Below are 69258 nucleotides of genomic sequence, written 5' to 3' on the forward strand. Positions count from 1 at the left end.
GCGGGGTGTGTACAAGGATGGGTGGCGGGTGTGTATGGGGATGGGTGGGTCACCCCCAGGTATTGTCAGTCCCATCACCCCTTACTGGTTCCCCAACCCACTGTCAACTAGAGACAAGGGTGGGTCTCAGTTGGGAATGGCTCAGCGATGGTTGGGTGGGGGCTCAGTGGGGCTGGGGGTTCAGTAGGGATTGGACAGGGGGTTCAGTGGGGCTGGGGATTCAATAGGGATAGGACAGGGGACTCAGAGGGGCTGGGGATTCAGTAGGGATACGACAGGGGGCTCAGTGGGGCTGGGGATTCAGTAGGGATAGGACAGGGGGTTCAGTGGGGCTGGGGATTCAGTAGGGATAGGACAGGGGGTTCAGTGGGGCTGGGGATTCAGTAGGGATAGGACAGGGGGCTCAGTGGGGCTGGGGATTCAGTAGGGATAGGACAGGGGGCTCAGTGGGGCTGGGGATTCAGTAGGGATAGGACAGGGGGCTCAGTGGGGCTGGGGATTCAGTAGGGATAGGACAGGGGGCTCAGTGGGGCTGGGGATTCAGTAGGGATAGGACAGGGGGCTCAGTGGGGCTGGGGATTCAGTAGGAATAGGACAGGGGGCTCAGTGGGGCTGGGGATTCAGTAGGGATAGGACAGGGGGCTCAGTGGGGCTGGGGATTCAGTAGGGATAGGACAGGGGGCTCAGTGGGGCTGGGGATTCAGTAGGGATAGGACAGGGGGTTCAGTGGGGCTGGGGATTCAGTAGGGATAGGACAGGGGGCTCAGTGGGGCTGGGGATTCAGTAGGGATAGGACAGGGGGCTCAGTGGGGCTGGGGATTCAGTAGGGATTGGACAGGGGGTTCAGTGGGGCTGGGGGTTCAGTAGGGATTGGACAGGGGGCTCAGTGGGGCTGGGGATTCAGTAGGGATAGGACAGGGGGTTCAGTGGGGCTGGGGATTCAGTAGGGATAGGACAGGGGGCTCAGTGGGGCTGGGGATTCAGTAGGGATAGGACAGGGGGTTCAGTGGGGCTGGGGATTCAGTTGGGATAGGACGGGGGTTCAGTGGGGCTGGGGATTCAGTAGGGATTGGACAGGGGGCTCAGTGGGGCTGGGGGTTCAGTAGGGATTGGACAGGGGGTTCAGTGGGGCTGGGGATTCAGTAGGGATAGGACAGGGGGCTCAGTGGGGCTGGGGATTCAGTAGGGATAGGACAGGGGGTTCAGTGGGGCTGGGGATTTAGTAGGGATAGGACAGGGGGTTCAGTGGGGCTGGGGATTCAGTAGGGATAGGACAGGGGGCTCAGTGGGGCTGGGGATTCAGTAGGGATAGGACAGGGGGCTCAGTGGGGCTGGGGATTCAGTAGGGATTGGACAGGGGGCTCAGTGGGGCTGGGGATTCAGTAGGGATTGGACAGGGGGCTCAGTGGGGCTGGGGATTCAGTAGGGATAGGACAGGGGCTTCAGTGGGGCTGGGGATTCAGTAGGGATTGGAGAGGGGGCTCAGTGGGGCTTGGGATTCAGTAGGGATAGGACAGGGGGCTCAGTGGGGCTGGGGATTCAGTAGGGATTGGACAGGGGGTTCAGTGGGGCTGGGGGTTCAGTAGGGATTGGACAGGGGGTTCAGTGGGGCTGGGGATTCAGTAGGGATAGGACAGGGGGTTCAGTGGGGCTGGGGGTTCAGTAGGGATTGGACAGGGGGTTCAGTGGGGCTGGGGGTTCAGTAGGGATTGGACAGGGGGTTCAGTGGGGCTGGGGATTCAGTAGGGATAGGACAGGGGGCTCAGTGGGGCTGGGGATTCAGTAGGGATAGGACAGGGCGTTCAGTGGGGCTGGGGATTCAGTAGGGATAGGACAGGGGGTTCAGTGGGGCTGGGGATTCAGTAGGGATTGGACAGGGAGCTCAGTGGGGCTGGGGATTCAGTAGGGATAGGACAGGGGGTTCAGTGGGGCTGGGGATTCAGTAGGGATAGGACAGGGGGTTCAGTGGGGCTGGGGATTCAGTAGGGAAAGGGCAGGGGGCTCAGTGGGACTGGGGATTCAGTAGGGATAGGACAGGGGGTTCAGTGGGGCTGGGGATTCAGTAGGGATAGGACAGAGGGTTCAGTGGGGCTGGGGATTCAGTAGGGATAGGACAGGGGGTTCAGTGGGGCTGGGGATTCAGTAGGGATTGGACAGGGGGTTCAGTGGGGCTGGGGATTCAGTAGGGATAGAACAGGGGGTTCAGTGGGGCTGGGGATTCAGTAGGGATAGGACAGGGGGTTCGGTGGGGCTGGGGATTCAGTAGGGATTGGACAGGGGGCTCAGTGGGGCTGGGGATTCAGTAGGGATAGGACAGGGGGTTCAGTGGGGCTGGGGATTCAGTAGGGATTGGACAGGGGGCTCAGTGGGGCTGGGGATTCAGTAGGGATAGGACAGGGGGTTCAGTGGGGCTGGGGATTCAGTAGGGATTGGACAGGGGGCTCAGTGGGGCTGGGGATTCAGTAGGGATTGGACAGGGGGTTCAGTGGGGCTGGGGGTTCAGTAGGGATTGGACAGGGGGCTCAGTGGGGCTGGGGATTCAGTAGGGATAGGACAGGGGGTTCAGTGGGGCTGGGGGTTCAGTAGGGATTGGACAGGGGGTTCAGTGGGGCTGGGGATTCAGTAGGGATAGGACAGGGGGCTCAGTGGGGCTGGGGATTCAGTAGGGATAGGACAGGGGGTTCAGTGGGGCTGGGGATTCAGTAGGGATTGGACAGGGGGCTCAGTGGGGCTGGGGATTCAGTAGGGAGAGGACAGGGGGCTCAGTGGGGCTGGGGATTCAGTAGGGATAGGACAGGGGGTTCAGTGGGGCTGGGGATTCAGTAGGGATTGGACAGGGGGCTCAGTAGGGCTGGGGATTCAGTAGGGATAGGACAGGGGGCTCAGTGGGGCTGGGGATTCAGTAGGGATAGGACAGGGGGCTCAGTGGGGCTGGGGATTCAGTAGGGATAGGACAGGGGGTTCAGTGGGGCTGGGGATTCAGTAGGGATTGGACAGGGGGCTCAGTGGGGCTGGGGATTCAGTAGGGATTGGACAGGGGGTTCAGTGGGGCTGGGGATTCAGTAGGGATAGGACGGGGGTTCAGTGGGGCTGGGGATTCAGTAGGGATAGGACAGGGGGCTCAGTGGGGCTAGGGATTCAGTAGGGATAGGACAGGGGGCTCAGTGGGGCTGGGGATTCAGTAGGGATTGGACAGGGGGTTCAGTGGGGCTGGGGGTTCAGTAGGGATTGGACAGGGGGTTCAGTGGGGCTGGGGATTCAGTAGGGATAGGACAGGGGGTTCAGTGGGGCTGGGGGTTCAGTAGGGATAGGACAGGGGGTTCAGTGGGGCTGGGGATTCAGTAGGGATAGGACAGGGGGCTCAGTGGGGCTGGGGATTCAGTAGGGATAGGACAGGGGGTTCAGTGGGGCTGGGGATTCAGTAGGGATAGGACAGGGGTTCAGTGGGGCTGGGGATTCAGTAGGGATAGGACAGGGGGCTCAGTGGGGCTGGGGATTCAGTGGGATAGGACAGGGGCTCAGTGGGGCTGGGGATTCAGTAGGGATAGGACAGGGGCTTCAGTGGGGCTGGGGATTCAGTAGGGATTGGACAGGGGGCTCAGTGGGGCTGGGGATTCAGTAGGGATAGGACAGGGGGTTCAGTGGGGCTGGGGATTCAGTAGGATAGGACAGGGGGTTCAGTGGGGCTGGGGATTCAGTAGGATAGGACAGGGGGCTCAGTGGGGCTGGGGATTCAGTAGGGATAGGACAGGGGGTTCAGTGGGGCTGGGGATTCAGTAGGGATAGGACAGGGGGCTCAGTGGGGCTGGGGATTCAGTAGGGATAGGACAGGGGGTTCAGTGGGGCTGGGGATTCAGTAGGGATTGGACAGGGGGTTCAGTGGGGCTGGGGATTCAGTAGGGATAGGACAGGGGGCTCAGTGGGGCTGGGGATTCAGTAGGGATAGGACAGGGGGTTCAGTGGGGCTGGGGATTCAGTAGGGATAGGACGGGGGTTCAGTGGAGCTGGGGATTCAGTAGGGATAGGACAGGGGGCTCAGTGGGGCTGGGGATTCAGTAGGGATAGGACAGGGGGCTCAGTGGGGCTTGGGATTCAGTAGGGATTGGACAGGGGGCTCAGTGGGGCTGGGGATTCAGTAGGGATTGGACAGGGGGCTCAGTGGGGCTGGGGATTCAGTAGGGATAGGACAGGGGGTTCAGTGGGGCTGGGGATTCAGTAGGGATAGGACAGGGGGCTCAGTGGGGCTGGGGATTCAGTAGGGATAGGACAGGGAGCTCAATAGGGCTGGGGATTCAGTAGGGATTGGACAGGGGGTTCAGTGGGGCTGGGGATTCAGTAGGGATTGGACAGGGGGTTCAGTGGGGCTGGGGGTTCAGTAGGGATTGGACAGGGGGCTCAGTGGGGCTGGGGATTCAGTAGGGATAGGACAGGGGGTTCAGTGGGGCTGGGGATTCAGTAGGGATAGCACAGGGGGTTCAGTGGGGCTGGGGATTCAGTAGGGATAGGACAGGGGGTTCAGTGGGGCTGGGGATTCAGTAGGGATAGGACAGGGGGTTCAGTGGGGCTGGGGATTCAGTAGGGATAGGACAGGGGGTTCAGTGGGGCTGGGGATTCAGTAGGGATAGGACAGGGGGTTCAGTGGGGCTGGGGATTCAGTAGGGATAGGACAGGGGGCTCAGTGGGGCTGGGGATTCAGTAGGGATTGGACAGGGGGCTCAGTGTGGCTGGGGATTCAGTAGGGATTGGACAGGGGGTTCAGTGGGGCTGGGGATTCAGTAGGGATTGGACAGGGGGCTCAGTGGGGCTGGGGATTCAGTAGGGATAGGACAGGGGGCTCAGTGGGGCTGGGGATTCAGTAGGGATAGGACAGGGGGTTCAGTGGGTCTGGGGATTCAGTAGGGATTGGATAGGGGGCTCAGTGGGGCTGGGGATTCAGTAGGGATAGGACAGGGGGCTCAGTGGGGCTGGGGATTCAGTAGGGATAGGACAGGGGGTTCAGTGGGGCTGGGGATTCAGTAGGGATTGGACAGGGGGCTCAGTGGGGCTGGGGATTCAGTAGGGATTGGACAGGGGGTTCAGTGGGGCTGGGGATTCAGTAGGGATAGGACGGGGGTTCAGTGGGGCTGGGTATTCAGTAGGGATAGGACAGGGGGCTCAGTGGGGCTGGGGATTCAGTAGGGATAGGACAGGGGGTTCAGTGGGGCTGGGGGTTCAGTAGGGATAGGACAGGGGGTTCAGTGGGGCTGGGGATTCAGTAGGGATTGGACAGGGGGTTCAGTGGGGCTGAGGATTCAGTAGGGATAGGACAGGGGGTTCAGTGGGGCTGGGGATTCAGTAGGGATAGGACAGGGGGCTCAGTGGGGCTGGGGATTCAGTAGGGATTGGACAGGGGGCTCAGTGGGGCTGGGGATTCAGTAGGGATAGGACAGGGGGCTCAGTGGGGCTGGGGATTCAGTAGGGATAGGACAGGGGGCTCAGTGGGGCTGGGGATTCAGTAGGGATTGGACAGGGGGCTCAGTGGGGCTGGGGCAGGGGGCTCAGGGGTTCAGTGAAGGGTAGGGAGCTCAGTGGGGGTTGGGGAGGGGGCTCAGTGGAGTGAGGTGGGGGATCGGTGGGGGTTGGGCAAGGGGCAGCGGTCTCAGTGGGCATGAGGCAGGGGGCAGGGAGCTCAGTAGGGGTGGGGCAGGGGGATCAGTGGGGGTTGGCAGTGGCCTCGTGGGGTTGGCAGGGGGCAGGGGGCAGGGGGCTCAGTGGGGGTGGGACAGGGGGCTCAGTGGGGGGTTGGGCAGGGGGCAGGGGGCTCAGTGGGGGTGGGGCACGGGGCTCAGTGGGGGTTGGGCAGGGGGCAGGGGGCTCAGTGGGGGTTGGGCAGGGGGCAGGGGGATCAGTGGGGGTGAGGCGGGGGCTCAGTGGGGGTTGGGCAGGGGGCAGGGGGATCAGTGGGGGTGGGGCAGGGGGCTCAGTAGGGGTGAGGCGGGGGCTCAGTGGGGGTTGGGCAGGGGGCAGGGGGCTCAGTGGGGGTGGGGCAGGGGGCTCAGTAGGGGTGAGTCGGGGGCTCAGTGGGGGTTGGGCAGGGGGCAGGGGGCTCAGTGGGGGTGGGACAGGGGGCTCAGTAGGGGTGAGTCGGGGGCTCAGTGGGGGTTGGGCAGGGGGCAGGGGGCTCAGTGGGGGTGGGACAGGGGGCTCAGTGGGGGTGAGGCGGGGGCTCAGTGGGGTTGGGGCAGGGGGATCAGTGGGGGTTGGGCAGGGGGCAGGGGGCAGGGGGCTCAGTGGGGGTGGGGCAGGGGGCTCAGTGGGGGTTGGGCAGGGGGCTCAGTAGGGGTGAGGCGGGGGCTCAGTGGGGGTTGGGCAGGGGGCAGGGGGCTCAGTGGGGGTTGGCAGGGGGCGGGGGGCTCAGTAGGGGTGAGGCGGGGGCTCAGTGGGGGTTGGCAGGGGGCGGGGGGCTCAGTGGGGGTTGGGCAGGGGGCGGGGGGCTCAGGCAGTTACCGAGCGCATTCCCATCCCCCGGAGTCAGTCCTCGGGGTCCCGAGCCCAGTGCAGTGGCTGTCACCCCCCAGCCATGCCCTGTCCTCATTCACCCTCCGCCCCAAGAGTTGGCCCCAGCCCCACAGCTGCCCTTGGGCTGCCGTGCCCAGCTCTGGCCCCAGCAGGTCCCTGCTCCCCCCTCCCCCCGCAGGGGAGCAGAGCCCATTGCCGGATCCTCACCCCCCAAATAACTCCACAGCTAAAGCTGCTGGGGGGGGTTAGAGCAGGGACACACCTACCCTATGGGTGCTGGATGAGGGGGTAACAGAGCCCAGGGCCTTGCGAGGCATGGGGGGGCACAGCAGATGGGATGCCCCTCTCCTAGCCCCAGAATAACAGTAGAGACCCACAGAGAGACAAGCCAGGACTCCTGGGTTCTGGCCCCAGCTCTGGGAGGGGAGGAGAGGGGGGGCTAGTGGTTAGAGCAGGGGGGGCTGGGAGCCAGGACTCCTGGGTTCTCTCCCCAGCTCTGGGAAGGGAGTGGGGGCTAGTGGTTAGAGCGGGGGGGACTGGGAGCCAGGACTCCTGGGTTCTCTCCCCAGCTCTGGGAAGGGAGTAGGAGCTAGTGGTTAGAGCAGGAGAGCTGGGAGCCAGGACTCCTGGGTTCTCTCCCTGGCTCTGGAAGGGGAATGGAGGCTAGTGGTTAGAGCAAGGAGCGGGTGCTGGGAGCCAGGACTCCTGGGTTCTCTCTCTACCTCTGCCCCCGTGTGACCTTGGGCATGTGCATGCCCCCCCCTTTGGGTTGTAATTGGGGCTGAGCACCCCCCTGCAGGGTAATGCGCTTTGCTGGCGGTGCTGCCAGGAGTTATTACTATGATTTATAAATCCCCCGCTCGCGATTCCTGTGGCTGGGCTGATCCAGCCGACGGGCTGCACGTGACCCCTGGGTGCCCCCTGGCTATGCCCAGGCCATACCCCATTCTCCCCCATGGGGTGCCCCCGGCCAACTCCGCCACACTCAGCCCCACTGCGCCCCACCCCACATTGGCACGCAGGCCGCAGAGCCCACTGTGTGATGCCTCTCCCGGCAGCACCTTCCATCTCCCAGCCCTGGCTAATGTAGCTTGACGGGCGTGCCGTGATCCAGCACCTGGCACCACCTGCTCTGCCGGGCGCTGAGGAGGCTGGTTAATTGTGCGAGGGGGTTAGCGAGGCCACCGTGCCCTCCCCCCATGCGTCCTGATCCCCACAGCTCCACCTGGGATGTGCCCAAGGTCATAGGGGAGACGGGGGCACCATAGAACCCAGGAGTCCGGCCTTCCACTTGCCTGTCCACCTGCTAGATCCCCTCCTCTCCAGAGCTGGGGAGAGAACCCAGGAGTCCTGGCTGCCAGGCCTCCTGCCTCTAACCACTAGACCCCACTCCCAGGGCCAGGGATTGAACCCAGGAGTCCTGGCTCCCAGCGCCCCCCCACGGCCACTCCTGCTGACACACACACACACTGCTTCCACCCCATCCCCTGGTGTCAGCAACCCCTTGACCCCGGTGCAGTGGCTACGCTGAGTCATGGCCCTACGGGGCAGATGCCCCCTATGGCTGGCACCCGCCGGGACACATGGGGCTGGCTAAGCTGCTACCAGCACAATGGCCAATGACCTACATTCAGCTCTGCCACCCCGTTCCCATGGCAGCAGGGACCAGGCATGTCAGAGGAGGGGGAGGAAATGGAAGCCTGCCCCACAGTGCCCCCGAGAGACCCCTTTTACACCCCCGCCTGCCCCACAGTGCCCCCGAGAGACCCCTTTTACACCCCCACCTGTCCCACAGTGACCCCCAGGGACACCTCCTTCACCCCGCCTGCCCCACAGTGCCCCCGAGAGACCCCTCTTCCACCCCCGCCTGCCCCACAGTGCCCCCGAGAGACCCCTCTTACACCCCCACCTGCCCCACAGTAACCCCCAGGGACCCCTCTTCCATCCCCGCCTGCCCCACAGTGCCCCCGAGAGACTCCTCTTACACCCCCACCTGTCCCACAGTGACCCCCAGGGACACCTCCTTCACCCCGCCTGCCCCACAGTGCCCCCGAGAGACCCCTCTTCCACCCCGCCTGCCCCGTTGTGACCCCGAGACACCTCTTTTTTACCCCACCAGCTCCATGGTGCCCCCCAGGGACACCCCCTCCACCCCCGCCTGCCTCACGGTGCCCACGAGAGACCCCTCTTCCACCCCCGCCTGCCCCACAGTGCCCCCGAGAGACCCCTCTTCCACCCCCACCTCCCCCACAGTAATCCCCAGGGACCCCTCTTCCACCCCCGCCTGCCCCAGTGACCCCGCGAGACCCCTCTTCCACCCCGCCTGCCCCGTTGTGACCCCGAGAGACCTCTTTTTTACCCCCACCAGCTCCATGGTGTCCCCAAGAGATCCCTCTTCCACCCCCACAGTGACCCCTAGGGACACCCCCTCCACCCAGCCTGCCCCCCAGTGTCTCAGAGCGACACCTCCTTCACCCCCTACCCCTACAGAGTGACTGGCGCCCTCGCCAGCCCCCCCAGGTACGGGCTGGTGGGGCCAAACAGAGCTGGGGCATGTGGGCCGGGCGGCCGTGGGGCAAGAGGGCGCGGTGCTGCTGACTCAGCCCCAGCCTCATTAGCTGCGGAGAAAGGAGCCGCCGGGGCACCCAGGCGGGAGTAACGGGGAGGCCAGGAAGGGGGTGCGGGCACATGGCGGGCATTAACCCCTCAGTGGCCGGGGTGGAAACACTCCCCCATCCTCCATTAACCCCTCACTGTCCCTTCCTCACCACTAACCGAGACCCTGGCAATTCAGGCCCACCACCCACCCAGCCCCAAAGGTGGTGGCAACTGGATCCCCCGATTCCCACCCGGGGCCATCCCCGGGCCCCACACGTGTATAGTGGGGCTCAATCCCTGGTGTCCTGAGCCTCAGCTCAGGGTTTTAACCGCACAGCCTGGCTTATGGCTGGGGAGAGGGGGCGGGCGCAGTGATGGGGGGCATTTGTATCAGCTCCAAAGAGCACCAGGCTCCAGCCCCCTGCAATTGTGGCTCCTCAGCACCCCGCCCCTGCCCTGTGACCTCCCTTCCCCCTTCCCGCAGCTCTGCAGCTGCCCCTTATCTGCAACCTGCAGCCCTAACCGACTGGTGGGGCATCCACACCTCCCAAGCAGCCTGGCTTTGGGATGAAAAGGAACCCGGCCCGCCCCCGCTCACCCAACCTGCAGGTCTGGGTCCCCTTTTATCAGCCCTAGGGCTCGCTCAGTGCCACTCACCAGCAGATCTCAGAGCACCTTACGGAGGTCAGTTATTCTCCATTGTACAGATGGGGAAACTGAGGCAGGGGTGGCTTACCCACTGTCACCCAGCAGGTTAATCCCAGTCCTGTGCTCTCTCCACTAGGCAACACTGCCTCTCACTAAACTATGATTATTATAATGTATTAGGTGTATTATGGTAGCACCTAGGAGTCCCAGTCATGGCCCCCATGGTGCTGGGCACTGTACATTATTTATTAGGGGTATTACGGTAGTGCCTAAAAGCTCCAGTCATGGTCCAGGACCCCACTGTGCTAGGCACTGTACATTATTTATTAGGTGTATTACAGTAGAAGTAGGATCTCTCCTCTCCCCCAACCACCTGAGCATGGCCCAGGATCTCACAGTCAGGGAACAGGGGCGCGTGGAGGAACCTCGCTGCACGGGGTAAGAAGATCCTATGTGGGGCACCCATTGCAGCACCAAGCTCCCCATTCCCACCAGCCCTGGCAATGGGGCATCTCCAGCGGCACTGGCACCGTGCTGTCCTTGCTTGGCCCTGGCCTGCTCCGAGCACAGCACCCCGAGCCTGTCACCCTTCCTGCACCACGGCTCCCCCAGCCCCACATGGGCACCATGCCAGACCCCTACACAGGCGGCAGGGGGTGGGGTGGGTCTGACTAATCTAACCCACCGGCCAGCCCTCCCCATAGGCACCCCTTGCAGATAAGGGTCTGACTGGAGGGAGGGGGGTGTAGGAGGGAGGGAAGGAGAGATGAGATAAGAGAGGCTTATCGGTTTCCCAGCCTCTTGGTTCAGCTTTTAGGGAGGTGGACACAAAGGATACTGGGCTAGATGGGCCTTGGATCTGATCCAGGGAGGGGACAGGATACCAGGGTAGATGGGCCCGTGGCTCTGATCCAGGGGTCAGGGAGGGGACAGGATACTGGGCTAGATCATCCGATGAGTGTGAGCCAGGCAGGTCCCCCTCCCCATTTAATGACCCCGCCCCCCATGTCTTCGCAGCGTGCGTGAGAACGGGGAGGAGTCGTGCAAGGAGCTGATGGAATCGTACCACGAGTGTCTCCGTGCCCTGGGCATCAAGGTCTAGGAGGCCCCCTCCCCTCCCACACACACACACGGTGAGTTCCCCTCCCCCAGCCTCGTGGGGAGGGCATGAGGAGCCCTGGGCTGGGATAGCAGGGGGGCAGTTCTGTGTCCCCCACCCTGCACTACGCCCCTAAGCCCCTGCTTTTTCTCAGCTGCTTCCCTGGGCAGCCCCAGAGGGGCATAGCCTCAGCCCAGAGCCCCATGTCCACAGCTGGGTCCACTCTCCGCCCCGGAGCAGTCTGTACTTCAGTTTGGCTTGGTCTCCCCAAAGCAACCCCCCACCCCCAGAGGTGGACAGTTCCCGCATCCCAGTGGGTTCAGGCCCCCAGCACTAGTTGCCAAGTGACCATCTCCCCAATGATGGCATTAGAGATACCCGGGTACTGGAGCTGCTTGGCATGTGGCAGCTGGTCCCGCTGGCCGCACAGAGCAAGCGCCAGGTTTGCAAGAGAACAGTTTTGTGTTAAAGGGACAATTTGCTTTTGACTTAACTTTTTTAATGGTAAGCAGCAGCTACAGTGTCATCCCTTCATTCACATCCACACCCCCAGGTTGACTTTACACCCCTGGTTCACAGCTACACCCCATCATTCACATCCATACTCCCTGGTTCAATTTACACCCCCTGGTTCTCACACACACACCCCCAACATCACATTTATAACCCTAGTTCACATCCACATGCTGTGGAAGTGCAGAGGACTAGACAGTTGAAGTCCTCATGCACCTGTGTAAGGTGTAGTCACAGCAACCCCCATCCCTCTCCAGCTGCCAGCACTGGATTCCTGTGCATTTACACAGACTTGTTTGGGGGCAGAAAGGGGTTGTTTTTTTTTAGACCAAGTCTCAGTTTGTATTATTTTGTTCCCCCATTTTCTACCCCAAGTTCCTTCTGATGTGGAGCATCTCCCAAGTTTCTAGCCCAGGGTCCAGTTTTGCCCCGTTGTGGTTAAAGGGAGTTGGGAAACGGAGCACCAGGCTCGGGGTGGGGGGGAGCAGGGGGCCGGGTGGAGGGGATGGCACTGCCCTGCTGGCTGCTCCAGCCAAGTGGCAGGCAGAGATCAGGAACATGAAGGGCCCAGGGTCTTCCCCCTCCCCTCATTAGGCTCAGCAGTTGCTCCTCTCTTGCAGGCGCTGGCGTGGCCAGTGGGCACAGCGTCACCCAGGGGAGCCCGGCTGTGAGGGCGAAGAGCCGCCGAGACATGCCAGCGGCCGTGGAGGGGGCAGCTGCTCTGGATTCGGGGGGCAGGGTAATAAACTGGCAGCATTTTACCTGGGCTAGGTGTGCGTGACCAGTGAACGCCAGCCATACACCACCCCCACTCAACACTCCCTCATAACATGCCTCCAGTGCCCCTGCCACCAACCTCCTACCCCGTTCAGCCCAGCCACCACTCCTGACCCATCCTCGTCAGTCCCTTCCTGCCCAGCACTAGGCGAGGGCACCTACCTCCCCCCAGGAACAATGATGCATCCAGCTGCCGGGGGGGCAGGGCTCCAGGATCCCCTGGAGGAGAGAGATGTGGGGAAGCCAGCAGCAGAGCGGGGGATCCCCATGGCCCTTCCTCTGCTCCAAGCCAGGGGGAGGCAACTGCATAGGACAGCTCCCCCTCAGCTCACCCCAGAGGAGATGGGGGAGGGCCTCTGCCCTCTCCCGCAATCTATGGGGCAAGAATCAGCCAGCAGACACCATGGATACAAATTTACAACCTTTATTACAGCCCCTCCCCCAGCCAGCCAGCAGATGGAGGCAGGAGAGCCTGAGCGCAGCCCCCACTTTCCCTGTGCACAGGATGGAGAGCTCTGTGCCAGGAAGGGGGGGGCCTCCCAACCTGTGCCCCCCAGATCCAGGCTTTAGTGGGTGCGCCCAGCTGACCCCATCCTATAAGCCCAGCCCCACCACCAGCACAGACACACACACACACACACACACACACATATATATATCCCTGGGCTGGTGCATCTTCCAATCTGCTTCTCACCAGAGCCAGCCTCCCCCTCTGTGTGTGTGGGGGGGGGGAAGGGGGGGATATGAAACCAGCCTGAGCTGGCAGCTCCTGGGGGGTGACGGCCATTGCAGAAAAGACACCCCCACCTGTAGTGTACTTGAGCTGGAAGCTAAAGGCTTAAGAACCCCACTCCCCCCCACAGAAATGATTCCCCCCCCCCCCGAGAGCCGCAGCAGCCCTACAGTCAAACCTCCCCCCATTACCTTGGGGTGGGGACTTGCCTCCCCAAACTGGCAGGGACTCTCCACCCCACCACCTAGTCCCCCACATAGGCAGAAGGGTGGGGGGGGAGAGGGAAGTACCCAGAGAAGGGCAGAGGCAGCAGTCGCAGCCCCTGGGGTGTTGAGAGCAGAGGCCAGCGGTGGGTGGGGTGCCTGGGGGAGCACAATGTGGGGAGGGAGGGGGGCAACCCCAGCCCCTCAGTCCCGGCGCAGGTTCTTCAGCCGCTCCTCCAGGTCGGCGTCGGCATCCGCCAGCGCCGCAGAGGGCTCAGCCTTCTTCCCGGCCGTCACGCTGAGCGAGGCCCCAGTCGAGGGCAGGTCTGTGGGGAGAGGGAGGTCAGCCCGCCCAGAGCACCACACAGCCCCCACTGAGCGAGTACCCCCGTCAAGGGCAGGAGGGCAGGGAGGAGGGCCAATCCACCCAGAGCATCCCACAGCCCCCCAACTGAGCGAGGCCCCCGTCAAGGGCAGGTCTGTGGGGAGAGGGAAGTCAGCCAGCCCAGAGCACCCCACAGCCCCAACATCTCCCGCTGAGCGAGGACCTCCTTAAAGGGCAGGTCTGCGGGGAGAGGGGTGTCAGGATGCCTGGAGCACCCCACAGCCCCAACATCTCCCGCTGAGCGAGGATCCCCGTCAAGGGCAGGTCTGCGGGGAGAAGGGGGTCAGCCTGCCCAGAGCCCCCTACAGCCCCAGGCCCCCATCAAGGGCAGGATGGCTGGAGGAGGGGACAGTCCACCCAGAGCACCCCACAGCCCCCGCATCTCCCAGGCGCTGGCAGGGTCAGACAGCAAAGGCCTCTCCCGCACTGCCCAGCCGCAGAGGGGACCTGGCTCCCACCCCCAGGGCCTGTGAGTGCCTCCTGCCAGAGCCCTTCCCCCCGACACCCACAGCTAGGATACTCACTGGAGAGCTCATCCGTCAGGGTCAGGCCCAGCTCATCCAGTACCTGGGACACCACAGCATCGCTGGGGGGCAGAGATGGGCAGGTGAGAGCAGGGACATTGCCAAGACCCCCCACACCCAGAAAGGAAAGAGCCCCACCCCCAGATAACCAGCTGAGTGAGCTCATCCCCCCCCAAGGGTGTCACTCGGCCTGGGGATCCCCTCCTGGGGGCTCAGTCTGTCACCTGTCCTGCTGATAGACTCTAGGGCTGGATGGGAGCCAGCACCCATAGGGGGGAAAAAGCCCCATATCCCATTCCCTGCCCCCTCACCCCCCGAGCCAGCCAGTCCCCCCAGCCCCATGACCAGATGAGAACTGGCGCCCCCTAGAGGGGAAAGGCCCCAGGGTCCCATTCCCTACCTTTCTGAGCCAGCCAGATCCCCACCCTGGGGCCGGATAGGAGCAGGCAGTCACTAGCAGGGAAAAGGCCCCATGCCCCATTTCCGCCCCCAGCCCCCCGAGCCAGCCAGTCCCCCCTGCCCTGCTCCCCGCACCTCTCCTCCTCGTCATCCTCGTCCCCCATGGCGTCATCGATGGCGTCATTCATCATCTCCTCCTTCATGTCCATGATCTCCGACTGCTTCTCAAACTCCATCATGATCTTCTGGATCTGGGGCAGCTTCAGCTGGGCGGGGGAGGACAAGAGAATATACAGTCACTGCCTTGGGGAAATCAAGTGGACTGGCCCTACAGCGCCCCTTGCTGGGAGAGGCCAGGCTGCAGTAGCTAGGAGCCCCCACACCGTGGCCAGCACACTGCTCTGTTCCCCACAGTACCCTTGCTGGGAGAAATGGGGCTGAAGTAGCCAGGGACCCCCACGCATGAGTCAGAACCTTGCCTCGCACCCCACAGTGCCCCCTGCTGGGAGAGGCAGCCAGCTCCTCCCTAGCCAGCACTCCTGGCCCACTGCCCAGCCCGGTTGGCAGAAGCCCACATACCTGTCTGTTCATGGTGGCCATGGCCTTGGTGACACCCTTCATGGCCTGGGCCATGGAGTTGTTGGACTTGAGGGTCTGGATCTTGAGCGACACGGCCTGGATGTTTGCTCGCATCATGATGAATTTCTTGACGTAGCGCCGGGTTCGCACCAGGTCCTTGGCCATGATCTTCACTGCATCCTGCCGGGGGAATAGGTTACTGCCAGAGACCACTCCCCCCATAGCCCTCATCCCCCCTGCTCTTCACCGCCTCCTGCCAGGGGGATGGGTTACAGCCAGAGACCCCACACTCCCTCTCCTCAAAGCCCTCATCCCCCCTGATCTTCACCGCATCCTGCTGGGGGTGGGGACGGGTTACAGCCAGAGACCCCTCATCCCCCCATAGCTCTCATCCCTCAGGCTCTTCACCTTCTCCTGCCAGGGGGATGGGTTACAGCGAGGAACACCCCCACGTACCCTTCCTTCCCCACACTCTTCACTGTGGGTTACAGCTGAAGACACCCCTGTCCCCCATAACCTTCACCCCACCATGAGGGGGGCAGGTTGGGTCAAGCTGGAGATGCTCCCCCCAGCCCTGCCCCTCGCTCACCATCTGCCCCTGTTTCGCCATCTTCTTGATGTCAGCGATGATCTTCTTCTCCTGGGTCTCCAGCTTCTGCCGCTCGCGGTCCATGTCCCGCATGGCCCGGTTCAGGGCCCGCTGGTTCTGCCGCAGCATCTCCTCCGGCGTCTTCCGGCGCCCGAACAGCAGGTCCATGCTGAGCGGGACAAGGGGCGGCCTGAGGCCGTGGGGGAAAGAAGCAGCTCAGGAACTTGCCAGGAGGGGGACTGCTAGGGGAGCCTCTGAGCAGCCCAGGCTGGGAGATGCGGGGAGCAAATCCTCTGGATCTGACAGTGAGTGGGGCAGGCAGCTGGTCAGGCAGCTGCCAGGGCAGCTCTATCCCCTTGGGGGCTCAGGGCTGGGTTTTCTGAATTCAGGCTCTTCTCCACAAAGCTGGCTTGGCCAGGCTGTCCCCCTCCAGGCCATGCAATGGTAACAATGTAGGAGTCTCTGTGGGGCTGGCTCCATCATCTATGGCTGTCTTGGGTGCACAGGCGGCTCCCTCTATCCCATTTCCCCCTCCTCTCACAGCACTTTTCTGGGTCCACCCTGCCACAACCTCTCTGCATTTCCAACCAGCAGCCCAGCCTGTCCTGACACACCCAGGGCACTGCTGTGCCACACCGGGGGTCAGGCCCAGCAGCTCCCGGGAGAGGGGCCAGACCCAACTCCAGACTGCACAGGCAATAGGGACCTGCCTGGCGACCCTGCAAGGCAGGGCACAACCCCAGGCAGCCCCTGCTACAGCCTGGGCAGGGGAGGCACAGCGAAGGGGGCTGGCTGCCTCTAAGGGAGGACAGGTGTCAGAGCAGCAGGCAACCTCCTGGACCTCACCCCAGGGAGACCCTCCCCAGCCATGCTCCATTCATGCACCTCCACAGACAGGACAACCTGTTCTGCAGGAGCCAAGCCGGGCACAGACCCCACCTCATTGATTTGGGGCCACAACTGATCCCAGCTGCAGGCAGCGCTGCCCCTGAGAACGAAGGGGAAACACTACCCCCAACCCCGGGAGGCGCTCAGGGCCAGCCAGCCAGCACAGTACTCACTCAGGGGAGAAAGCAGTCTTGTTCCAGGGGATGGCGGCTGGAGGAGGCAGGAAACGCTGGAGTCAGGTGCGCACACACAGAGCGAGCTGCAGAGACAGGAGGGGAAGGTTAGTGGTGGTGGAAAGGTCTCGCTGAGGCCTGGGTTTGGGGCACTGCTCTGGCCGGACACGCTGTCAGAGGGAATGGAGCCCAGTGGCACTGCAGAAGGCACAGCCCCAGTGGCCTAGGAAGACTCTGCCCCCAAGACCCCCTGCTCCCATCACAGTGCTCCAAGCCCCAAACCCCCAAGCCAGGCTGGAAAAAAAACAATAATTTTTGCTGAAATCAGATTTTTTTTTTTTAATTTAAACCAGAATGTTTTATTTTGTGTGTTAAAATATAATTACAATAAATTATAATACATTTTTCTTTTTAAAACAAAATCTGAATTTAATACAAAGTATGTTAAAAGGCCTAAACTTATGATAATCTCTTCAAATGCTTAAATATAAAGTAAATATGCTGAATCCAACAGCTGGTTTTTCTACACAAAGAATTGGGGGGGGGGGGGAAGATACCGAACACCTGAGATCAAGCTTTATAAAGACAGCCCAATGGCTCAGTCAAAGTAATCACAGCATCATAGACTTCAGGGTCAGAAGGAACCATTGCAGGCTACAGAACCTCAGCCACCCACTCCTGTAATATACCCCAACCTCTGCCTGAGTTACTGGAGTCCTCAAGTCATGATTTAGAGACTTCAAGTTCCAGAGATTCCACCATATACACTAGTTTAACCCTGCAAGTGACCCATGCCCCATAGGATGGCCAAAAAAACCCTAGGGTCTCTGCCAATCTGGCCCTAGGGAAAATTCCTTCCCGACCCCAAATATGCCAATCAGTTAGACCCAGAGCATGTGGGCAAGAGCCACCAGCCAGACACCTGAGAAGGAATTTAGTAGTAACTCCCTACCCATGTAGTGTCCCATTACTAGCCATTGGAGATATCTGCTGCTAGCTATTTAGGAAAAAGAACAGGAGTACTTGTGGCAACCTAGAGACTAACATTTATTTGAGTATAAGCTTTCATGGGCTAGAACCCACTTCATCAATCTTCTTTTTGCAGATACAGACTAACACGGCTGCTACTCTGAAACCAGCTATTTAAGAGAGACTCTTGTTTTCAAGACAGGGAAGTAGGAACTTAAGCGCAGTCACTTTCACTTGGGGACATCTGAATATTTCAAATCATCCTGGAGGGAAATTATCAGTTTAATTCACTGAGGACAATTAAACCCTCCGGTTAATAACGAATCATTTTGCTGTAAACATGTAAACTGTTCTGATATGAGACATTTATGGATCTACAGCATTTAGGGTTGTTTTGGTTAATAAAAGTACATTTTAGATGTTGTTTTGTGTGGGCAGTTAAAGTCCAGTTACCATCCAAATGCAGCTTGACACAAATCCTGAGTGAACAGTTAATTCTCTAGGAGATAAGCAATTTGGCATTCGCTATTTGGTAACACAGTGAAAAAAGCCAATTAATTTATAAGAATTTGAGAGTATTAAGCTACATAGTTACTTAAACATATACAATTATAGGGAGCTCTCCCAGGTAGCACAAAGATGTCCCACTTCTGGCATCCAAGCTCTGTTATTAGCTGTAAACCGATATGTGTAAATGGGTCTAGTGACCCCAACTGGGGTAGATGCATCTTTCTTTGGAAAATAACTGGCACCCAAAGAGAAAAGTTTATTAAAATCAATGGTTTTAATAGAGACTTCACAGGAGGTGATTTCAGTTAATCCACCCAGCCCCCTCCCACAGCTGGGCCCTCTAGAGCCCTCCCCCCTATGCCCCACCCCTTCGCCCTGCCCCCATCCCCATCCCACTATGCCCCACAATCTACACACAGCCCCCCACTATGCCCCCCCACGCCCAGCCCCATCCCACTATGCCCCACAACCTACACAGCCCCCCACTATGCCCCCCCACGCCCAGCCCCATCCCACTATGCCCCACAACCTACACACAGCCCCCCACTATGCCCCCCACGCCCAGCCCCATCCCACTATGCCCCACAACCTACACACAGCCCCCCACTATGCCCCCCACGCCCAGCCCCATCCCACTATGCCCCACAACCTACACACAGACCCCCACTATGCCCCCCACGCCCAGCCCCATCCCACTATGCCCCACACCCTACAGACAGCCCCCCACTATAGCCCCCCCACACCCAGCCCCATCCCACTATGCCCCCCACGCCCAGGCCCATCCCCCCACTATGCCCCCCACGCCCAGGCCCATCCCACTATGCCCCACAACCTACACACAGCCCCCCACTATGCCCCCCACGCCCAGCCCCATCCCACTATGCCCCACAACCTACACAGCCCCCCACTATGCCCCCCACGCCCAGCCCCATCCCACTATGCCCCACAACCTACACAGCCCCCCACTATGCCCCCCCACGCCCAGCCCCATCCCACTATGCCCCACAACCTACACACAGACCCCCACTATGCCCCCCACGCCCAGCCCCATCCCACTATGCCCCACACCCTACAGACAGCCCCCCACTATGCCCCCCACGCCCAGCCCCATCCCACTATGCCCCCCACGCCCAGGCCCATCCCCCCACTATGCCCCCCACGCCCAGGCCCATCCCACTATGCCCCACAACCTACACACAGCCCCCCACTATGCCCTCCCCGCCCGCCGTCCCAGGGGCTCAGCCCCTCCCGCTCTGCCCTGCGACCCCGGGCCGGACTCCCCCAGCGCTGCCCCCCGCGCGCCCCACGGAAATGACGGAGGCGGAGACAACCCCGAGAACCCCCCACCCCGGGGGTCTCACCCGCCGCCGCTCTCGGTCAGTCTGTTTCCTTCTCTCACTTCCGCCTTCGCTCCGATGACGTCACAGAGCACGTGAAGGGCGTGGCGTCAGGTGACGGTGGTGGTGGGCGGAGCCCCGCCCCCGCGGGTAACATAGAGGGAGAGCGTCCCCCTCCCGGAAGTCACCATCGAGAGGAAGTGCAGAGTGACCCGCCCCTTCCGGCAGAGCACAGAGAGGAGGGCTAGAGGGGCACCCCCGCGCTCCTCCCCTCGCCCCGTCTCTCTAGCGCCCCGCCCCCGGCAGGAGAGACACGGGGGAGGGGCTGAGGGCGATGGCGGGTGGGCAGGGAGCCGCTAGGGGGAGCCAACTCCCTAATGGAAGAAAATTGAAGGCTGCCCCGCCCCTTTCCTGAGGCCCCGCCCACTCGCCCCATCTCCCAGCGATTGGGATGTGGGAGGGGGTGAGGCTCTGGCCGGAGTGGGGTGACCCCATGCCCTGCTCGTGTGAGCCGGTATTTGGGGCTTTGTCTTACGTAGGCACCTATTACCCCCACCCCCACCATCTGGTCACCCCAGCGGGGGTGCCGGAGCCAGGGCGGGGCCAGAAATGCAGGGCTCAGGGTGCATGAGGTGGCTCCCGGCTGGGGCAGGGGGGGGGGCAGGGGCAGGTGAGGGCTCCATGTGGCACTGACCTCAGACAGCTCCCAGGAAGCGGGGGCATGTTCCTCCGGGCCCCAGCTCCTAGGCGGAGGGGTAACCCAAGGGTTAGGCACACTGCCCCCTCAGCTCCCATTGGCCGCAGCTCCCAGCCAATGGGAGCTGCGGAGCCTGCACTCAGGGAGGCACCTGCAGGAAGGAGCAGCAAATGGCACCCCTGTGGCCACCCCTATTTGTAGGAGCCAGAGGGACATGCCAGCCACGTCCCAGGAGCCCTGCTGCACCACCAGCTGGACTTCTAACTTCCCAGTCAGCAGTGCTGACCAGAGTCACCAGGGTCCCTTTCTGACTAGTTCCTGCTGAATACCGGACACCTTGCAATCCTAGGGTGGGGCAGAGGGAGGGGCGAGTAGAGTGGGAGCAGGGGGAGGGGTGCAGAAGCTGGGGTGCATGGGGGAGCTGATAGAAGTCAGGGGGAGGCTGGAGCAGAGGGAGGGGTTGGATAGAGCAGAGGGGAAGAAGGGGCTGGTGGCAGGATGGGAGGAAGGCAAGGGCAGGGGATACACTGGAGAAGGCTGGGGTGGCTGGATTGGGCTACAGTCAGTCTGGGAGGCAGATTAAGTGGGGGTTGAAATGGGTCGAGGGGACAGGACTGTGTGGCGCTATGATACAGGGGGTCTGGGTTCAGGGAGAAGCAGCTCAGTTGAGGAGGTTGTGTGGGAAGCAGGAGGCTGGTTGGGGGAGGCAGAGTGGGGGGGAAGGGGACAGGTTGAGGCAGGACTATGGGTAGGGATGGGAAGCAGGAGCCCAGCTGAGAAATGTGTGTGGGAAGCAGGGGGCTGGGGAAGGGGACAAGCTGGGGTGAGGTGGGAAGGAGGAGCCCAATTGAGGAGATTGTGTGGGAGGCCGGGGAGGGTTGGTAGTGGGGGGAAGGGGACAAGTTGGGGCAAGGCTGGGGGGGGGGCTGTAGGAACCAAAAGCTGTTATTGCAGGGACACTGCTGGATCAAAATTAAGACACCCCCCTCCCCTCATGATCATTGCATCTGCCCAAGGGGGGCTTGTAAACCCCATTTCCTCTCCCAAGTGGTCCCTGGGCCAGACACACACTTGGGTCATCCCCTGGCCCTTCCCCCAACACCCTCCTGAAGCATGGGGCTCCCTACCAGGTCTTGGCATCCCTCTGGGGCAGTCATACTCCCGCTCACTCAACCTGGCCCCCGGCTGCTACACAGCCTCATCCCAGGGCCCAGTGACAGCAGCCATCACCAGGGCTCTGGATCCATAGGGCTAGAAGCCCCTCTGGGCAGGGACTGGGCCCTCCTTGCGTCAGGACTGCACACACAAGCAAGGGCTCACCCCCATCTCCTCTGGGGCCACCCACGGGAGCAGGAGGCGTGAGAGCTTGGGCTGGCCAGCAATGGGATGAGATGATCACAATCTCCCTTCCAACCTTAGCACCCCTGGAGCCCCAGCCTAGTGAGGAAAAGGGGACAAGGGGCTGCCCAGTCAAGGCAGGGGGAAATCACCTCATCTGCAAGCTGGGCTCCAGCACAAACTGCTCCCTGTGAGGGAAAACAGGAGAACAAAGTGACACTTCCCTGCTCCTGGGCAGGAAACTGCCCTCACAGCCCCCACCCCTCCATCTCATCCGTCTGCCCTGCTCCATGCAGAACCGAGCCCCCCGCCACCATGACGTGGGGAGACAACATTTCACACTGCCTCAGGCCTGGCGACGAGGCCCAGCTTTGCCTGCCCCACGTCCCAGCTTCTTGACAGCCTCCTTCCCACAGGGATCGCCACCCCCACCAAGGCACCCACACAGTGCTGGTTCGGCAAGGGGACGGGTTAAAGCTCACTCCACACCCAGCCAGGCAGAAGCAAAGTCAGCCCTACAGGGTGCCTGGAAGGTGGGTCGGCAGCAGGGGGCAGGTGAAGGAGCTTAGATCAGAAACGTCCCCCAACCACCACCCCCTTCGTGCAGCTAGCTCCACCCTCTCCCCTCACACAGGGGCAGAGGACCCCACAGAAGTTGCTGCAGCATCCAGGCTGCAGCTTACAGGCAGACAGAACTGGCTGCCGCGAGCCAGGCGGCTGTAGGAACAGGCCACCCACCCACCCTACAGTTTCCTTCTGATGGGGAATTCTCTCTCCATGCTGAGGCCCAGCCAGAGGTTGGATGCCCATCCCCTACTTCCAGGCAGCTGGGCCCCTCTTGGCCACTTGATTCTCAACCTGGCACCAGAGATCAGCCCTTCCCTTCCTAGCCAGAAGGGGGCAGCAGTTGCATTAGCCCATATTATGGCTTTACCCTCCCCCCCTCCACCATTGCACATCTGCCCTTCTCTCAAGCCTGCCTGGGCAGCCTCGGGGCAGCAAGCGCCCGCTAACAAGGCTTGGAGGTTTCTAAGCCAGTCGCAGAAGTGTGGAGAGAAGGAGGAGCTACCCGCTGTGCTAGGGAGCAGGGGGGGGTCAACCCCTACTTCTTACCCACAAACCACTTCAAACAGCACAGCATGCCAGAGGCCTGGGGCCCATCCTGCTGCTGGGGCTATGTCAAGAGTATGCCTTTGTTGCCAAGAAGGCTAACTGCATTTGGGGCTGTATAAGTAGGGGCATTATCAGCAGATCGAGGGACGTGATCATTCCCCTCTATTCAACATGGTGAGGCCTCATCTGGAACACTGTGTCCAGTTTTGGGCCCCACACTACAAGAAGGATGTGGAAGAATTGGAAAAAGTCCAGTTGAGGGCATCAAAAATGATTAGGGGCCTGGAACACATGACTTCTCAGGAGAGGTTGAGCAAACTGGGATTGTTTAGTCTGCAGAAGAGAAGAATGAGGGGTGATTTGATAGCTGCTTTCAACTACCTGAACGGGGGTTCCAAAGAGGATGGATCTAGACTGTTCTCAGCGGTAGCAGATGACAGAACAAGGAGTAATGGTCTCAAGTTGCAGTGGGGGAGGTCTAGGTTGGATATTAGGAAACACTATTTCACTAGTAGGGTGGTGAAGCACTGGAATGGGTTACTTTGGGAGGTGGTAGAATCTCTTTCCTTAGAGGCTTTTAAGGTCAGGCTTGACAAAGCCCTGGCTGGAATGATTTAGTTGGGAATTGGTCCTGCTTTCAGCAGGGGGTTGGACTAGATGATCTCCTGAGGTCCCTTCCAACCCTGATATTCTATTCTAAGCAAGGAGGGGAGGCTGAGGGTAGATATGGACTCCTGTGCCCCCTGCTGGGGCAGCTGGGTGGGCAGCCCATCGAGGAGAGACCCCTCGAGGAGGGGGCGGCGGAGCAATAAGGCACAGACAGGCCCTGGGCAGTGAAGTGCGCTAACATTCCCCTTTAATAACCCGACACACTAGAGTACAGTGGCTTCATGGCCCTGGGGCTGGCAGGAGGCCCCAGCAAGGCAAAGAACCAGTTCATTGGGAGGGTGAGGCCTGGGGCAGAAGGGGCGGGGTTCGATCAGCCCAGGCCCCGCCTCCAGCCCAGTCCCATTGAATAATCAGCCTTCGCTTTGCTGTAAGAGGGGCACTTTGTTTTTAAAAACCAGACACAAGAGGGATGTAAAAGAGGAGGACGGGCCTGGCCCCCCCACAGCAGGACTGCATGCACCCCCATCCTGCCCTACTCCCTTGCTGTAGCCCCCCGCCTAATAAATAGATGTGCTCTGCGAAGCCAGGGGGAGGAGCCAGTGCGCTCACGCTGGGCCACGGCTAGAGGGCGCTCTGCTCGGGGCCTGAGCGTGCTGGGAAACCAGCAGGAGAGCGACCAATAGGGAAGAGGGGGCAGTATGGGTGGGGCAGGGGATACAAACGTAAGCCCTGCCCCATCCCTCAGCAGCCACCTCCCCTCCAGCCAGGGGGCAGGAGTGGGGGGAAGGCTGCCGGGGCAGAGGCCGTGAGCAGCGAGGGGGGCCCTGCCAGTGCCAGGCTCCCATGCCCCCCGGTGGCTGAAGGCAGCGGTGTTGGCAGAGTCCCTCGTGGGAGGGGTGGGGGCAGCTGGTCAGTTCTATTTGAGGCAACGCTCGAAGTAGGTGGAGCCGATGTAGCCGCCCCGCATGGAGCGCTGCACGTTCTGCTCAAACAGGCGTCTGTTGTTCTGAAGGACCTCGGCAGCCTCTTTGTTCAGGGGGTCTTCGGGGTTTGGCTCCTGCAGACGGGGAGGAGACAGAGTTAGAGGCTGGCCGTGACCCTGATCACCACTACTCCCCAAGTCAGGGCTGCACCCCCTGCCACGCACCAGCCCTACCATCCTTCCCCGAGTTCAGCTGCAAAACAATCCTTAGTCTCACTTCCGTGGGCCCCTTGCTGCATCCCCCACCTCTAGTCACTTTAACCAAAGGAGACTCTGTGACCTAGTGGACCGAGCACTGAACAGGACACCTGGGTTCTAGTCCTGGTTCGCCACCGTCCCAGTCAGTGCCTCAGTTTCCTCCCCTGTAAAATGGGGGCAGATACTGACGACCTTTGGTCAAGCTCTATATCAGAGCTAGCATAGCAACAGAAAGTTGTATCACCAACTACCCCGCTACAGTTAACACAGTACATCACATACAGCAGATGCCATTATAGTCCTATAAGACACCTTTATACCAGTATAGCCACAGCCAGGCTAAGGTCATACCACTGCAGGTGTGTGGGTAAAACATCACTACTCTAGCTGACGAAGTTACAGTGGCACAAGCTCTGCATGTCGCCAGGCCACAGTCAGCTCATTTGAAATCCCTGCAGCGTTACCTCTAATTATGTTGTCAGAGACCATTCAAGGCGAAGTGGGCACTTAACACACCTCTGCAGGCATAGGACAAAGGAGGTTAGCGCGTCATCAGCTGCTGTAGTAAGCCATAAATCCAGTGTCTTTATTGACTTTGTGTGTCTAACAAAGACACTCCTACGGCACACCCTGATTCTCTCCTACCGCTCCAGGGTCCGCACGGGATATCAGGTAACAACTACAACCCATACTGGATGGGGATCACATCCAGAAAGAAATCTTTCCCGAAGCCCCTCCCCTGGTCTGCAAACGGCCCCTCACATCCATCAGAAGCAGGCTTCCCTCCCACTCAAAGCAGCACCAGACCCCCTCAGAACAACTGATGCAAAACTTGCAGCTGTATCTTCACTGCTAGGAGGATAAATACCCCACACACGCACCCGCCTGTCACAGAATATCAGGGTTGGAAGGGACCTCAGCAGGTCATCTAGTCCAACCCCCTGCTCAAAGCAGGACCAATCCCCAGCTAAATCAAAGACGAGATGAATGTAACAATTAAGTAGGGAAACTGATAAGCAAACAAATAGGATGCCTCCCGAGGCAAATAAACCAAAAGGCTTAACACAGGGGCTCTTATTTGGGGTTGGGGGGGGGAGGAAAAATGGACAAATGCATCCCCCAACTAAGAAGTTGCCGAACAGAAGATTTGGGGGTGAAGGGCGGGAGATTGCCTGGCTTTTCCGCAACTCCAGCACAGTACTGAGGTAAGATCGGTCCAGCGGGCAACATCAGACTGCAAGAGATGGTGACAGTGGGCCCCTCTCCCCTTCGCCCACCTCCTTTTCCTCTAGACAGACCTGAGTAATTGCATTAGATAAAACCCGGGGGAGGTGGGGGGGGGGGAGATTTCACCCCAACCCTCCCAGCAGCAGGGACAGACATGATGGACTTGGGGGGCGACAGCAGCAGGGCTGTGGGGTCAGTCGGGCCCTGGCTTGATATTCCCCCCTTCCCCTGTGCTGCCTTCCTGGCCCCCCTCGCTCCACACCAGAAGGAGCTGATGACCCAGCCCCCCTCAGCTCCACCTCTCACCAGGCAGAGCTGGCTGATCTCATAGGAGGAGAGGAAGCCGAGAATGCTCTTGATGGCCACGATGGACAGCCCCACCAGCGTGCTGCTCCGAGGGAGCTGCTCCGAGGGCGCCGGCCCCCCCTGGAGCTGGGGGGCAGGGAGAGGCCCCCTGAGCCCATGGTGCCTCCTTCCCCTCCGACAGGAGCCGCTCCTCTGCCACCGCCGCCATCTTGGGCCCTGTCCCATGGATTGTACACACGCCTATGACATGTGGTGTACTTCATCCAGTGCACTACATGCCCAAACAACAACTACATGGACAAAACAGGACAATCACTACGATTGCTAATGGACTCGCACAGAACAATCGTGAGAGACAAGACCACCCTTATCATCTCTGAGCAAACGCTTTTCACATAGTGATCACTCTTATCTGCAAAAACAACAGAGTCCGGTGGCACCTTAAAAAGACCAACAGATTTATTTGGGCATAAGCTTTCCTGGGTTAAAAAACCTCACTCCTTCAGATGCAACTGAAACCCACAAAAGCTTATGTCCAAATAAATCTGTTAGTCTAAGGTGCCACCGGATTCCTTGTTGTTTTTGTAGATACAGACTAACATGGCTACCCCGATACTTGACTCTGTATCTGGCCTCTCGGTTCTCATCCTCTAAGGAAACCTCTGCAACACCTTCAAAAGATGAGCCTGGGAGCTTAAATTCATAACTCTGCTAGACACGAAAAATCATGGACACAAAGACACTGGATTTATGGCTCATTATAACCATCTGTTACCCATTAACCCACCTTTTTGGTCCTATAACTGCAGAGGTGTTAATAGACTACTTCACTATGAATGGGTCCCTCGTTAATTCCTTATGCTAAACAATCTGTTCCACCTTGTATTAAGCTGTTACACCTGAGAACCTTTCCCAGATCTGAAGAAGAGCTCTGTGTATGCTCACAAGTTATCAGAATCATAAAATATCAGGGTTGGAAGGGACCTCAGGAAGTTAGCTAGTCCAACCCCCTGCTCAAAGCAGGACCAATCCCCAGACAAATTTTTACCCTCATTCCCTAAACGGCCCCCTCAAGGATTGAACTCACAACCCTGGATTTAGCAGGCCAATCTGTCTCTCTCACAGAAAAGTGGGTGCAATAAAACAATGGTTCTCAACGAGGGGTACGTGCACCCCTGGAGGTACACAGAGGTCTTCTGAGGGTACGTCAACTCATCTAGGTATTTGCCTAGTTTTACAACACGCTACATAAAAAGCGCCAGCAAAGTCAGTACAAACTAAAATTTCGTACAATGACTTGTTTATATTTCTCTATATACTATACACTGAAATGTAAGTACAATATTTATATCCCAATTGATTTATTTTACTATGTGGTAAAATGAAAATGAAGCAATTTGTCAGTACTATTGGCTGTGACACTTTTAAATTTTTAGGTCTGATTTTGTACGCAAGTCATTTTTAAGTGAGGCAAAACTTGGGGTAATCACGACAAATCAGACTGCTGAAAGGGGTATAGTTGTCTGGAAAAGTTGAGAGCCACTGCAATAAAAATTATTACCTCACCTGCCTTGTCTCTCTGACAGCTTGGACCAACCTGGCTACCACAACATGGCAAACAACCCATAGTTATGTCAAATATTCAAGATCCATTTAACTCCAATGACTGAAGACCATTTTGGAGAAAGGACAGCACTGTTAAAACATCAGCACCCCCACAGAAGAAACATCCTAAAATCTTCCTATAGATTCTCCAGCCTACACCAGGAAAGCCCAGATCTGACATTCCCAACCTTTTTAAGGTGGAAAAAACATGGAGAAAATCTCAAAAACTCACTGTAAATATGTATGGGGGGACAAGCCCTGTTTCTGGTTTTTAAACCCCTTTGTGGGTCCCTTTGAAAAGGGAAGGCTCACACCCAGCCAGGCTCACACCCGGAATCAGGCTCCAAACAGCTGCTGAGGCCGAGGGGGTGCTGGGTGTGACTCATTGTGGTGCAAATTCAGAACCAAGGCCAAGCTCAGGGAAGGCTGGAGGCTGTTCCCATGGACCCCCTCCCCCAAACCATCACAATGGGAGAAGACTAGATTCCAGCGCACACACTAAAAGGTTCTCATCTAGCAGGGAAAAGCAGAACAAGAAGGTTTGGAAGCTGAGACCAGACAAACTCCAATTAGAAATACAGGCACAAAACTTTAACAGCGTGAGGGCCATTAACCACACGATGGATTCTCTGTCTCCTGATGGCTTCAGATCCAGACCAGATCCCATTCCTGGGAGATGCTTTAGCCAAACTCAGGTTACTGGGATCAGTGCAGCAGTGAAAGGATGGAATTTAGCAGCTCGGCAGGATCACATTGTAATTGGCAAGTGTCAGTAAACGTCACTGTCACCGCGTATCCACCAACCAATGAAAAACATTTACACTGAGCATCAAAAATTACAGGAGGCAAAGAAAGAAAAACGTTGCTTAAGAACTCACTGGAGTTTGATTTCAGGCTATTTACTTTGTATCATTTGACATATGTGGACAACTAGGTTTTAACAGTGATAAAACTAACTTCAAATCTCAGCGTCTAAGGTCACTACATAATTGTTCGTCTCTCTTCCGTTTTCTACACGTGTAAAAATTGTAACCAATAGAAATGGGGGAGAAACGCTTAAAACCCGTCATTTTGGAAAAGCATAAACATTTAAATGGATAAAAATTGAAAAAATGCGTAAAAGAAACAAACAATAAGATCCATCAAAATTACAAAAAACCAACAATCAAGGTCTGCCAAACCTCGCTGTACGGGAGGTCAGCCCAGATCTAATGGTCTCTTCCTGGTCTTAAACTCAAAGAGAAGCATTGGTTTCTTTTTAAGGAAGTTAGAGGGTGTCTTTACAAGCTAGCATGTCATGGACTTTTATCCTGGGGCCTGCTTGGAATGCACGCAACAGGGCAGAGTTCAGATCTAATCCCCTTGCACTCTGCAGGGCATTGGAAATTGTGCCATTACTGTCGATTAAAGGGCCAGGATGGCCCAATGGTTATAGAATTTGGGAGCTGCATCATCTCTTCCCTGTGTTGTCACTGCCCCTGTGTGACCAGTCACCTCCGTGCCTCACTGCCCCATCTGTACAATGGGTTTAACGGCCCGGCCCAGCCCTGCCCCACAAGGCTGCTGAGGATAAATCCACGGAAGATTGTGAGGCGCCCAACTACCACAGTGATGGGGGGAGAGAGGAGGAATAGACAGGAATGTGTGTACTGATTTCCACCTGCAAGATGTATTCTAACGTTACATTGGACTCCACTGATTCTGCCCCTGGGGATTTTAATCGACTGTAGAACTGCCTCAAGAAAGAGACAGATAAGGGGTTGTGGGGAGAAGCACATTTGCTAAACGCATCTGCTCAAGAGAACGGCAGCGAAATATTTCACAATGCTACTATTTAAAGCTGCCCGTCATTAGGGTTCAGGGTTAACAGTCCACCAAGCTCACCCATTTCAGGCTGCTAGCAGATGCTGCTCAGCCTGTTACCCCCGTCCCCTTTCGGGTGGCTCTCTGCACCCATCAGGTTGACCAGAGTCTTTAGGGGAAGTTCCAGTAACCTCCAAAGGCTCCATCAATTGTGTCAGAGTCAGTCCAAGGCACCAGGGACACAGCAGCTGAGCCAAAGGAGAGACCCCGCATCCCAATAGTGCGTGATGGGCTCTTGGCAGGCTGCCCTAGGCTGGGTGGCAGCTCCGCCGCCCAAGGACACAGCAACCAGTCACATCCGCAGGAAGAGCCACAGGGCGCCCAGCCTGTGCCAGGGTGAGGGAGCCCTGGGCAGGGCTGAGCAGAGCACCAGAGACTTGGAGAGATGGAAACAAACAGGAGAGCCGGCCCCGGGGCCTTGCCAGGCAACAGGCCATGCGGACTGGAGCATGGCACTGCAGGCAGCTCAGCACACAGCTACGCCAACACCCCCGCCCCTCAGCCCTGGCACAGAATAATCTGCCAGTGCCTCCCTCGGCTCTGAGGGGACTGCCCCCCCCCCCCCCACACACACACACTATAGCCTGCCCAGAGACCCTAGGAAGAAATCACCCCACCTGACCGATCCCCCAAACTGCAAGGGGACAGAGATCAGCACCCCACGACCAGCCCCCAAACACATTGCAGGAAGCAACCACGCCCCTTCCCAGCCCTGCTGAAATGCCAGGGCTACGTCCACTCCGAACACCACAGGGGACACCAAGTCCCTCCTGCCCCACGGCCCCCGCAACATGTCCTCCCCCTCCCTCCCCACCAATGGTGCAGGTGAAACATTCCCCCCCTCCAGTACTCACCAAGAAGAGGTACTGCAGACCATAAATTATAGAGTTTATTGTTAGTACAGGTTTCCAGTCCTCTCTGTGGGGCAGAAAAGAGCCGTAAATGAGGACCCTGTGGCCAGCCCAGGAGAGGAGCGACACCACACTTGGATGGCAGGGGATCATCCCAGGTTCTGACTGGGGAGGAGAGCCAGACAGGTGGCATGGGGCCGGGGGAGGGGGTTTTGGGGTGGGGATCACATCAGAATCTGACTAGGGGGGTGGGGATCATCGCGATTATGGGAGGAGGGGTTGCCCCAAGACCTGTATGTAAGGAGAAGGGCAGCGCTGCTGGAGGGGAATCCTCCATCTCTCTCTCCCCGCCCCGCTCCCTATGTGCAGGCCACGGGGGATCCCCTATATCCCTCCCCCCTGGCTCCATGGGAGTGGGCCACAGGGGATTCCCCCCCGTGATTCTGTATGATTGAAGATGACCATTTGCAGCAGTTGCTACCACTGTTATACAATTGCAACAAATCTTATACCAAGTATCATGTGAGGTGTCAATGGAAAAGTCAAATACAATTATCTTGGTTAAATCCACAGATCACCAGGGCATCTGAAGGTGTGAAGATTGGCTAGTTATCTGTATCTCACATGCGTTTTTCCTTCGGGGAACACCCACAAGGTAGTTAACATTCAGTCTCCCCAGCCCATTGTGAACGGACTACTCAGAAGAATCAACTCACTTCCGAAGGATACCTCAGAGGGCAAGGAGCCAGTGGCCACCCCTGTGATTCAGTAAAACATGTAAGGGCAAGTGATGTGGACATGTGATCTCAGACTCTATCTTTGTCCATACACATAGGCTGTAGGCTTTGTTTGGGACAGCAACTTTCCATACACATGGCAGAGGATATAAAAGGCACCTGAGACATCTCCAGTTTGCCTCTTTCCTCTAAAACAGAGGTGGGTAAACTACAGCCCCTGGGCCACATCTGGCCTGTAGGATCATCCTGCCCAGCCCTTGAGCTCCCGGCCAGGGAGGCTAGCCCCCAGCCCCTCCCCTGCTGTCCTCCCTCCCCCACAGCCTCACCTCACCACACCACAATGCCAGTGCTCTGGCCCGCCGCTCCTACGTGGCTGTTTCTGGCTGGGCACCAGGGTTGCAAGCTCCTGCCGCTCTGAGCAGCATGGTAAGGGGGCAGGGAGGAGTTGGATAAGGGACAGGAAGTCCCAGGGGGCAGTCAGGGGACAGGGGCCGGTTGGGTGGGGCAGAGGTTCAGGGGGGGGAGGCAGGGGAGATCAGGGGATGGGGTGGTTGGATAGGCATGGGAGTCCCAGGGGGCCTGTCTGGGGGCGGGGGTGTGAATAGGGGGCAGGAAGCAAGCGGGGTTGGATGGGAGTGGGGGGACTCCCAGGAGGGGGCAGTCAGGGGACAAGGAGCAGCGGGGACTGGATGGATCAGGAGTTCTGAGGGGGGCAGTCACAAGGCAAGAAGTGGGAGGGAGCGGATGGGGGCAGGGGCCAGGCTGTTTGGGGGGAACAGCCTTCCCTACCCAGGCCTCCGTACAATTTCGCAACCCAGTGTGGCCCTCGGACCAAAAAGTTTGCTCTCTCCTGCTCTAAGAGAAGCATTTTGAACAACGGACTGAGCACCGTCCAATCTTTTGGAAGTTACCAGAGAGACTTTACAAGCCAGCCGTCTATTCCATACTGCTACAAGCCTGACGTAAGGTCTTGACAATCATTTGTATGTATATGATCTTTTAACCATTTATAACTATTCTATTTATTAATACATTCTCAGTTAGTTTACTAAGGATTGGCTGACAGAGTGATATCCGGGTAAGATCTGAGATACATTCTGACCCGGTGGAAGCATCTGATCCTCTGGGATTGGTGGAACCTCACGCAGGGTGAATTGGGTTTTCAGTAACCTCTCACTATATCAGACCAGTTTGTTGGGATGGGAACCACTGGCTGGAACGCCCATAAGAGGGCTGTGTTTGGCTTCTTATTAACCGGTGTGGTATTGCAGCTCATTTGCTACTGGTTTGGTGAATCTAACTGTAGTTAAAACTACCAGTTTTTGGCATGTGCCTGCCCTGTTTCTTCCAGTCTGCTCTGAGTGTGCATTCTCAGTGAGGTCCATTCTAGGCACCAGGTCACACCCCATATCTCCCCCGCCCAATCTGTGTAGGTGGGGCAGTGAAGGATCCTAACACTGGAAAGGGGCCGCCCTCCTCCCCGATCTGCGTGGGTGGGGCAATCCCCCAGACCGGCCTGGGGGTTGCAGTGATAGAGTGGGGCGGCCGGGTGCGCTCCCTACCTGAGGATATTTAGGCAGACGTTGCCCTCTAGGTCTATGTTGGGGTGGTACACCATGGTCTCACACTTCACCTTGGGAGGGTCATGAGGATAGCCTTGGCCTACCTGCAGACAGACAGACAGATAGGAGAGTCATTCCCAAGGCCCCCCCACGGCAGAGCAGCTGGGCCCAGACTCCCTGAACCCACCAACTCACAGGAGCTCTGGAATCCCCCCCACCCGTAGTGTTGCTCCCTCCGCAGCAGGAAGGCACAAGCAGCCCGGACTCCTGGGTCCTCTTGCCAGCTCTGGGGGACTGTGGGCATGTCCCCAGCTTCCTGAGCAGACACAGCACCTTCATCCCTCCCAGGAGAGGAGACACCAGATTCATGGGGCCGACACTCCCTCTTTGGCTCACACACAGTGCAAAGTGAGTCCAACACGGGGAAGCCCCAAGGGACCCCCTTTTCCCCCCAGCCGGGCAAGGCTCCTGTGCAAATCAAGCTCCACCCCAGAGGCGGGGAAGGGACTTACCTTAAAACTGAAGACAAACTTCCCCCCTTTATAGAAACCCTGAAAGAGAAAAGACCTTCAGCGAGGGAGGTTCCTCATGCGGGCCCCCAGCACCCCAAAGGGCCTGGGCTCAGCCCAGCCCCATGCATCCAAGTGCAGGGTAACAGAGATGCAGCAACTAGGGGCTCTGATCACACTCCCTCCACGTGCCATTCAGCTCAGCTGGCATTGTGGGGCCTGATCCAGGGTGGGGTTGAGGGGCACTGGCAGCGCTGTGGTGGGCGAGCTGGGACAGCGGGGGGAGGGGATAGTCAGGATTGAGGGGCACTGGCAGGGCTGTGGGGGCAAGCTGGGATAGCAGGGGGGTAAGACGAGGGAAATATTCAGGACTGAGGGGCACCAGCAGCATTGTGGTGAGCGAGCTGGGATAGCAGTGGCGGGGACAGCCAGGACTGAGGGGCACCAGCAGGGCTGGATCTGGGGATGGGACAGCAGAGGCATGTGCAGAGCCATGAATCTTTTGCAGCCCCTCCCCCATCTCACTCCCCGGGCTCCAGCACCCCATCACCTCATGCACACGGAGGTGCCGTCCAGCTGCCTCTCCCCCCTCCCAGGTCTGCTGTAGCACCAGCTGTGCCTCTGGCAGCCTGGCACCGGGCCAGTGCCCGCCCAGCAAGAAGCAGCAACCAGAGTCTGGGCACAGGCTGAGCCTGTCAGCTGAGCTGCAGCTGGGGCTTCCCCGGGAGCAGGAAGAGAAAGTCAAGTCCCGGCATGCAGGACTCCCTGCTCCCCACCCACATGCCGGACCCCCTCTCCGCCCACCCCCACCTCACCTCACCTCATCAGGGCAGATAACTAGCTTGAAGTTGAGGAGGTCGTCCTGGTCGGAGAAATCTATTTCGCATGTTTTCGGCAAATTCAGTTCGTTAATATCTGGGAGGCAGAAGGGAAGCAGGGAGAGATGAGTCAGTTCGGAGAATAACCCCAGATCTCGCCCCCCACGGAGGAGCCCCATGCCCACTGCACTCTCCATAGGGGGCAGATCTCTGGATCAGAAAAGGGCATTGCAACAGTGGGTGGGATAATCCTGACCTGCCCCCCACCCTGGGAGGGAGACAGACCTGGGGGCCTCCTACTAACTCCTTTTCACTGGAGGTCCATCATACTCTGGCTGGGGTCAGGACACTGGCTCTCAGGGAGCAGACTGGGGGAGATGCCATATTGAGTGCAGCCCCCAGGCACTCAGCCTTGCCCTAACTCACACAACAGGATGTGCTAAGGCTGTGTCCCAGCTCACCCTGGCGCTGGGTCTCCGACTGCCCTCCCTCATGGGATGGGGCCCCAGCAGGATCAGGCCCATGGTGAAGGTGCAATGTACAGAAACGTGCCAGGGAGGGGGCACACATTCCCAATAGGGCATAGGCTGAACCTCACCGGGCACGTCCCCAGAGCACAGCCAGGATCCCCTATCAGCTCACGATGGGGCAGAGAGAGCCAAGGGCACTGACCTGCCCCCTCTGGAAGAGTGAACTGGAGCGCCAGACTGGGACACAAGCAAATGGGTATGGACCCTGGTATCTTTCTGGGCACAGCCAGAAGTGGGGAGAACCCAGGTTTCTGCCCTTTGAAGACACTTGCACAGCTAGTGCTGCCTGCAGGTATGCCTGATTTGTTATGCAGTAGGGTTTGTATCAGAGGCCTCCAGGGGGTTCACCCCTCCCCCCATGAACATGAACATGGGTTCCCATTGTGTGGGGCTCCCACTCCTGCCAGGGAAATCCCAGGAGACCCACACACACGGGGGGGGGTCCTCCTTCCCTGCTGGGGAACCCCAGAAGCCCCAGACACACACTGGGGGCCCCCACCCCCACTGGGGAAATCCCATGAGACCCTCCCCAAACACGTCTAAGGACCTCCACTAGAACGCCCTCATATTGAGCCCTGCCACACTTGCCATCCCCTCGCCTGTTCCCCCCCTCCAGTGAATATTCCTCCCCCTGAGAAGCCCTCCCCAGCATGTGTCTAGGCTGGGGCATTTCAGTTTGTATATCTTGGGGAGACTGTATGAACCCTCAGCAGTGAAGAGCATGGGGCCCATTGGGGAAGACCTCCATGGGGGGTGGCGCTCAGAGAAAGTGTTGGAGGGGGAGCAGAGCAGTGTTCCCTTTAATTTTTCCCACCCCTGGCCAGTCCCTAGACAGATTCTCTGAGTGCCTGCCTGGTGCAAAATAGGCTGCTGCACGGCCACACGGCTTACAGGGAACTTAGCAGATCCCCAGTGGGGGTAGATGAGCAGAAAGCCCCTTTGGAGGAGGAGAAGGGATTCCCCAGCAAGAGGATCACTGGGCTCATGGGATTCTGCAATGGGCAGGAGAACGTGGAGGTCTGCCCAATATGTGAGCAGGGGATGCCGGGCCCCCACAACATAGAGGGGCTTTCACTCATGGTGGGGAGGGAGAGTAGCCACCTTCTAGTGTGGGTGTAGGAAGGCGCAGGTGGGGGATCTTCCCCATTGTGCTCCCCCCCATTGGGAGGCATCTATGGGGTCTGGGCGTGGGTGCCTCCCAATGAGTGGATGGGGTCTCTCCCCACCAATACAGGCTGTAGGTGGGGGTGCAGAGTAGAGGAAGGAGGCTGGCCCCCCAACTCCCAGCACCCACCTGAGCCAGGCAGTACCTTTTCGCTGAAGGTAGGGGATCTGTGAATCACCCCAGGATTTGCACCAGCTAGTATGTTTCTGAGGGCTTGTCTACATCAGAAAGTTGCAGCGCTGGTGAGGGAGTTACAGCGCTGCAACTTAGGAGGTGTACACATCTGCAGGGCACCACCAGCGCTGCAACTCCCTGTTTGCAGCGCTGGCCGTACTCCCCTTTTGTCTCGGGTGTAGAGGATCCAGCGCTGGTGATCCAGCGCTGGTAATCAAGTATAGACACTTACCAGCGCTTTTCTTGACCTCCGTGGAATAAGCAGGTATCCCAGCATACCTGAGGAAGCCTCTGGTAATCAAACTGGTCTCCTTCCCCGGCTTGCTCTCGCATTCCCCGAACCCCAAGCAAGCAGGTCTCCTTCCCTGAGGTTTGCTGGGTGGTTCCGGGAACGCGAGAGCAAACCGCGGCGAAGCTGGTCTCCTTTCCCGGTTTGCTCTCTCGTTCCCCGAACCCCCGAGCAAGCAGGTCTCCTTCCCTGCGGTTTGCAGGGGGGTTCGGGGAACGCAAGAGCAAACCGCAGCGAAGCTGGTCTCCTTCCCCGGTTTGCTCTCGCGTTCCCCGAACCCCCCTTGAAGCCGCCCAACAGCGCTGCAGTGTGACCACATCTAACACCACTTGCAGCGCTGGTTGCTGTAAGTGTGGCCACTCTGCAGCGCTGGCCCTATACAGCTGTACTAATACAGCTGTAACAACCAGCGCTGCAAAATTTTAGATGTAGACATGGCCTGAGTAAGGGTTTCCCTCATGTCTGGGCGGGTCTCTCCCCTAGCAGCAGCTTCAGCTGGGTTACACCTTTTGAGCTGAGGGGATCTGGGCCCATTCTAGTGGTACCATTCTAGGTGCGTCTGGGCCGGATGGTGGTCAGGGAATCTGGACCAGGCAAGATGGTACCAGCAGGTTAGGGCCAGACAATACTGGGACCGGGTGGTACTAGGTCAGGTGGATAGAGAATTTGAGCTGGGGAGGGGGCTGCTACCAATCAAGATTTGGGCCAGGCCAGACAGTACCATGCCGGGTATTGCCAGGGTCAGAGCATCCCGGCTGGCCCAGCTACTCCCAATGAGAATCTGAACTGGGCCGTACTGAATTGGGGAGTGCGGCAGGGTCTAGGCCCGGCAGTTCCCCGCCAGGGTCTGGTCTGGGCAGTATCGGGATGGGGGTAGAGAGATCTAGGCCAGGCGGTACCAGGGAGGGGGAGGGGACCTGGGCCAGTCGGTGCAGTACCAGGGAGAGGGGCAGGGGACCTGGGCCGGGCGGTACCGGGCCAGAGAGAGAGGGTGGGGCTAGGCCGGGCGGGGAGGGTCTGGGCAAGGCGGTAATGGGCCGGGCCGGAGGAGGACCTGGGCCGGGCGGTACCGGACCGGGCCGGGGCGGAGGGGGAGGGGCGGTAACGGGCGGTACCGGGGCGGAGGGGGAGGGGCGGTAACGGGGAGGAGGGGGAGGAACCTGGGCCGGGCGGTACCGGGGCGGAGGGGGCGGGGCGGTGCCGGGCCGGGCCGGAGGGGGAGGAACCTGGGCCGGGCGGTACCGGGGCGGAGGGGGAGGGGCGGTACCGGGCCGGGGAGGGACCTGGGCCGGGCGGTACCTTTCTGGATGCGGAGCTGCGCGGCCGACGCTTTCTTGCTGCTGCCCTTGGTGCCTCCGGCCGATTCCTCCTCCTTCTTCTGCTGCTTCAGCGAGAACAGCTTGATCATCCTGCCGGTGGGCCGGGCCGGGAGCCGAGCCGAGCCGAACCGAACCGGGCCGGGCCGGGCGGGCCCGGGGGGCGGGGCTCGGCGCGGCCTGTGCGGGGTCCCGGCGCTGGGCCGGGTCGGTCGCTCGCTCGCTCGCTGCTGCCGGGCCCAGGGGGAAGCGGAGCGGGGCCGCCCAGGCTGCTGCCGCTACGGGTGCGTCGGCAACGGCCGGCCCGCTCGGCTCCTTCCGGAAGGGCTTCGGCACTTTCCGGAAGCGCTTCGGCTGCTTCCGCCGCCGACTGATTGGACCTCGCTGCATTCCGTCCCGGGTCTGGACACCGCCCACTCCCAGCCTCGCCGCTTTCCGCCACAGCATCGGCACTTTTCGCCGGACGTTCGGCACCGCCCACCCAGGGCTCGGCACTTTCCGCTGCACCTTCGGCACTTTCCGCTGAGCCCTCGCCTTCCAGGTGCGGAGATGACGCAGCGTTCCAAAGGGCTGGGGGCGGGGTCCCGCGGGTCGGGTATGGTTCAGGGCGGAAGTCCGCGGGCCGCCATCTTTAGTGAGGGCAGAATTACTTCCGGTCCGTGGGCTTTTAAGGAGGCTGACGCTTCTGGGAGGGGAATTTGGAAGAATTCCGATCCCAAAGGTGCCTCAGCCTGCTGGGAACCCAATCTCTGTTTTATGGGGGATGGGATCCTCTGGTCATTGTACCACCAAGGCTGGGGTCAGAGGTCACCACGCTCATGCCAAGTGGCCACCCATGCCAGGCCCATCAAGCTGTTACATGGCCAGAAGGGGCTGTGGCCATCGGGGAAGGGGGTGGCCACGGGGATGATACAGCCGGCAGGTCCTGTGGCCATCGAGGGAAGGGGGCAGCCACAGGGATGACACAGCCGGAAGGCGCTGTGGCCGTCGGGGGAAGGGGGCAGCCACAGGGATGACACAGCCGGAAGGCGCTGTGGCCGTCGGGGGAAGGGGGCGGCCATGGGAATGACGCAGCTGGAAGACCCTGTGGCTGTCGGGGGAAGGGGGCGGCCGTGGGGATGACACAGCTGGAAGGTGCTGTGGCTGGCAGAGGGAAGGGGGCGGCCGTGGGAATGATGCAGCCGGAAGGCGCTGTGGCCATCGGGGTGTTGCCGACACAGAGTGCCCGAGGGTGGCAACGGTTGGGTCCATTGCCCGGTGTGCTTCGCAACCAATAGAACACACCAGGGTGGAGAAGTAACCAAACTTTATTTGAGCTCAAATAAGATACCTGGAGCCACACGGGACTCAGATCAAGCACGCAAGACAAACAGCTAACCTAACTATTTATACTGGAACCAAAACTGATACACATTATAACATGATCTGTCACTCACACTGTCCCCACCCAAGGCCAAGTCTGCCTAGTAACAGTTAAGTTTCCCGTCCAAAGGTTAAATCTACCCAGCAACTGAGGGAATAGGAGTAGCCCCTCCCAACAAGGACAACCTGAGGTCAAACATGGAGGAGTAAAACTCAAAATGGAGGAGCTGGTGCACTATGGCTCAGACCAACAGAACTTCATCGGTTCTCATGGCCTTCCATTCTCCCGAATTACCTGGGTTATACCAAGTGCGTCCCCAACAGGGGGAAAGGGGCGGCTGTGGGAATGATGCAGCTGGAAGACCCTGTGGCCATCAGGGGAAAGGGATGGCTGTGGGGATAACACAGCTGGAAGGTGCTGTGGCCGGCAGGGGGATAGGGAGAGAAGGGGGCAGCAGTGGGGTCGCACAGCCACATGGTGCCATGGCCTTTGGGGATAGCAGGAGGGAAAGAGGTGGCCACAGGGATGACCCAGGAACCGCTCTGTGCCCACTGGCAGAGGGCACAAGGGAGGCATAAAGTTTTACAGGGATCCCCTGGGTCAGGTAAATACATATCCGCCCAACAAAGGGTGGAATATGAAGTACCTATTGGGAGCCAGTAGGCCACTGGTCATCATAATCATTCCGAAATGTACACTAAGATGATAATTTCTGTATCTGTACTGGCAATGATGTTCTTAAAGCCATGGAGATCAGGCAGGACACCCAGATGTGACATCTCCTTCACTAGGGCTGAGTCTTGTTCACTTCAGAAGTGGAATCTGTTCACATTACAGAGCCTGATACCCAGCATAAGGTTGTGAGATCTGCAAGAGAGAAAACATACAAGAAAAACAAGGGGGAGGGGGTGCTGTTTGACTAAGATGAAAAAACTAGTTGGGTATATCTGGGAGTGCCGAGGTGTCCCCTAGATCCATTACCTCGTGGACAAGCTGGCAGCATATTTCATTCCATGAGAAATGCATGGCCTGGCAGAACAATGCTGGAAGGTCTTTGAGCTGAATTGTGCTCCAAAAGACATGAAAGTATCTAGTTAAATAAGTCTAGGCCAGGGCAGTGAATTATTTTTTCTCAAGGTTCACATTTCTTGGGCAAGGTATTGTCAGGGTCCAGGTTCCAGAGAAACATTTTTCACACCGCAGATGCCCCTATTCAATGAACACATACAATGCTGTGTAATATACTCAGGGTAGTCGATGGGTGGACTGCAGGCAGTGGGCAGTTAGTGCTAGGGGGTGGGGGCTAGTGCGGGTAAAGCAGTGATGGGCCAGGTGCTGGCAGGTTTGGGGGAGCTGGCACCCAGGGCTGACAAATCAGGGTGGCAGGTTTACCTCCTGCCCTCCCTAAATGGAGCCCCACCCCTGAGAGACTGACAGTGGGAGCCCCAGCAGATGCCAGGGCTGACTTGTAACTTGGGGGGGAGATGGGGCTGGTGTCCCCCCAGTCCTCCCTAAATGGAGTCCCGGCAGGTGCAGGGCACACAGGGGCTTGGGGCTTCACCTCCACAGAGTGCACCAGAGCTTGAGGCTTCAGCCCCATGGAGAACGGTGGGGTTGGGGCTTCAGCCCTGCAGGGCACATGGGCTTCAACCGTGACCCCAGCGTGCCTGGCAGGGGCTGAAGCTCCAAGCCCCAGCACCTTCGCATGCCTGACGAGGCAGCCGGGGCTCCATTTATGGAGGGCCAGGTGGACACCTTCCCCTCAGTCATGAGTTAGCCCCGGGCACCAGCTCCCCCAAGCCTGTCAGCATGCAGCCAGACACTCCTCTACCTGCACTAGACACCAACTTCCCTGTCCTCAGGCACTGCCCCAGCTATCGGTTCCCGGCCTATAGGAGCTGCAGATCCGGCACTGGGGGTGTGGGGGTGGAGGGGCAGCATGCAGAACCCCACTGATTACCCCCTTGCCTAGGAGCTGGAGGGGCATGCCAGCCACTTCCAAGAGCTGCGCGGAGCCAGCTGTTGCGGCCAACTGAACTTTTAACAGCCCGGTCGCTGGTACTGACCGAAGCCACCAGGGACCTTTTTCGGCCAGGTGTTCTGGTCAAAAACCAGACACCTGGCAACCCTAGCTGTTGTCTGTGGTCGCTCGGCCCATTTCAGTAAAAAGGCCTCATTTAATTATTTGTCTGTGGGTTCCAGAGTAGCAACCGTGTTAGTCTGTATACGCAAAAAGCACAGGAGTATTTGTGGCACCTTAGAGACTAACCAATTTATCTGAGCATACGCTTTCGTGGGCTACAGCCCACTTCATCGGATGCATGCAGTGGATGTTTGTGGGTGTAACCCAAAAGCTTTGCCTTTAGAATCATGGAATCATAGACTATCAGGGTTGGAAGGGACCTCAGGAGGTCATCTAGTCCAACCCCCTACTCAAAGCAGGACCGATTCCCAACTAAATCATCCCAGCCAGGGCTTTGTCAAGCCTGACCTTAAAAACCTCTAAGGAAGGAGATTCCACCACCTCCCTAGGTAACCCATTCCAGTGCTCCACCACTCTCTGAGTGAAAAAGTTTTTCCTAATATCCAACCTAACCAGCTTTGAACGGCTGCTGCTGGGGGTTTGCCCAGGAGCAGAGTAAAACCAGGGGCTCGGTTTGAAACAAGCCCCCCAGCCCCCTCGCAGTGTAACGCTGGTGAGGGAGAGAGTTTCCAACCCCCTTGAACTCTCTAGGCCTGTGAGATCCTCTGCAAAGAGCAGCCGGGATACCCGCATTTGGGAGGACAGGCTGAGGGCAGGGCAGGAGGCAGACGGGGGTTTGAGGGGAGATGGGCTGAGGCTGGGGCAGGAGGGTGGGGTGACAGGATGGGAGCCTGGAGGGGACAGTGTTTGGAGAGGGAATGGGGTGGGGAGAGGGGATCCACTGTCACAGAGTCAGGGTCAGCAGATGGGGGGGTATTTGTTTTCCTGCCAAAACTCTGGCTGAGCTGGGGGTGGGGGGACGAGGGGCAGGCGTAGCCCCCTAGCTCCACCCATGGCCATGGGGCAGATTCACCCAGATGCTCCACAACCCCTTAGGGCAGCTTCCATTGTGCTCCCCCCCCCCGGTCCTAACCCTTCAGCCTCAACCCCCCCAACCCCCAGTGTTCCCCCCATATTCTCCCACCCCCATATTCCCCTGTCCCCTGCACTGCCCCCTCCCTCTCAGCCCTAGTGGCCACCATTTTCCAGAGGGCAGCCTGGCCCGAAGCCCACTGGGGCCACTGAGAGATGGCAGCCATCTTAACTGAGGGGTGGGGGGCTGGGCATTTGAGGGGAAACAGGGCCAGGGATCAGGTGATGGGGTTGTGAGGGGAGATGCTTAGGGGGGTGAGGTGGGATGGGCAGTGGTGGGGGGGAGGGTTTGAGGGGGTCCAGTCCAGCAGCCCCCTCCTTCCAGCCGATCACCCTATTTCACCTTCCCCAACAGCCCCATCATGGGCGGCGTGTGAACCCCCACCCTCGACCTGGGCGGTGCGTGAACCCCCCCTTCAGGGAGGCTAGCCCCACTGGTCCCCTCTTCCACCTGAAGCTCCTCCACCCTCCTCGCCCACTGGAGCCCGAGCTTCACTCCCCACCCCTCCAATGCATCTGGAGGCGCACTGGCCCCCCACCCCTTTGTCCAGAACGGGCTGCCAGCCAAACTTGCATGGGCCGCCCCAGTCACCAGGCCATTGTCCGGGGTCCCAGTTCCTAGGCAAACCCACACCTGGTCCTCTGCAACAACAAACCCTCTCCCACCACCTCCTTACACACACAGCACAGAGGAAACTAAGGCACACACCATAGTCATGCAAACCATTAAGAAAATCTGCTGCTCGTCCCCCTCCTGCTCCATGCAGCTGGAGGCAGCCTAGGGGAAAGGCTCCAGAGCGGTTGGGGAGCAGGTGGTGAGCAATGGGGTCAGGGATTTAAGAAGGTCCATTGGGACCATCTGGCCAGGGAGCTGAAGCACCTTTAATGCTGCTCCCAAGTCGCATTGCCCCTGGTGTTACCCAGCAGTGTGTTACCCTCACCTCCCCACCACTCTAACCATTAGACAGCACTCCCCTCCCTGGGACAGGAATACAGTCCCCTGATCCACAGTTTTCTACTGCCCTCTAGTCGCTGAATGTAAGGCACTGGGTTGTGGTGGCTCTGGTCCACACTGCGGACCAGGATGTTAAAAGTCCCGTTGGTGGTGCTGCCCAGCTAAAGCAGGCTAGTTCCTACCTGTTCTGACACCACACTGTGCCCCAGAAGCGGCCAGCAGCAGGTCCAGCTCCTAGGCAGGGGGGCCACAGAGCTCCGCATGCTGCACCCACCCTGAGCACCGACTCCGCACTCCCATTGGCCTGGAACCGGCCAATGGAAACTAGGGGGGGCAATGCATGCGCGTGAGAGCCGTGCAGAGCCACTTGCGCACCTCTGCCTAGGAGCCAGACCTGCTGCTGGCTGCTTCTGGGGCACAGCACAGTCCATGGTGCCAGGACAGGCAGGAAGCCTGCTTTAGCACCCCCACTGCATCGCTGACCGGGAGCCACCCAAGGTAAGGCCATGCCCTAATCCTGTGCCCCAATCCCCTGCCTCAGCCCTGAGCCCCCCCAACCCCTCATCCCCAGCCCAGAGGCCCCAAAACCTGAAACCTCTTCCTGCACCCCAACCCCCTCACTACTGGTCCCACCCCAGAGCCTGCACCCCCAGCCCAGAGCCCTGACCCCCTCCCGCACTTCAAGCTCCTGCCCCAGCTGTGAGCCCCCCCAACCCAGAGCCTCCCTCCTGCACCCCAAACTCCTCATTTCCAGCTCCACCCTGCAGCCCTCACCCCACACCCCAACCTCTGCCCCAGCCTTGAGCCCCTCCCACACCCCAAACCCCTCATCTCCAGCTCCGTTGGGTCCCAGGCATCAACCATTTTTTTCAGCTGGGTCGCCAGAAAAAGAGTTTGAAAACCACTGCACTAGCCAATGGCTTTATAAACAAAGCCTGTGTCATATTCCTCTCTAGGGGCCTGGCCACATAACCACTAACAGTGTCTCCTTCAGCTCAGGGGGCAGGGTCTCTGCGGGGACATTAGAGGGTCCCTGGGTCTCTCCTGGCTGGTGACCCACTAGTGACACAGGATGGAATTCCTTTTCCTTGGCTTTTCTTTTGAACCTGGTTTATTAAATTCACATGCTGAGAAAAGACCCGTAAAACTTTATAGCATTAAGCCATCATCACGACTCAGCTATGGTGCATGGAGCAGCAAACCCAGGCGTTCCCCATCGCGCCTGCTCCTCGCACCGTGCAGGCTGAGCGGGAAGGCTGCAGAGTCAAAACCTCCAGCACCAGGAAATGCCACAATTAAGGTTTCCTGAACAATCTTAACTCTGCCCCCTCGTGCACATACATTGTGACTCCACTCTTTAATTGCATGATCACATATTAACGTTACCTACATGGGTTGCCTGTAAAAGGTGGAGAGGGGGACTAGAATCTGCTGAAGATTGAAGACCAGACCCTATAGCCTTCTGGCTCCTAGCCTGGTGCACCTTCCCCAAGGCTGCAGGGTACATCAAGGGTGACCACTCTCCCCTCCCTACAGAGACACAGATAAGCTATGAGCTGCATGATGCTTGACCTGGCTGATGGTTCCAGGATTTTGCAGGGACCTCTGCTTACTTTGGCCATGTTAGATTTCAGCTGCCGCTTAGAGACATGGTGTGATGGACACAGGAAGAGACACAACATCAGCAGCTTCCTGTAGCTGGAGCCACCAGCTGAGTTCCTTGCTCAGGGCTTGGTGGAACTGTACACCAGGGTTTTGGTGGCAGTGCTGAGGGGCCCCTTGCTGTCCCCATCATGGCATCTGCTCTCACCATCCTCTTCCTAGGTGAGTATCAGAGACAAATGGGGTGTGTCCATGGGAGGGAGGGTGATGATGTATCCCATAATGCTTTTTGGGAATATGGCTTAACGAGTATGTTTTATGCTACATGTGCCATGTAACTTATCTCTGTAAAGGTTATGTTCTACTGAATCTATTTATCCGATTTGTACACATATATCATTTTGTACTTGTGTCATAACTTTAGTCCCAGATTTGGACCTTAGCGTCCAAAATATGGGGGTTAGCATGAAAACCTCCAAGATTAGTTACCAGCTTGGACCTGGTACTTGCTGCCACCACCCAAAATATTAGAGTGTTTTGGGGCACTCTGGTCCCCCTGAAAAACCTTCCCTGGGGACCCCAAGACCCAAATCCCTTGAGTCTCACAACAAAGGGAAATAATCCTTTTTCCCTTCCCCCCTCCAGGTGCTCCTGGAGAGATACACAGACACAAGCTCTGTGAATCCAAACAGAGTGACTCCCCCTCTCCGTTTCCAGTCCTGGAAACAAAAGCACTTTCCTCTTCACCCAGAGGGAATGCAAAATCAGGCTAGCAAATCCAACACACACCGATCTCCCCCTGATTTCTTCCTCCCACCAATTCCCTGGTGAGTACAGACTCAATTTCCCTGAAATTTCCCAGAAAAGAAAACTCCAACAGGTCTCAAAAAGAAAGCTTTACATAAAAAGAAAGAAAATACATTCAAATGGTCTCTCTGTATTAAGGTGACAAAATACAGGGTCAATTGCTTAGAAGAAATATGAATAAACAGCCTTATTCAAAAAGAATACAAATCAAAGCACTCCAGCACTTATATTCATGCAAATACCAAAGAAAAGAAACCATATAACTTACTATCTGATCTCTTTGTCCTTACACTTAGAAACAGAAGATTAGAAAACAGAAACTACTTCTCCAAAGCTCAGAGAAAGCAGGCAGACAGACAACAAAGACCTCAGACACAAAATTTCCTCCACCCAAAGTTGAAAAAATCTGGTTTCCTGATTGGTCCTCTGGTCAGGTGCTTCAGGTGAAAGAGACATTAACCCTTAGCTGTCTGTTTATGACACGCCCCCCAAATTGCAGACAGTGGGGAAGCTCACTGGCGGCGATTTCCTTCTAGAACTTTAAAATAAACAGATTACTACAACACATGCACCTTTACATATACTACTAAGTATATAACTAACAGACTTTTACATTTTAAGAACACTTTTTAACTACTGAATTCTGGGAAACTCTCACGGGAGAGTGCATCAGCAACTTTGTTAGAAGCTCCTGTGATGTGTTGAATTTCAAAATCAAAATCTTGGAGAGCTAAACTCCAACGAAGAAGTTTCTTGTTGTTCCCCTTGGCAGTATGAAGCCACTTTAGTGCAGCATGGTCCGTTTGTAGTTGGAACCGCCGTCCCCAAACATATGGGCGTAGCTTTTCCAGGGCGTACACAATGGCATAGCATTCCTTTTCACTGACTGACCAGTGACTTTCCCTCTCAGACAGTTTCTTGCTGAGAAACATGACAGGATGGAAGTTGTGATCTGTTGCTTCCTGCATGAGCACTGCTCCTATACCAAGCTCAGATGCATCCGTGGTTACTAGGAATGGTTTGTCAAAATCCGGGGCCCTGAGCACAGGGTCAGACATGAGCGTTGCCTTAAGTTGGGTAAAGGCCTTTTGACACTCATCAGTCCACTTAACTGCATTTGGCTGGGTCTTTTTGGTCAGGTCGGTCAGTGGGGCAGCGATTTGGCTGTAATGTGGTACAAATCGCCTGTAGTATCCGGCCAAGCCTAAGAAGGATTGGACCTGTTTCTTTGACCTTGGGACAGGCCACTTTTGGATAGCATCCACCTTGGCCTGTAGGGGGTTTATGGTTCCTCGACCCACCTGGTGCCCCAGGTAAGTCACTCTGTTTTGGCCTATTTGACACTTTTTGGCCTTAACAGTTAGTCCGGCCTGCCTGATGCGCTCAAAGACCTTTTCCAGGTGTAGTAGGTGTTCGGGCCAGGAGTCTGAAAAAATGGCCACATCATCGAGGTAGGCAACTGCAAATTCTCCCAGTCCAGCTAGTAGACCATCTACCAGCCTCTGGAAGGTGGCGGGTGCATTTCGAAGGCCGAAAGGAAGGACATTGAATTCATACACCCCCGCATGGGTGACGAATGCTGACCTCTCCTTGGCAGGTTCATCTAGCGGTACTTGCCAGTACCCCTTGGTTAAGTCTATTGTAGAGATGAACTGGGCACGTCCCAACTTCTCCAATAGCTCATCGGTACGTGGCATTGGATAGTTGTCCGGACGAGTTACCACATTTAGCTTACGGTAGTCCACGCAAAAGCGTATTTCCCCATCGGGTTTGGGTACCAGAACCACTGGAGATGCCCATGCACTGGTAGATGAGCGGATTATACCCATCTGTAGCATGTTCTGGATCTCCCGTTCTATAGCAGCTTGGGCATGAGGAGATACCCGGTAGGGTGGGGTTCTGATTGGGTGAGCATTACCTGTATCAATGGAGTGGTATGCCCGTTCAGTCCGTCCTGGGGTGGCTGAGAACAATGGGGCGAAACTAGTGCACAGCTCCTTGATTTGTCGCCACAGCAGACGTTCCAGGGTGATGGAGAGGTGCACCTCTTCCACGCCACCGTCTTTTTTCCCGTCGTAGTAGACACCGTCAGGCCACTCAGCATCATCTCCCTGGACTGTAAACTGACAAACCTGTAAGTCTCTGGAATAGAAAGGCTTGAGAGAATTAACATGGTACACTTTAAGCTTTAGTGAGGAATTGGGAAATGCTATGAGGTAGTTTACAGTTCCCAGGCGCTCTTGGACCGTGAATGGCCCTTCCCATGATGCTTCCATCTTATGGGCCTGTTGCGCCTTCAAGACCATAACCTGGTCTCCTACCTTGAAGGAACATTCTCTGGCATGTCTGTCATACCAGGCCTTTTGCTCTTCTTGAGCATCCTTTAGGTTCTCTCTAGCAAGGGCTAAAGAGTGTCGGAGGGTGCTTTGTAGGTTGCTTACAAAGTCCAGAATGTTAGTTCCTGGAGAAGGCGTAAACCCCTCCCATTGCTGCTTCACCAACTGTAATGGCCCCTTAACCTCGTGACCATACACAAGTTCAAACGGTGAAAACCCTAAACTGGGATGTGGTACAGCCCTGTAGGCAAACAGCAACTGCTGCAACACTAGGTCCCAATTATTGGAGAATTCGTTGATGAATTTTCGTATCATGGCCCCCAAAGTTCCATTGAACCTTTCCACCAGGCCATTGGTTTGATGGTGGTACGGGGTGGCAACCAAGTGATTCACCCCATGAGTTTCCCACAGTTTTTCCATGGTCCCTGCCAGGAAATTAGACCCTGAATCTGTAAGGATGTCGGAGGGCCAACCTACCCTGGCAAAGATGTCTATTAGGGCCAGGCACACAGTGTTAGCCCTGGTGTTGCCTAGAGCTACTGCTTCCGGCCATCGGGTAGCAAAGTCCACTAAAGTCAGTACGTACTGCTTTCCTCTGGGCGTCTTTTTTGGGAAAGGGCCCAGAATATCCACAGCTACTCGCTGAAATGGGACCTCAATTATGGGGAGTGGCTGGAGAGGGGCCTTGATCTGGTCTTGAGGCTTACCCACTGTTTGGCATACCTCACAAGACCGAACATACTTGGCAATGTCCTTGCCCATCCCCTCCCAGTGGAAGGACTTCCCCAACCTGTCTTTGGTTCTGTTCACCCCAGCATGGCCACTGGGATGATCATGGGCTAAGCTTAAGAGCTTCCCCGGGTACTTAGTTGGAACCACCAACTGTTTTTGCGGCTGCCATTCTTCCCGGTGTCCACCAGAAAGAATTTCCTTGTATAAAAGTCCATGGTCTACAACAAACCGGGATCGATTAGAAGAGCTGAGAGGCGGTGGGGTGCTCCGTGCCGCCGCCCAAGCTTTCTGAAGGCTGTCATCTGCTTCCTGCTCAGCCTGGAACTGTTCCCTTGAGGCTGGGGTCACCAGTTCTTCCTCAGACTGTGGACTTGGGCTTGGTCCCTCTGGAAGCGATGTAGGTGATGGGGTTGTTTCCGTTGCTGGTGTACCGCTCTCCGCTGGTGCACCTGAGGGTATTTCAGGCTCTGGCTGAGCCTTTTGGGTATGGCTGTCTGTTGTTTCTGCCAGTTCTGGCTCGCTGGCGCCCTCTGGCGTTGAGTTTGAAGATGGGGTTGCAATTGCTGGTGCTGGTTGCTGTTCCAGTTTTGGGCCTGGGACTGGAGGTGCTGTGGCTGTTTCAGTGGTTGGCATGGAATCTGGATCCACTACCTCTGTCTGGGTCTCTGGTAACACCGACGAGGCCTCTGTGGACGGCTCAGGAACAGGAATGGGTCTGGAAGCTTGCTTGGTTTGGCTACGTGTAACCTTTCCCACTGTCTTGGCCCGCTTCACCTGGTTGGCCAAGTCTTCCCCCAGTAGCATGGGGATGGGATAGTTGTCATAGACTGCAAAAGTCCACATTCCTGACCAGCCTTTGTACTGGACAGGCAGTTCAGCTGTAGGCAAGTCTACAGCTTGTGACATGAAGGGGTAAATTGTAACTTTGGCCTTTGGGTTGATGAATTTGGGGTCAACGAAGGATTGGTGGATAGCTGACACTTGTGCCCCCGTGTCTCTCCACGCAGTAACCTTCTTTCCGCCCACTCTCAAATTTTCCCTTCGCTCCAAGGGTATTTGAGAGGCATCTGGGCCTGGGGATCTTTGGTGTGATGGTGGTGTAATGAATTGCACTCGCATGGTGTTCTTTGGACAGTTGGCCTTGATATGTCCCAGTTCATTACACTTAAAGCATCTTCCATCTGATGGGTCACTGGGCCGAGGTGAGTTACTGGAGACTGGTGAGGTGGAAGAGTAGGGTGTCTGTGGCTTTACTTGGGTGGTATGTGGGGTCTTTGGCTGTCCTCGGTTGTAGGGTTTATGGTCTGTGTGCCCCCTGGGGTAATCGTTCCCCTTGACAGTAGCTTTCTTGCTTTCTGCCACTTCCATCCATTTGGCTCCAATCTCCCCCGCCTCAGTGAGATCTTTGGGTTTTCCATCTTGTATGTACCGTGTGATGTCTTCAGGAACACCATCCAAGAACTGCTCCATTTGTATGAGGAGGTGCAGTTCTTCCAAGGTTTTAACATTGTGTCCTGATATCCAGGCCTCATAATTTTTTGCAACGTAGTAGGCGTGTTTGGGAAATGACACATGTGGTTTCCACTTTTGGGTTCTGAAGCGCCGACGGGCATGATCTGGGGTTATCCCCATTCTGTATCTGGCCTTGGTTTGAAAAAGTTTATAGTCATTCATTTGCTGCTTAGGCATTTCAGCTGCCACCTCTGCTAAAGGTCCACTGAGCTGTGACCTCAATTCTACCATGTACTGGTCTTCGGGGATGCCGTACCCAAGACAGGCTCTTTCAAAATTTTCCAAGAAGGCCTCGGTGTCATCACCTGCCTTGTAGGTGGGAAATTTCCTGTGCTGTGGAGCAATAATTGGCGCCGGGTTGTTAGGGTTGGCTGGCACATGCAGCCCAGCTTTTGCCAAGTCCAGTTCATGTTTTCTCTGTTTTTCCTTCTCTTCATTCTCTTTTTGTTGTTTTTCCATTTCTTTTTGGTGTTTTTCCATGTCTCGGCGGTGGGCCGCTTCTTCTTCTTCTTGCTTCCTTCTGTGGGCCACCTCTTTGGCTGCCTGTTCTCTTTGGTAGGCTGCCTCTCTTTCTTTCTCTCTTATTTCCATCTCTGTTTGTTTTATTTCCAATTGTCACCTGTGTTCAGCGTCTCTGACTTGTGCTTCGGCCTCAATTTTTGCCTTAGAAGTCATGGTTCCTGTTTTCTTGTGTTGGGGTGCCCTCCGGTGTTTATCTTCTGAACTGCAGGCTCTGTTGCCTCCTGGGGTCTACCTAGCAACAATTTTTTTTTCTTTTCTCCCTCTAGCGTAAACTAGAAAAACCACTTTATTTGCATGATATAGTGCTGGTACTTGCCTCCTAATGGGAGGGCTATTGCATGACAAAAGACCTGTAACAGCTCCTTAATGGCTTCTTGCTTAATATGCAAGCCACAAACTGCCAGAGAGAGCAGAAAAAAAAATTCTCTCTGGTTCCCTTTTAAAACCAAACTGTTTCTCTCTGCTAAAAAGCCCCTAGCAGAGAAAAGAAAAATAAAATATTTCTACTGGCTTCTGGATTCTGTCTATCCCGTAACCGATGCACACCATGTCATAACTTTAGTCCCAGATTTGGACCTTAGCGTCCAAAATATGGGGGTTAGCATGAAAACCTCCAAGATTAGTTACCAGCTTGGACCTGGTACTTGCTGCCACCACCCAAAAAATTAGAATGTTTTGGGGCACTCTGGTCCCCCTGAAAAACCTTCCCTGGGGACCCCAAGACCCAAATCCCTTGAGTCTCACAACAAAGGGAAATAATCCTTTTTCCCTTCCCCCCTCCAGGTGCTCCTGGAGAGATACACAGACACAAGCTCTGTGAATCCAAACAGAGTGACTCCCCCTCTCCGTTTCCAGTCCTGGAAACAAAAGCACTTTCCTCTTCACCCAGAGGGAATGCAAAATCAGGCTAGCAAATCCAACACACACCGATCTCCCCCTGATTTCTTCCTCCCACCAATTCCCTGGTGAGTACAGACTCAATTTCCCTGAAATTTCCCAGAAAAGAAAACTCCAACAGGTCTCAAAAAGAAAGCTTTATATAAAAAAAAAGAAAATACATTCAAATGGTCTCTCTGTATTAAGGTGACAAAATACAGGGTCAATTGCTTAGAAGAAATATGAATAAACAGCCTTATTCAAAAAGAATACAAATCAAAGCACTCCAGCACTTATATTCATGCAAATACCAAAGAAAAGAAACCATATAACTTACTATCTGATCTCTTTGTCCTTACACTTAGAAACAGAAGATTAGAAAACAGAAACTACTTCTCCAAAGCTCAGAGAAAGCAGGCAGACAGACAACAAAGACCTCAGACACAAAATTTCCTCCACCCAAAGTTGAAAAAATCTGGTTTCCTGATTGGTCCTCTGGTCAGGTGCTTCAGGTGAAAGAGACATTAACCCTTAGCTATCTGTTTATGACAACTTGAAGTTATGAATATTGGCTGTATACTGCCTTGATTTCTAGGTAAGCTTTGTAAGGCATTTGGTCAGCTTCTTTAGAAAGGAATTTGCAAAAGTTAAGTGCCCAGTCAAGAAGCACTTAAGGAACAATAAAAAGCACAGAAGTACTTGTGGCACCTTAGAGACTAACAAATTTATTTGAGCATAAGCTTTTGTAGGCTACAGCTCACTTCTTCGGATGCATAGAATGGAACATATATTGAGGAGATATATATACACATACAGAGAGCATGAAAAGGTGGGAGTTGTCTTACCAACTCTGACAGGCCAATTAAGTAAGAGAAAAAAACTTTTGAAGTGATAATCAAGATAGTCCAGTACAGACAGTTTGATAAGAAGTGTGAGAATACTTACATGGGGAGATAGATTAGAATCATAGAATATCAGGACCGGAAGGGACCTCAGGAGGTATCTAGTCCAACGCCCTGCTCAAAGCAGGACCAAATCCCAACTAAATCATCCCAGCCAGGGCTTTGTCAAGCCTGAACTTCAAAACCTCTAAGGAAGGAGATTCCACCACCTCCCTCGGTAATCCATTCCAGTGTTTCACCACTCTCTGAGTGAAAAAGTTTTTCCTAATATTCAACCTAAACCTCACCCACTGCAACTTGAAACTATTACTCCTTGTTCTGTCATCTGCTACCACTGAGAACAGTCTAGATCCATCCGCTTTGGAATCCCCTTTCAGGTAGTTGAAAGCAGCTAGCAAATCCCCCCTCATTCTTCTCTTCTGCAGACTAAACAATCCCAGTTCCCTCAGCCTCTCCTCAGAAGTCATGTGTTCCAAGCCCCCTAATCATTTTTGTTGCTCTCCGCTGGACTCTTTCCAATTTTTCCACATCCTTCTTGTAGTGTGGGGCCCAAAACTGGGCACAGTACTCCAGATGAGGCCTCACCAATGTTGAATAGAGGGGAATGATCACCTCCCTCGATCTGCTGGCAATGCCCCTACTTATACAGCCCAAAATGCCATTAGCCTTCTTGGCAACAAGGGCACACTGTTGACTCATATCCAGCTTCTCATCCACTGCAACCCCTAGGTCCTTTTCTGCAGAACTGCTTCCTAGCCATTCAGTCCCTAGTCTGTAACAGTGAATGGGATTCTTCCATCCTAAGTGCAGGACTCTGCACTTGTCCTTGTTGAACCTCATCAGGTTTCTTTTGGCCCAGTCCTTTAATTTGTCTAGGTCCCTCTGTATCCTATCCCTACCCTCCAACGTATCTACCACTCCTCCTAGTTTAGTGTCATCTGCAAACTTGCTGAGAGTGCAGTCCACGCCATCCTCCAGATCATTAATGAAGATATTGAACAAAACGAGCCCCAGGACCGACCCTTGGGGCACTCCACTTGAAACCGGCTGCCAACTAGACATAGAGTTGTTGATCACTAATCGTTGAGCCTGATGATCTAGCCAGTTTTCTATCCACCTTATAGTCCAATCGTCCAGCCCATACTTCTTTAACTTGCTGGCAAGAATACTGTGGGAGACCAGCAAAGAGACCTGTGGCACCTTATAGACTAACAGACGTTTTGGAGCATGAGCTTTCGTGGGTGAATACCCACTTCGTCAGATGCATGTGGGAGACCGTATCAAAAGCTTTGCTAAAGTCAAGGAATAACACATCCACTGCTTTCCCCTCATCCACAGACCCAGTTATCTCCTCATAGAAGGCAATTAGGTTAGTCAGGAATGACTTGCCCTTGGTGAATCCATGCTGACTGTTCCTGATCACTTTCCTCTCCTCTAAGTGCTTCAGAATTGATTCCCTGAGGGCCTGCTCCATGATTTTTCCATGGACTGAGGTGAGGCTGACTAGCCTGTAGTTCCCCAGATCCTCCTTCTCCCCTTTTTCAAAGATGGGCACTACAGTAGCCTTTTTCCAATCATCCGGGACCTCCCCCGATTGCCATGAGTTTTCAAAGATAATGGCCAATGGCTCTGCAATCACATCCGCCAACTCCTTTAGCACCCTCGGATGCAGCGCATCCAGCCCCATGGACTTGTGCTCGTCCAGTTTTTCTAAATAGTCCCAAACCACTTCTTTCTCCACAGAGGGCTGGTCACCTTCTCCCCATACTGTGCTGCCCAGTGCAGCAGTCTGGGAGCTGACCTTGTTTGTGAAGACAGAGGCAAAGAAAGCCTTGAGTACATTAGCTTTTTCCACATCCTCTGTCACTAGGTTGCCTCTCTCATTCAGTAAGGGGCCCACACTTTCCTTGACTTTCTTCTTGTTGCTAACATGCCTGAAGAAACCCTTCTTGTTACTCTTAACATCTCTTGCTAGCTGCAACTCCAAGTGTGATTTGGCCTTTCTGATTTCACTCCTGCATGCCTGAGCAATATTTTTATACTCCTCCCTGGTCATTTGTCCAGTCTTCCACTTCTTGTAAGCTTCTTTTCTGCATTTAAGATCAGCAAGGATTTCATTGTTAAGCCAAGCTGGCCGCCCGCCATATTTACTATTCTTCCTACACATCGGGATTTTTTTTTCCTTCAACCTCAATAAAGGTTCTCTAAAATACAGCCAGCTCTCCTGGACTCCTTTCCCCCTCATGTTATTTTCCCAGGGGATCCTGCCCATCAGTTCCCTGAGGGAGTCAAAGTCTGCTTTTCTGAAGTCCAGGGTCCATATTCTGCTGCTTTCCTTTTTTCCCTGTGTCAGGATCCTGAACTTGACCATCTCATGGTCACTGCCTCCCAGGTTCCCATCTACTTTTGCTTCCCCTACTAACTCTTCTCTGTTTGTGAGCAGCAGGTCTAGAAGAACTCTGCCCCTAGTTGGTTCCTCCAGCACTTGCACCAGGAAATTGTCCCCTACACTTTCCAAAAACTTCCTGGATTGTCTGTGCACTGCTGTATTACTCTCCCAGCAGATATCAGGGTGATTAAAGTCTCCCATGAGAATCAGGGCCTGTGATCTAGTAACTTCTGCTAGTTGCTGGAAGAAAGCCTCATCCCCCTGGTCTGGTGGTCTATAGCAGACTCCCACCACGACTTCCCCCTTGTTGCTCACACTTCTAAACTTAATCCAGAGACTCTCAGGTTTTTCTGCAGTTTCATACCGGAGCTCTGAGCAGTCATACTGCTTTCTTATATGCAATGCAATTCCCCCACCTTTTCTGCCCTGCCTGTCCTTCCTGAACAGTTTATATCCATCCATTACAGTACTCCAGTCTTGTGAGTTATTCCACTAAGTCTCTGTTATTCCAATCACATCATACTTCCTTGACTGTGCCAGGACTTCCAGGATTCAATGTTTGTAATGGCTCAGCTATTAAGGAACAATGCATCTTGGAATGCTCCAATCCACATAAGAAGTCTTCCAGGAGACATTCAAGATAGCCTGTGGACAATGGCTTCTGCCTGCAAAAACTGTGAGTCATGCATGGATATGTGACTTGCCCGGGTGACTCCAGAACTCCATCTTGGAACTGGACTTTGCATAGGAGAGAGGAGGGGGGTCTCCACCCACAAGAGAAAGTCTATTTAAGCCAGTGGGAGACCCCTCCATTTTGTCTTCAGCTGGCTAAAGAGAGAGCCTCTCCACCCCAAGGATATCTGAAAGAAACTGGAACAAAAGACAGTAACTACAGGGGGTGTGAATGATTGCTGGACCCAGACTAGCAGGAGACCAGTCTGTAAAAGGAAGCTTACTGGAACTGGTGAGGTATTTGTATTCAGTTTCTTAGACGTAGACTTGCATGTTCTATTTTATTTTACTTGGTAATTCACTTTATTCTGTCTGTTGCTGTGCATATCTCTCTATCAGTGTTATAGAGAGCGAACAATTTATGAGTTTAGCGTTATACAGGGTAAAACGGATTTATATGGGTTTAGACCCCCTGGGAATTGGCCTCTGAGTGTTAAAGAAAACAACACTTCTGTAAGCTGCTTGCAGCTGGGTCTGGGTTTGCAGCAGGCTAGCCTGTCTGGCTTAAACCAGGCAGGGCACTGAAGTCCCAAGCTGATGGGGCAGGATAGCAGGGACAGAGGTAGTCTTGGCACATCAGTTGGCAGCTCCCAAGAGGTTTCTGTGATCTAACCTGTCACAGTGGCATAGTGGGCAAGATCTGTGCTCAAACCAGGCTGCTGGCTGGCTCCTGGCCGGGTGGAGCAGGGTGTCGGGCCATGAATATCTGTGGGGCTGGGGAAACTTTACTGTTAAAGACAGGGTGGGTGGGTGTTAGGGGGCTTATTCCTTCACCGTCTTACTTCTCTGGTCCTTCTCGCATGAACAGAGAGCAACAATACCCGAAGTCCAAAGGTGCAAACAATTCGATATTTATTGGGGTGAACTTTCAGCAGGCATGATTCCAGTTTCCTTCCTTAGTGTCCCCCTTCCCATCTCTGACACCACGGAGCCTTGCCTTTGTCCCTGTTCCTGTTCCCATTCCCCTTTAGCAAAACATGATCCCAATTCCCCTATCCCCAGTCCCTGTTCCCATTCCTCCCACCCACTTCCTGATTGACTTCAGATTATATAGCAAAACCTGAGTTTTGCTTAGCTATTCCTTAACCAATCATTTTACTAAAATTTAACTAACCAATCCTAACATATTGTAACATGGTTATTTAACCAATTATACCCCACCATCTTAACTGGTTTACACCCAACAAAATTAACTATACAGTAGACAAAAACAATTACAGAACCAGACAGAGACCATGCAAATAAACATACAAAACAATACAGAAGTGAGTATTTTGCAACTACATCTATACAGACATAAGGGCTTTCCAGCTGTGTCTATTGATAAGTGAGTTCTTGCCAGACAGGATGCTATTAAACTAAGTTTCCTTTTACATCTTCTAGGCTCTTCCCTTGCTCTGGAGGTGATAGGAATATCAGGACAAGATTGTATTTCTAATAGCCCAATAGCACCTTATTTTAATGTGACTAGTTTGGAATGTGAGGATGTGACCATACACTTCCCAGCTTATGGCTGCCTAACTACATCTTAGCCTGTCATAGTAAGAGAAGGCCATTACACAGACAGTGATTTTGATTCTTTCTTTTATACCTCTATAACTAGCTAAGAGATAAAAAGACACCTAAATTCTTAAAGTAGAGGCCTTTGCAGACAGGCCTGAATATCTATATCCTAACAGTGGGAAGGAGGAGGGGAAAAGAGGCACTGAGACCTGAATCTTCACCCCAAAATTCACTTTAGCCTCCTTGTATTGCCCCTGGGGAGGCTGAGATCAGAACCTGGCCCTGCCCCCAGTGAGTCAGGGGTGACTCTGGAGTGACCCTGGGGGCTGAGATCAGAACCCAGCCCACAGGTTCCCTGTGGCTGCAGTGAGGTGTCTGTTAGCCCTGGCGCTCCCTTGGGGCTAGGCGCTAAGGGCAGGTTACAGACGCATGGGGAAGGAGTTTGTGTCTTCCTTTCTCACGTTTGTGTGTGAACGCAGAGTTCCCTGCACCTGGCCCTCCATCACCATCACCCCCAGCAGTGTGGAGGGAGCTGTTACCCTCCGCTGTCAGTGCCGGTGCGAGGCCAGGAGTTTATTTCTGTATAAAGATGGAATCCAAATCCAGGAGCTGGATGCTGCTGGGGACAGGGGTGAATTCACCATCCCCAGCGCTAGATGTGGAGACACAGGGTTCTACAACTGCCGATCTCGCTCCAGATCGGAGCCTCCCAACTGCTCGGATCCCAGTGATTCTGTGGAGATCATTGTAACAGATCTGGGGTCTGGCTCGGCATCCCCACTCCCAGCCCCACACCCAGGCAGACCCACAAAGGGTCTCCATGCTGATGGGATGCTCAGAGCCAGGCTCTGCCCTGAGCTCTGGGCCCAGCAGAGAGTTCACCCGGCCGGGAAGCAGGGATGGAGTCACTGGCGGGTTCCCAGCTGCTTGAGATTCAGGGCTGAGGGAGGCAGGGGGATCCCTGCTCCCAGGGGACCTTGTGGTGTCACTTAACCTGCCTGTGTCTCCATTTCCCCTTGTATGAACGGGGGCTAATCATCCTCCCTGCAGCATGTGTCTGGTTAAAGAGTCAGGTTGGCTTTAGGTTGGAGGCTTTTTCTCACCGTGTCTGTGCAGCATCCAGCACCTCTCACTCCCAGCCCCCTCTCCCCAAGATCTAACCACTAGACCCCAGTCCCATCCCAGAGCCAGAGATAGAACCCAGGCGTCCTGGCAACCAGGCTGGGGGGGACCATTAAGTAGATAGATGGGTACAGAGGATGCTCTGGATTTAGGTCCTCAAGTAGTTTCAGTCGTAGCTCCGAGGAATCTCTGGGATCTCAGAGAGGTTCCTCTGGCTGGGTTTTCTCCCAGGGGCCACATCTCTGGGACTGTGCGGTGAGGATGGGGCGCAGTGACTATGCCGGGGTCTGTCCCATGGCCTGTCTCCTTCTCATTACAGAGCTCAGCTACCCAAAACCATGCCAGGGTATTTCTTTGGGGTACAGAGTGTCACAACCCCCTCTCCCAGGGGGACCAGGGCTATCTGCTCAGGGGATCCCTGCCCAAGGAGCAGGGATTGAGGGTTCTAGGGATGAGGAGGGGAACACTCAGGGGCTCTGGACCCAGTAAAACCCAATCTGCCTTGAGGGCTGCCAGCTGGGACCCAGGCTCGATGAGGGGCTGCCCTTGGGGACCCAGCCCACCCAGGGGACGACATGAGACCCCCGACAAACAGACAGAGATGGGAGACCAGGACGCGTGGCCAGAGACGTGAGGCCCCAAGATGCTCAGAAGCTTTATTGGCAGCAATTGCATGTCAGAGAATCAGCAAAAAGTGTCACCCGCAGAATGGAACAACCCCAAAGTAGCCCCCACTGACGGAGCCCTGCGCTCCGAGATCCCCACTGTCCTACCTTGGCTATGGTCCATACCCAGGAATCCTCCCACCCACCAATATCTGAGTAAGGGGCTCTCTCCTCTGATCCAGCCCATAATACAGTTGTCAGTCCTGCTCCCGTCCACGGTCCCCTCTCCGGCCTTGTGCAGGGATGGAGGCTGGGTTCTAGATCGGAGTTGGAGTTCACTGGGTGAATGTGGATTCTAGACGGCAGCTCCAAGACCACCCAGGGATGGGGGCCATGTTCTCGACTGGAGCTTGATGCACTGTGGGGGATGAAGGTTTAGAACGGAGCTTGAGGCCTACTGTGGGGGTGGCAATTCTGGACTGGTGCACACTTGGGGAGAGGGACGGGCTTCTACATCACAGATTGGAGCACACTCAGGGATGGAGTTCTAGGCTGGAGCACAACCAGAGATGGGAATGGATTACTGCATTGGAGTACACCCAGCAATGGGGCTCTAGATTGCAGATTTTAGCACATCCATGCATGGAGTTCTAGATGGGAATACACTCTGGCAGGGGTTCTAGGTTGGCACATACAGGGGGAATCACATTCTAGATCAACACATGTCCGGGAAATGGGGTTCTAGATTGGAGCACCCCTGTGGATTAGGGTTCTAGATTGGAGCACACGTCAGAGTGGAGTCCTGGATTGCAGCCTGATTCCCGGTTGGGACGTGTTTCTGTTACACTCAGCAATCCAGAAGCACATGGGCAGCGAGGGAGGCCAGTGGCACAAAGAGTCGCACATGGTTTCTGGCTCCGCTCCATCATCTACCTCTTCCCAGCCAGGCAAGGGTTGTTTTGGGGGTCCACCGGAGCACAGTCCTGGCAGCCGTTGTTGTCGCAGCGCAGCAGAGGCACATCACGCAGCCGGTGCCAGGCATCCAGCAGGGCCTGGCGGGTCACTTTAGGCTTCATGTCATAGTCGAAGATCTTCTGGAACACGAAGGCCTTGAAGTTGTTGTTGATGGCCAAGAAGGCAGCGCTGGTCATGTTCACAATGTTGAAGGGCCCGGCCTCGTGCAGACACTTGGTGGAGCAGGGTGAATTGAAGGTAAATAAGATCAAGCAGCTGTTCTGGCCGTAGGTCCTGGCCGTGAGCTGGGCCACAAGGCTGTTTGGGCCGGAGAGCAGGCGCCACTCGCTGTGCTCCGTGTAATTCCCACGCGGTGTAATCACTGCCTTTGGCCGAGCTGCCACGATGTTCCCGTTGGACGGGTTGTACAGGGCACCGAACGGGCCAATCTTCATTCTCATGGCTGCTAGCTGGGCCATTGGCAGATAGGAGGCCACATCCTGGGGGTTGCTGCAGGTGCCATGGGGCAGTGCAGTGGCGAAGGCGTATTGCTTGTTAACTCCACCATTACTGAAAGACAGCAGGACAAAGATGAGTCAGGGGGCACCGGGCTCCTGGGACTGAGCCAGGAGATGCCAAGTAAAAGGAAGAGAAAGGGGAATAGGCCCTGAAAAATAACATCCCAGCTCTGGAGTCCACCTACCCCCAAACATCCAGAATCATCTCTCCCAGCTGTGGGCTCCACCTCCCCCCGAACCTCCAGAATCGCCTCTCCCAGCTGTGGGCTCTGTCACCCCCTGCACCTCCAGAATCACTCCTAGAATCGAGACTGTGAGTAATCTAATGCAGGGGTCAGTACAACTCTGGCATGCTGGCCTTGGGTGCTCTCTGCCCTCGTTTAGGTGTCTCTAGTGCCTGGCACAATGACAGCCCCTGCTCTCAGGCGGGGTCTGAGCAGAGCTGGGCACAGTGGGGCCCCCCTGACCTTGCTGGGCATCCCTACAAGCCAGTGGGATCCAACCAGGGACATTCTCTGCTGCTCTTTGCACCTGGGTACAGGGGCAGGGAAGGACAGAGACAAACCCCAGGCCAGTCACTCACTTGTTCACATGATCCACGATTTTTTTGAGCGCGGCCTGGTTGATGCTCCCAGCCGTCTCTGCCCCGAAGCAAAGGAGAAGGGGCAGCAGCAGGAGTCCAGCCCTGGGCATCCGTCCTGGCACCTGCACAGGACCTCACAGTGTCAGTGCCCCCGAGTCATGGGCACAACCCAGAGCCCCCAGCTCACATCTCCTAGCCCCTGGTGTGCTACCGACAGGATGGGGGCAAGAGATCCCCCTGTGGGCAGGGCCAGCGCAATCCATTAGGCGACTGCGCTGACATTTGGGGGACAGCGACCGCAGCAGCCGAACATCCGGCCGCCATGGTCGTCTGCGGTATTTTGGGGGCAGGACCTTCCGCCGCCTCTGTCGGGGGTGCCATTTTGGGGGGGCGGGATCTTCCACCACCCAGGGCGCCAAAAAGGCTGCCGGTACTCCTGCCCATGGGGCTCCATAGGTCAGCGGGCAGTGGGGCACAGAGGGAAGTCATCTGTGGGCAGGAGGAGGTGAGGGGAGGGAGGATTCCCCAGTAGCTCCATGAGGCAGGGATAGGTGGGGGGCAGAGAGGACTCCCCTGGGCTCCACGGGGCAGGGGTGGTGGGGGAAAGGTGGGGCTCACCTGGGGCTCCATGGTGGGTGGTGGAGGGTCCGTGTCTCTGCTGACAGATGCTCACACTCACTCCTGGTGCAACCGACTCCCAGTCCTGCTCGGTGTGGCCCCTGGCAGACCAGGAGGGGCTCTAGGGTGGGGGCTGCTGGCCAGAGACACTGGGATCTAGGGGCAGGGAACCAGGTGACAAGCTGAACAGGGGCTCTGAGAACTTCCCAGCCAGACAGCAGTGCGGGGCGGGTGAGTCACTGCTCACATCAAAGCTTGGCAAGTTACTTCTCTGGGCTGGCACATCCCACTTGCCGTGAGGAAACTTTATGGGGCCTCTGCAGTCAGCGCCCAGATAAATACACGTCCCCATCAAGGAAATGTGGGGCCAAACCCCCAGCTGGTGTAAAGCAGGACTGCTACCTTGCAATCAGCGGTCCCTGGTCCTCAGCTGATTCAATTGGCCCAGCACTATTGGAGAGGAAATTTTGGTAATAGGTGTAGGTGTGCTCAGTTTCCCTCTTTGCTTTACATTGCTCTGCACGGAGTATAAACAGTTCTTGGGGCAGAGCGAGAGACTTGAGGTGGCAGGTGACGCCGCTGTCTGGGGTGGAACCAATGGATCAGTTAAGGCCTGGCAGAAACCAACCCAGATCAGTGAAGAAGCTGGAAAGACAACAGGCTAGCAACCAACAAGCAAGAGGATGAGGATTTTCCCACCTCTCTGCAGGGAAGCCGGGCAAAGGCCCCAGCTGGAGAACTGAGGGAAAAGGCAGGGCCACCCAGAGGGGGGGCAAGTGGGGCAATTTGGGGCCCCGCAAGCCCTGGCCCGGCAGTGGTCCAGGTCTTTGGCGGCATTTTGACTGCAGAGAGGCCCTTCAGTGCTGCTGAAGACGCAGAGCAACTGAAGGGCCCCCGCCGCCGAAATGCTGACGAAGGCCCAGTCCGCCGGCGGGTGAGTACAAGCCCTGCAGCTCCCCCGCTTTGCCCCAGGCCCACTGAATCCTCTGGGCAGCCCTGGGGAAAGGTGCCAGCTGGCGAGGGGAAGAACTGGCCTTTGCAGAGAGAGACACACACAGATACAGAGACACACACACCGGGAACTCGGGGCAAAGGGACAGAGACAGAGCCACAGTGGTTTCCAGGGTTCAAGGCAGCACTGGCTAAGCAGACCTCTCTCGTATCTCTGCCTCTGACAGCTTAAACAGTGATTACACAGGTTGCGAATTGGGGGGTGACCTGCCCCAATCACAGATAACAGGTTCTTTTCCTAGGCGGATACCTTACAGTCAGGGCAGGCTCCAGGCACCAGCGAAGGAAGCTGGAGCCGGCCCTGTTTACAGTTAACTAAGAAGCTGGTGAAACACACCCAGAAACAGTATTTTATACAGACAATATCCTGGGCAAGGATCAATACACAGAACGGGTAGAATAAGCACAGTAAAGTAGATTCTGGCATGGCTCATACTTCCCGTCCTGCATTGAACATACTTACAGCTTATGGAGCCGAAGGGGAAGCAGAGATGGAGGGGGAACAGAGCGGTGCCAACCAGAAGGGAGGTCCTGATTCCGTTTACACTGTCTCGGGGACCCGATGAAGCCAAAGAAATGGGAAGTAGGGGTGGTGTTTTATACCTTTTCTTCTGGTAATAGCACGGCCATGAACCGCATTTAATCTTTAACCCTGATTATAATAAGGTCATTAGCTGGCCCGATCCATATGAGGCCTTTGGGGTGTCTCTAATTAAGCATCAAGTATTAATATTCATGATTTGCAACACTTATTTCTTAGTTCCTGTATGTAAATGTGGTCTAACGGCTCAGCCATTGCATGGAAACCTAATTGCTAAAGGCCCCCAGCACTCCCGTCTTGCAGAATCCTGTGGTGGGCTGGACCCGTTCGTGGTTACCTGTTTGTCTCTTAGAAAGAGAGTGGAAAATATCTGACCTGGGGCAGGTCATCTCCTTAGATCTATAGTATTCAGCTACCTCCCAGCCTTCAGCATAACTCCCCCTCTGGGCCTCGTGCTAACGCGACAGGTCATTAATCCTAGCAAGTTTAAGAATCGTTTCCTTAAATCAGCCCCCGTGCCAGGACCCTGTTGTGCTTGGCGCTCTACATTAGGCTCTAGAACAGAGGTGGGCAAACTTTTTGGCCCGAGGGCCATGAATGCTCACAAAATTGGAGTTCTAGTATGCAGGGGTTGAAGGCTCTGGCTGGGGTTGCGGGCTCTGGGGGTGAGGCCAGAAATGAGTTCAGGATGTGGGAGTGGGCTCTAGGCTGGGGCAGGGAATTGGGGTGCGGGAGGGGGTCAGGGGTGCAGGCTCCAGGCGGCGCTTACCTCAAGCAGCTCCTGGAAGCAACAGCAGGTCCCGTCTCCGGCTCCTATGCGGAGGTGTGGCCAGGCAGCTCTGCACATTGTCCCGTCCACAGGTGCTGCCCTGCAGCTCCCGGCCAATGGAAGCTGCAGGAGTGGCGCTTGGGGCGGGAGCAGCACGCAGAGCCCCCTGGTTGTCCCGCAGGGTAGGAGCTGGAGGGAGGACCTGCCACTACTTCCAGGAGCCTCGGCATGCGCTCACAGAGTGGCATCCAACCCTGCTCCCCGGCTGGAGTGCAGGAGCAGGGCAAGCCCCAGGCCCGCTCCCCAGCAGGAGCTTGAGGGTTGGTTTACAGCAGCTGGAGGATTGGATGTGGCCTGTGGGCCATATTTTGCCCATCCCTGCTCTAGAATGTGTGTATTGATTTGAGATGTAAAACTTTGTTTCCAGTATTTCTATTTGCCATTGTCTGAGTCTCCTCTCTTTGTCCAGCAAACTTTCCCTTGCTTTTGCTGTGAACGTACCCAAGTGGGGTGTGTTAGGCGGAACGGTGAGCTGAGGGGGAACTGGTAAGCTGGGGTGCCCTGCTTCTTTGGGGTGGCCCCGAATCTGTGAGTACTGCAACAAGGGGCTGGACCCTCCCTGGGCTTGTGGGTTGGAGTGTGTCTACCACTAAGGGACAACAGACCGGTGTAGCCTGAGGGAGGGGGACTAGCGCTGCCCCTAGCCATTGGAGCTGTGGGACCGGCTCCCGGCAGGCACAGACCAGGCTTCCTCGCACAAAGGGCAACTGCTAGCAACATGCCCCACAATCTTGGGTAGCATCACAGGCCTTTTATCTCTTTAAATTCTTCCTTCCAGTGCCTAGTTGTTTTCAGTTTGGTGAAACTGGCCCTGTATTGTTTGCACATCACACATGTGATCAAGTCATGCTCATTTGTACCTCAGAGACCATCCACGTTTTGTTCTGTGATCAAGCCCTCCTGACGTGTCAAGAGAAGATCTACTACCAAGAGGTGCCCCAGGTTGGAACTAGGAAATAGTCATCTATAATGAGGCGTTGAAGGATTAGCTTTGTGTCAGTAAATGGAGATTTCACTAACCCGGGAGAGGGGCGGGAGCGGGAGGATGAAAAAATATTTCCATCAACAATAATAAAAATTTAGATGGGCAACGTAACCAAAATGAGCAAAGAATCCTGTGGCACCTTATAGACTAACCGACATTTTGGAGCATGAGCTTTCGTGGGTGAATACCCACTTCGTCAGGTGCATGTAGTGGAAATTTCCAGGGATAGGTATATATATGCAAGCAAGCTAGAGATAATGAGGTTAGATCAATTAGGGAGGATGAGGCCCTGTTCTAGCAGCTGAGGTGTGAAAACCAAGGGAGGAGAAACTTTTTTTCTAGTTGGCAAACCATTCACAGTCTTTGTTTAATCCTGAGCTGAAGGTGTCAAATTTGCAGATGAACTGAACCTCAGCAGTTTCTCTTTGAAGTCTGGTCCTGAAGTTTTTTTGCTGCAGGATGGCCACCTTAAGGTCTGCTATAGTGTGGCCAGGGAGGTTGAACTGTTCTCCTACAGGTTTTTGTATATTGCCATTCCCAATATCTGATTTGTGTCCATTTATCCTTTTCCGCAGAGACTGTCCAGTTTGGCCGATGTACATAGCAGAGGGGCATTGCTGGCATATGATGGCGTATATATATACCTGCCCCTGGAAATTTCCAATACATGCATCTGACGAAGTGGGTATTCACCCACGAAAGCTCATGCTCCAAAATGTCTGGTAGTCTATAAGGGTCCACAGGACTCTTTGCTGCTTTTACAGATCCAGACTAACACGGCGGCCCCTCTGATACTTGTAACCAATGCTTGAGATCTTCTTAAAGTAAAAAAAAATCCAGCAATCTAGACTTTTGAAGAAGCAAAGAGTCCTGTGGCACCTTTTAGACTAACAGACATATTGGAACATGAGCTTTCGTGGGTGAATACCCACTTCGTCGGATGCATGGCTAGATGGACTAGTATTCACCCACGAAAGCTCATGCTCCAATACGTCTATTAGTCTTTAAGGTGCCACAGGACTCTTTGCTGCTTTTAGAGATCCAGACTAACACGGCTACCCCTCTGACACTAGACTTCTGAAGTAAGCTTGCTATAGAACGGTAAGAACCATTAGAGAGACAAGATGGGTGAGGTAATATCTTTTACTGGACCAACTGCTGGTGAGAGAGACGAGCTTTTGAGCCACACGGAGCTCTTCCTCGGCTCTGGGAAAGGTGCTCCCAGCTCCACAATAAAAAGACATGACCTCGGCAACCTTGTCTCTCTGATATCCTGGGAGTGACATGGCCACAACTACCCCGCAGGCAGGAACTATTAGGAATGGGATCAAAATTATCATGCCACTCTGTAAATCCATGGTACATTCTCACCTTGAATTGTGTCCAGTTCTGATCACCGCTTCTGAAAAAGGATGTAGGGGACCTGGACTAGGTTCAGAGAAGAGCAACAAAGATGAACAAGGGTCTGGAACAGCTTCCATATGAGGAGAGACAAAAATGATTAGGACTGTTCATCTTCAGGGCTAGCTCCAGGGTTTTTGCAGCCCCAAGCAGCGAATAAAAAAAAAAGAAAAGCCACAATTGGCAGCAGTTCGGCAGCAGCTCCACCGTGCCACTTTCTTCTTCGGCGGCAGGTCCTTCCCTCCGAGAAAGACAAAGGGACCCGCCGCCAAATTGCTGCCGAAGACCCCGACATGCTGTTCCTTCCCCTTGGCCACGCCAAGCACTTGCTTGCTGAGCTGGTGCCTGGAGCCGGCCCTGTTCATCTTAGAAAAGAGACGACTAAGGGGGGGATAGGATAGAGGTCCATAGAATCATGGTGTGGAAAAGTGAATAGAAAAGTGTTATTTATCCTTTCGCACAATACAAAATCCAGGACACACTCAGTGAAATTAATAGGCCGCAGGTTTAATACAGATAAGAGGAAGTACTTTTTCACTCATGCACAGTTAACCCATGGAACTCATTGCCACTGGATGTGGTGATGGCCAAAAGTATAACTGGGTTGAAAAAAGAACGAGATAAGTTCCTGGAGGATAGGTCCAGCAATGGTCATTAGCCATTATGGGCATAGACACATCCCTAAACCTCTGACTGCGAGAAGCTGAGAATGGAAGACAGGGTGGAGCCCTCCGTAATTACCCTGTTCTGTACTCTCTCCCTGAAGCTCTGGTACAGGCCCCTGTCAGAAGACAGGCCACTGGGCTAGATGGATTATTGGTCCCACCCAGTATGGCCACGCTTATATGCTTATAAATAGACTAGTTAATGAATAGTGAGGTATGAGTTGTTGATTGAAAGATAGTTACTTTGTACATTTTGACATGTGATGTTGACAACTTGTGTTTTAATGGTTTCTAAAGCGTTAACTTTTTGAATCTTAGCGTGCACTGATCTTAAGTAATTCTCTGATTCTCCCCCTCCCCCGCATATTTTCCTGCAACTCTGAACATTCGAACAAATAAAAATCTAAAACTAGCTTAAAATAAATATGGCTATCTGTCAAAACTAACAAACAAAATCAAATGGTTTGTGGAGGGAGGGGGGCATCTCTAGCCAACCCCAATAGCAGCCTTCTTGTGTGTTAAGTTTTACGACATTGAGCCGTAAGTATTTAATATCATTTGCTTCTGAGTTGCCAGTGCCTCAGAAACAAGTAATGCCATTTTTGACATTCCTTCCCCCTTTGTGCTCCTGATCCTTCCTCAATAGGTTAGAACCACTGATTTTTAACATGCCAGTCATAGGTATCCTCTCCCCAGGTTTCAGTATCCAGCTGCCGAGATGCAGAATTTCCTGCTTATTTCTGGGTCTGTTCCTTGTTACTTTAGAGCAGTCGATGAGTCAGTCGCTTGGGCACACTCCATAGAGCCACCTCTTCCCTGCCCTGTTTCTCCTGAAAGGCTGTATAGTTTGTGACCAGGGAAATGGCAGCCGATTAACAGAGACAGGATCTGATTTGGTTTTAGGCCGTCTGAAAGCTTGGATTGTTTTCAATTAAACACTCATTTAACTCCAATCCCTGTGCCACAGTAGGGAGAAAAGATGTCTTTGTTGAAGGTTCTTTGTAAAGCTCTAACCTGCACATCCCCCGGCCCTTGCTCCTTGGCTGAAGGGCTAAGAAAATATCTACTTCCGTAGCTTTTCCAAGGGAGGCTTCAAGAAAAGCAAGGAAGAAAAGACCCAATAAGCCTGATATTCGTAAAACAAAACCAAGCTGTGAAATGATCATGCCCTCTGTAACTTAAGCCCTCCTGCAGGGTGGAGAGTCCAGCTGTCATTCTGCAGGCATCGCTCCGGGCACAGGGACACACACACACACACTGATCTCATTCATGGAGACTCAGCTTTGGGTCTTGCTTAGTTTATTCTTTCTTTTCCTGCAAAGCACAGTGCTTCACCGAGCCATATTCCAGCGGAGACCAAGGAATACCGGGACAGCACAGAACTTTGAAGCACTGTGACGGGTTGGGTCACAGAAACCCCCATGAGATTACCTCTGAGCCCGTTTTCCCTGACAGCTTGGGACTTCAGTACCCTGCCTGGTTGAGCCAGACACGCTAGCCAGCTACAAACACAGACCCAGGTCTGAACCACGCCCTCAAAAGCTGCAGGCTTAACTGAAAATAGCTTAAGAAGTGCTTCTGTCTCCAGCACCCAGTTCCCAATGGGATCCAAACCCCAAATAAATTCATTTTACTCTGTACAAAGTTATACAGGGTAAACTCATAAATTGTTCGCCCTCTATAACACAGATCAAGAGATATGAACAGCTGTTTGCTCCCTGAGGCATTAATAATTTCTCTGGGTTAATTAATAAGCAAAAAGTGATTTTATTAACTATAAAAAGTAGGATTTAAGTAGTTCCAAGTAATAACAGAGAAAACAAAGTAAGTTACCAAACAAAATAAAACAAAAACATGCAAGTCTAAGCCTAATACAGTAGGAAACTAAATGCAGGTAAATCTCTCCCTCAGAGATGTTCCAATCAGCTTCTTTCACAGAACAGATTCCTTCTTAGTCTGGGTCCAGCAGTCACTCACACCCCCTGTACTTACTGTCCTTTGTTCTGTTTTTTTTCAGGTATCTCTTTGGGGTGGAGAGGTTATCATCTAAGCCAGCTGAAGACAAACTGGAGGGGTTTCCAGGGGCTTATATAGACTTTCTCTTGTGGGTGGAAACCCCTCTCTTCTCCTGTGTAAAATCCCCTCAACAAGATGGAGTTTTGCAGTCACCTGGGCAAGTCATATGTCTACGAATGATTCAGCTTCTTGCAGGCCGACGCCATTGTTTACATGTTAGTTTGAAGGTTCCCAGGAAAGCTCAGCTGTGGATTGGCATCTTCCAAGCTCCATTGTTAGCTAAGTGCTCCCAATTACCTGACTAACCCCTTTACACAATATTGACCAAATCTGCCTTATGTGCTTCCCACAGTAAACACTTTAAATATAAGCACAGAGCCATAAAAATGATCCATGCATACAAATGGGATGGCTATATTCAGTAGCCCATAATCTTTACAGAGATATGTTACATGGCCTATCTAGCATAAAAGACGGTTACTCACCTTTGTAACTGTTGTTCTTCGAGATGTGTTGCTCATATCCATTCCAGTTAGGTGTACGCGCCGCGCGTGCACATTCGTCGGAAAACTTTTACCCTAGCAACTCAGTGGGCCGGCAGGTCGCCCCCTAGAGTGGCGCCACCATGGCGCTCCATATATACTCCTGCCGGCCCACCCGCTCCTCAGTTCCTTCTTGCCGGCTACTCCGACAGTGGGGAAGGAGGGCGGGTGCGGAATGGATATGAGCAACACATCTCGAAGAACAACAGTT

At 55.5% G+C, this 69258-nt stretch overlaps 3 protein-coding genes across 5 annotated transcripts; all 3 read right to left on the reverse strand.

Annotated features, from left to right (window-relative positions):
• Nucleotides 1–12541: 12541 nt before the first annotated feature.
• CHMP2A (charged multivesicular body protein 2A) lies at nucleotides 12542–19600 on the reverse strand. 2 transcript variants are annotated; one of them, XM_030545148.1, is made up of 7 exons: nucleotides 19447–19600; nucleotides 16607–16692; nucleotides 15546–15735; nucleotides 14957–15136; nucleotides 14513–14643; nucleotides 13979–14040; nucleotides 12542–13395 (listed from the first exon to the last, which is right to left on the reverse strand). In XM_030545148.1, the coding sequence occupies exons 3-7, from the start codon at nucleotides 15711–15713 to the stop codon at nucleotides 13274–13276; spliced, it is 663 nt and encodes a 220-aa protein (XP_030401008.1). In that variant the 5' UTR covers nucleotides 15714–15735; nucleotides 16607–16692; nucleotides 19447–19600; the 3' UTR covers nucleotides 12542–13273. The 2 variants fall into 2 exon arrangements, with proteins under 2 accessions (XP_030401008.1, XP_030401009.1); XM_030545149.1 differs by having other exon boundaries at nucleotides 19426–19600.
• A 3801-nt stretch (nucleotides 19601–23401) lies between these two features.
• UBE2M (ubiquitin conjugating enzyme E2 M) lies at nucleotides 23402–37461 on the reverse strand. The gene is made up of 6 exons (XM_030545150.1): nucleotides 37295–37461; nucleotides 33840–33934; nucleotides 33023–33061; nucleotides 32511–32614; nucleotides 30215–30278; nucleotides 23402–24236 (listed from the first exon to the last, which is right to left on the reverse strand). The coding sequence occupies exons 1-6, from the start codon at nucleotides 37401–37403 to the stop codon at nucleotides 24096–24098; spliced, it is 552 nt and encodes a 183-aa protein (XP_030401010.1). The 5' UTR covers nucleotides 37404–37461; the 3' UTR covers nucleotides 23402–24095.
• Nucleotides 37462–58422: 20961 nt separating this feature from the next.
• LOC115641765 lies at nucleotides 58423–62730 on the reverse strand. Of its 2 annotated transcripts, XM_030545140.1 has the most exons (4): nucleotides 62532–62730; nucleotides 61058–61213; nucleotides 60440–60561; nucleotides 58423–59908 (listed from the first exon to the last, which is right to left on the reverse strand). In XM_030545140.1, the coding sequence occupies exons 2-4, from the start codon at nucleotides 61067–61069 to the stop codon at nucleotides 59314–59316; spliced, it is 729 nt and encodes a 242-aa protein (XP_030401000.1). In that variant the 5' UTR covers nucleotides 61070–61213; nucleotides 62532–62730; the 3' UTR covers nucleotides 58423–59313. The 2 variants fall into 2 exon arrangements, with proteins under 2 accessions (XP_030401000.1, XP_030401001.1); XM_030545141.1 differs by lacking the exon at nucleotides 62532–62730 and having other exon boundaries at nucleotides 61058–61756.
• Between the last annotated feature and the right edge of the window lie 6528 nt (nucleotides 62731–69258).

Source organism: Gopherus evgoodei, unplaced genomic scaffold (genome assembly GCF_007399415.2).
Source record: "Gopherus evgoodei ecotype Sinaloan lineage unplaced genomic scaffold, rGopEvg1_v1.p scaffold_35_arrow_ctg1, whole genome shotgun sequence".
NCBI lineage: Eukaryota > Metazoa > Chordata > Testudines > Testudinidae > Gopherus > Gopherus evgoodei.

Excerpts from the sequence above, each read along its gene's own strand:
- CHMP2A (XM_030545148.1), bottom strand. The coding sequence starts at position 15,713 with ATGGACCTGCTGTTCGGGCGCCGGAAGACGCCGGAGGAGATGCTGCGG. Across the intron at positions 15,137-15,545 it reads TGGCGAAACAGGGGCAGATG|GATGCAGTGAAGATCATGGC; the intron begins GTGAGCGAGGGG and ends TTCCCCCGGCAG. Across the intron at positions 13,396-13,978 it reads CCTGACGGATGAGCTCTCCA|ACCTGCCCTCGACTGGGGCC; the intron begins GTGAGTATCCTA and ends CTCTCCCCACAG.
- UBE2M (XM_030545150.1), bottom strand. The coding sequence starts at position 37,403 with ATGATCAAGCTGTTCTCGCTGAAGCAGCAGAAGAAGGAGGAGGAATCG. Across the intron at positions 32,615-33,022 it reads AGTTTGTCTTCAGTTTTAAG|GTAGGCCAAGGCTATCCTCA; the intron begins GTAAGTCCCTTC and ends GTCTGTCTGCAG. Across the intron at positions 30,279-32,510 it reads GTCTGCCTAAATATCCTCAG|AGAGGACTGGAAACCTGTAC; the intron begins GTAGGGAGCGCA and ends TCTGCCCCACAG.
- LOC115641765 (XM_030545140.1), bottom strand. Across the intron at positions 59,909-60,439 it reads ATCGTGGATCATGTGAACAA|TAATGGTGGAGTTAACAAGC; the intron begins GTGAGTGACTGG and ends GCTGTCTTTCAG.